This window comes from Lepisma saccharinum, unplaced genomic scaffold (genome assembly GCF_977018435.1).
Source record: "Lepisma saccharinum unplaced genomic scaffold, izLepSacc3.1 HAP1_SCAFFOLD_369, whole genome shotgun sequence".
In the NCBI taxonomy this organism is placed as follows: Eukaryota; Metazoa; Arthropoda; class Insecta; order Zygentoma; family Lepismatidae; genus Lepisma; species Lepisma saccharinum.
In genome coordinates, this window is record NW_028143081.1 from 166,975 (window position 1) to 239,063 (window position 72,089).

At 35.8% G+C, this 72,089-nt stretch overlaps 1 protein-coding gene across 1 annotated transcript; it reads right to left on the bottom strand.

Annotated features, from left to right (window-relative positions):
- Nucleotides 1–3,140: 3,140 nt before the first annotated feature.
- On the bottom strand, nt 3,141–53,054 carry LOC145982725 (uncharacterized). Its single transcript, XM_083116086.1, has 4 exons — nt 52,990–53,054; nt 24,610–24,855; nt 18,367–18,870; nt 3,141–5,102 (listed from the first exon to the last, which is right to left on the bottom strand). The coding sequence occupies exons 2-4, from the start codon at nt 24,738–24,740 to the stop codon at nt 3,812–3,814; spliced, it is 1,926 nt and encodes a 641-aa protein (XP_082972212.1). The 5' UTR covers nt 24,741–24,855; nt 52,990–53,054; the 3' UTR covers nt 3,141–3,811.
- Nucleotides 53,055–72,089: the final 19,035 nt, after the last annotated feature.

Consider the following 72,089-nt stretch of genomic DNA (forward strand, 5'->3'; position numbering starts at 1 on the left):
ACTCTGCTGGAAAAAGTGTACTGACACAAGGAAGTGGATAAGTGGAGCAGCGCTAGTTGAATCCGACAAGGGAAAAACACAGAACACTTTGACTGAGACAAACAACAAGAGCAGCAATGAAAATGATAGGTTGGGTGTAGAAGCTAGCGACCTTGCTATGAAAACTGTGAGTGATATTGGTTTCATTGAAGAGAAAAGGTGGCATGTCGAATGCTCTCCCAGCAGAAGTGACGGAGCTCCAAGACTGTCAAGAAGGGAAAAACGTGTACCACAAAAATTTCATGAAGATTTTTTATTTTAGAACCAAGTGTCAAGAGTGATGATAAAAAAACAAAAGAAGGGAAAGGTATTCATGTTAAAAAAGTAAATGCAAAAGAAAACACATTAAATATATTTCATCAAAATGTACAAGGCCTCACCACAGCAAAAACGCTTAATTTAGAAAACACAAACCAAACACACACACCTTATAGACACATAAACAAAAATGAACAACTTCTTACCTCTGAAAACAAAAATATTTTTAGGTTAATGAGTCAAAATTTTCAGTAATTAAGGAACAAGGTCCATGAGGTGGATGTGATTGTTGGATCCCTCAAAGAAGTCCCACATATAATTTGTGCCACTGAATCTTGGTTGCAAGAAGAAGAGTTTTCTTCCACACAAATTCCAAATTTTAATTTAGCCAGCGCATATTGCCGTAAACAACACAAACGAGGTGGTGCTGCCATACTAGTTAAAAGCAATATACCATATGAAAACGTAACAAAAACTAATTATTTAAATGAAGAATTCAATTTTGAACACGCAGTAGTGAATTTAAAATTACAACAAAATGAAGCAACAGTAGTTTGCTTATACCGAACACCAGATGGACATTTAGGCACATTTTTTAAAAAATTAGAAACAATGTTGTCCATTTTACTACATAAGAAACGACCCATTATAGTGATGGGCGATATAAACATATATTTTTTAAAAAACAGTCCGGAAAAAATGAACTAAATACAATTCTAACCTCCCATAATTTGATTGCAACAATAAATTCACCAATAAGGATAACACCAACAAGTAAATCATGTATTGATCAAATAATAATTAACCAAGATTTTTTTGAATACACCACAAATATTTTACCTTTAGCTTTGTCTGATCATGAAGCAGTTTTCATAAGTATCCATATACCAGAGAATATAAAAGAAAAAACTGCAAAACATATCACTACTGTAGAAAAAAGAAAATTCACCAAGGAAAATATAGGAAACTTTGTATATTCATTAAAGAAACAAAACTGGACTGATGTGCTCATGGAGGAAAATTTAAATACAAAAGTAAGCTTATTCACAAAGACAGTAAAATATCATTTTGAAGTAGCATTTCCATACAAAACATACAGACAACCCCTAAATCAAACAAAATCAATTTCCTGGATAACTAAAGGGATAAAAAAAAGTCCTGCGAAACAAAAAGAAAATTATATAAAGAAATCCAGAAAAACAAGAATCCCATACTTAAAGACCACTACAAAAAATGTGTAATTATTCTCAGGAAGGTAATAAACAATGCTAAGAAATTGGCCATTGCAGATAAAATACGCAAATCTGCTAATAAATCAAAGAAACTATGGGAAATTGTTAATGATGAAACTGGTAAGAAACAAAGAATGTGAATGAAGATAGAAATTATGGCTGATGGAGAGAAAATAAGCAATCCCCTTGATGTAGCACAAATTTTTAATACATACTTTGTGAACATTCCCAATACCGTAAATAAAAATGCAGTAATCTCTACACCTAGATTAAGAACATATTTCAACAGTCCCAGAAACACAAACACTATGTTTCTCACACCAGTAACTGAGGGAGAAGTCGAGAAGGTAATTATAAATTTAAAAAATAAGTATTCATCAGGGCCAGATGATTTTTCAAGTTCTCTACTAAAAAAATGTGCGAATAGTATTTTACAACCACTAGTAAGTATTTGTAACACATCTTTAGAAACAGGTATTTTTCCTAGTGAGTACAAAATAGCAAAAGTGAGACCATTATTCAAGAAAGGCAGCAAAGAAGAATGCTAAAACTATAGGCTAATTTCTCTTTTATCGGTCTTCTCTTAAGTAATAGAGAAAATTATGCTAAATAGATTAGTAACTTTCTTAGAAAAATACGACAACTTATCCAAACATCAATTTGGATACCAAAAAATAAGTCAATATCAGAAGCTATTTTTGAATTAACAAATAACATACTAAAATCGAGAGACATAAAAATGCATGTGCATGGATTATTTTAGATTTCACCAAAGCATTTGATTTGGTTCAGCATGACATTTTACTAGATAAAATGGACCATTATGGTATCAGAAGTTTAGCAAAAAAATGGTTCACCTCTTATTAAAAGACAGATGTCAGTATGTAGATATTAACAAAATCAAATCAGACCAACTGTTCCTCAATACAGGTGTACCACAAGGCTCAATTCTAGGACCACTTTTATTTTTACTCTACATAAATGATCTTCCAGAAACCTTATCAGAGTCTCAAACAATACTTTTTGTGGATGATACAAATATCATAGTAAAAAGCCTGGAATATGAGTAACTTCAAAATAATTCCATTTCAACAACAACACAACTAAACACCTGGCTAAACAACAACAAGCTTTCCCTGAATGTTAATAAAACATTTCTAATAAATTTTAATCCAGCAAAACAAATAAAAAACTTAAATGTGATAATTAACAATGAAGTTGTCAAAGAATGCAATGCAATAAAATTCTTAGGAGTATGGATAGACACAAACCTGTCTTGGGACATGCATATTACTAATTTAACTCAAAAGTTAAGCAGGCTCTGCTACATGATGAGAATTTTGAGAAATGTTTTAACTTTGAATGATTTAAGGACAGTATATTTTGGACAGATTCAACCTGTACTCACATATGGTATCGCTTTCTGGGGCAGTTCACCCAAAATGCAGAAAATTTTTATTTGACAAAAATGCATCTTAAAAATTATGAAGAATGTATCCCTCTCAAACCCAACAAAACAAAATAATGAATTTCAAATATTACCTCTTCCATGTTTGTACATATTAGAAATGTTGTACTTTATTCATACAAATTCTAAAATCTTCTAAAAAAATCTGGACATACACAAGTACAGCACTCGTATGCATAACTCCTCCACCTTTCTACTGTCCGCACATCCAAAACACATAGTGGTCTAGGATTTCAAGGTGTAAAACTTTATAAAAACCTGCCAGAGGAATTCAAGAATCATAATCCAACCAAATTTAAAATAACAGTAAAAAGCTTGCTTATGAAGTATTTGTTTTATAGCACAGAGGAGTACTTAGATCATATTTTTCATTAATAGACATAACCTTTGACTATTCTTGTATTTTTATGTTCACTAATAGTCATAACCTTTGATTTTTCTTGTATTTTCTATGTTATTCCATACTCTCTTATACTTTTTAATATGCATAAGTATGTGTTAATTCCTTTGTACTCAAAATCATACATGTAATTTTATTTTATACTCTTTATACTTTTTAATATGCTTAAGTATGTGTTAATTCCTCTGTACTCAAAATTATACATGTAATTGACCTATCTCATATCATAGTGCTATTTGTACTCATATGATCAAGTGGATGGAAATAAATATTATCTTATCTTATGGGCGAGTTTCATCGTGAATTCTCAAATGCGTTTTCAAGTATCTAAGAGCAGTAAATGTCTTCTTGCACCATGGGCATTCATATGAGCGAGTTCCATCATGGATTCTCAAGTGTACGTACTTTCAAGTTTCATTCATATGAACGAATTCCATCGTGAATTCTCAAGTGTATTTTCAAGCTTCCACGCTGAGTGAATCTCTTCTTGCAATGAGCGCATTCATATGGGCGAATACCATCGTGAGCTCTCAAATGCATTTTCAAGTGTCCATTTTGACTGAATCTCTTCTTGCACAGAGGACATTCATATGGGCGAGTTCCACTGTGAACTCTCAAATGCATTTTTAACTTTCCACTTTCAGTGAACCTCTTTTTGCACTGAGGGCATTCATATGGGCGAATTCCATCGTGAACTCTCAAATGCGTTTTCAAGCTTCCAGAATGATTGAATCTCTTCTTGCATTGAGGACATTCATATGGGCGAGTTCCATCGTGAGTTCTCATGTGTACTTTCAAGTATCCACTAGAAGTAAAACTCTTTTTGCACTGAGGACATTCATATGGGCGAGTTCCATCATGAATTCTCAAATGTGCTTTCAAGTGACTAAGACCAGTAAATGTCTTCTTGCACCGTGGACATTCATATGGACGAATTCCATCGTGAATTCTCAAGTGTATTTTCAAGCTTCCACTACAAGTAAAACTCTTCTTGCACTGAGAGCATTCATATGGACGAATTCCATCGTGAATTCTCAAGTGTATTTTCAAGCTTCCAAACTGAGTGAATCTCTTCTTGCACTGAGCACATTCATATGGGCGAATACCATTGTGAACTCTCAAATGCATTTTCAAGTGTCCATTTTCAGTGAATCTCCTCTTGCACAGAGGACATTCATATGGCCGAATTCCACTGTGAATTCTCAAATGCCGTTTTAAATTTTCATTTCGAGTAAATCCCTTCTTGCACTGGCGACATTGGAATTGGGGAGTTTCATCATGGCTAAAATTTATTTTCATTATTTTTTCAATTGCAAATATTGTCTTGCATTCATCTTGTTGCAATGAAATATATTCTTCATGTTTTTGGATATGACGTCTTAAGTGTACTTTCGTTGTATAAGATTTTCCACAATGAGCGCAAATGAAATCACAAACTTTTTTATGAACTCTAGGTAGCACATTAATGCCCTCTTTTTGTTTAGCGTTACTTCTGTGCTTACGTTCAATTAAGGGAGGTGATCTATTATGTGTGCCCTTATGATAACACTTTGATTTGGTATCACCGTTTCTCCCCTTGCAGGTAGAAATTCTGGCATTATTCAGTTTTAGATCTCCAATATACTTTTCATTAGTACTCATGGTTCTTGTGGGTTTACCAAAATTTGTAATTAAACTTGGCATTGTAAAATTTAAATGTTTTAACCTGAAAGACAAAGTTACAAAACTGAAAATTTACCACATGATTGTTGTGCTTCTATAAAATATGTACATGTGTGATTCAAACTACATACTGACCAATCATTCCAAAAGGAATAAACATCTTTCAACATATTCCTACCGTTTTCAAATGTCTTCTACTGTGTACTACGAAATGTACTAAAATCCTATTATATATCTACTGTACAGTATGTCTACTGTACAGAAAAAACAATATGAATAATAAACTTGCTACAATATATTATATAATCATTTATTCATGCCAAAGAATAGACAGATTAACTCTTGACACCATATTTTCAGTGATTTTGAAGTAAATTGGGAAAACAATACATGAACTGAATTTCTACTGTTTCTTTAATAAATACTACTGAAGTTTTATATATATTAATGACTACATTACTACAACTCCTTCTTCAGAAATTACTCAAGCTTAAAGCAGCTAGTAGTTTGAATACATGATCATATCAGTTAATTTCTTTTCCAGCATGCAATTTCGATTGATACTATTCTATCTATGCATTGCAATTGCAGAAAGGACCCAGTCAACACACTAACGTTGCCACAACGTTGTATGTATGTTGTATTTATGATGAATGTTGTATGTAGGGGAACAATGTTGTGATAACGTTGCCACAACGTTGTATTTATGATGGAATGTTGTATGTAGGAGAACCACGTTGTGATAACGTTACAAAAAAAAAAACATTCCACTGAATACGCATTAGTTTGGATGGTCACCACCATGAGTGGCACAAGCGTCAGATCGGAGTGTTTTGTTGAATCTGAATTTGTGTGTGCACTGACCACCAAACCTTATATTTCCTACAGTGTACACTAGATGGCTGTGCGACTCAAATGCAAAACAAACATAAGTTTTAGTACCACAAATAAGGATAACTTCGATTGTAATTATTGAAAAAATGTGTTTTATTATCCTTTGAGAGATGTGTGAATATAGAAGTTGTAAGGAAGATCAGAAAATGAAATGTGATGAATCCAAGTGAAACTCCCATGATAAATATTTTTATCCCAGACTATATAATCAGGAGCTAAGTACTGCAAAAAGAAACTGATTACCAGGTGTAGTTAGAGATTGGTAAATTCATCAAACTCTCCAGACTAACAAATGCCTATTTTGGTGGAAGGAAAAGTTTTTATAATATGTAAAGAGAAACTGTGACGTTACAAACTTGAGTTTTTCCTGTTACGCATATGTATTATATACAAAAATGCCTTGGCAAGATTGCTAATAGCTTACCATGCGAAATAACCATATTTTAAATATGCATTGTTGTTATATTCGTAAATTACACAGGCAGCAAGGTAATGTTGCAAAAAAGTTGTGGCAACGTTAACCCCTTACATACCTAACGTTGCTACATAATGTTCAGTATATGTTGCCACAACGTTGTCAACCTACATTGCAGCAACGTTGAAATAAATTACCCTTAAACGTTGACACAACGTTTTCACAACGTTGTATCAACATACATTCAACATTGTAACAATGTTAGGTATGTTAGGGGCTAACGTTGCCACAATGTTGTGGTAACATCTTGTTGACTGGGGAGCCCTCTTCTGATCAACACAGTCAACAGTGTTTGCTTGTTTTGGTTTTTCAAGCATTGAGTGTCAGGTCTTTGTTTAAACTAATTTTTTTCTGTTTCTGTGAATATAGGAAGAACAATTTCAATTTTCTATGGGAGCATAATCACAATGAAGTTACACACTATAAAACGTGTTCACTACTTTTGCTTTTTTGTTGTGTGAAAGTACTCCAAGTTGAAATTCCACATGCTTTACCATACATATATTTTAGTTGTTTTATGTAATTTTTCCATTGCATTTTGAGTAACATAAAACATATTTTTCTCAATACTTATAATAATACTGTTTTCATATAGCAGTGTGAACGGGTCAGCAACTATTCGTGAACTGTTTGTTGTTTGTGTCAATAAAATTTGTGGAGTAGAGAACGGGTGAACTGGAGACTTGCAGTTAGTGATTTGTTCTGGGTCCATAAATCGAGTGAATTCGTTCCTGTGAATGGGTCAGCAACTGAACTGAACTCTGGCAACGATTTGCGAACTGTTTGTTGTTTGTGTTAATAGAATTTGAGAAATTGTGCTTTTAAATTGTAATTGAAAGAGGGCTTTAAGTTGTAAGAGAGATAAAAAGCCGTGAAAATAAAAGCCGTGAAAATAAATATGGCCACTTGTAAAAATTATGAGAAGCTGTTGATGCAAAACAGACAGCTACAACTCGAACTGCTATTAAAAGACAAAATCATAAACATTTTGGAAACTGAGGGAATAAATGGACAGAAATATGACACTGTAAAATACCAACAAGAAAATACATGGGCTCAAGTTGTGAAATCAAGAAGGAAAATGTTGCCTAACACAGTTCAGACAATATTTTCCTACCCAAATTCCACTCAGTACAGAAAACCTGTAATACATGATAAAGCAGTTAGCACGCCCTGCAAAAACACCATTTCTAACCAAAAAAACAAGAATGCAGTGAAATTGAATACAAGGAAAATAACACCCAAAGTGATGTTAAACACTCCCCAAAGTCAAAACAAGAACAACCTTTCACGAAAAAGGAAAATTCTTATCTTTGCGGACAGTCATGGCTGTGATTTAGCTGCTCATGTAAACAGTATTTCAACCAGTGTAGCGTGTAGTGCAATGATGACACCAGGTGGTGAAATGCAACAGGTAACCCAGACAATAGCAAAGGACTGTAAATCCTTAGGATCTGAAGACTATGTTGTATTATTGAGTGGTACAAATGATGTGTCCAAAAATCCAGGTCAGAATGTTGTAAGAACAATTAAACACATCTTGAAACAACTAACCCATACAGATGTCATCATATTCAATGTCCCATTTTGTCATGACCTAATAAGTACCTCTTGTGTAAATAGTGCACTAAAAGAATTAAACAATCAATTGGAATCAATGTGCAAGCGATTAATTCCTGAAACTCGGCATGGTAAATAGAAGTCTGCATACAGAACATGGTCTACATTTTAACAAGAAGGGAAAGCTCTACATCACTCAGTGTTTAGTTAACTTGCGCAATGGAAATAGTTTCACAGTTCAACATATCATACCACTCAAATGGAAATTAAGTCAAGAAAATTAGGAGAATGGCATAATCCAAAAGGAAATTGAGGAGCCAACACATTCTTCCATAGTAAAAGTACAAGCTGAAAACAAGGCGTGCTATAATCAGTGGCGACACCAAAGTTAGCAATGGAAAGTGTAGTGAAAAAGTAAATGCTCCAAGTGTATGTCATCTCAACGGAAGAAGTGTACACCCAGTAATCTGAAAAACGTTTTTTTTTTTATGGTAAGTGATAAGCATACATAAAATAACTAAGTGCCCAATAAAAACAGCCTGCCAAACCAAGAAGGATTGATTACAGTTCTCCATAACAATGTACAGAGCATTTCAAACAAAATTGACCAACTGGAAATAATGCTAAGCGAATGTGCACCAGATATATTCGTAGTCACTGAACATGGTCTCAGGTCTGAAAATTATAAATAATGCACAATTACAGGTTACAATCTACATGCAGTTTACCACAGGTCAATTCAAAAAAGTGGTGGCACTGCGATCTTCATCAAAAATAGTGTACAAAACATCAAAAAGTGTTAAACCTTGACAAATACTGTATGGAAAATATACTAGAAGTTAGTGGTGTAGAGCTTAATATAGGATTAGATACATTTAAGATTATAGCAGTATACGGATCACCAGACAGTGACATAAATCTATTTGTACATAATTTGAACAACATGCTAAACCATCTGACAAGAAAACATAACAAACTATTAATAGTTGGATATATAAACATAGATCTTCTAAAACAAAACACAAACAGTGCTCATTACTTGGATACCTTGAAGTCAAACAACCTAACTCAAATGATCCAAGAACCAACTTGAATAACAGAAAATACAGAAACCCTAATTGACCATATAATAACAAACGTACAACCAAATAACATTAAAGGTGAAGTTCTACATACGCTTATCTCTGACCACACGTCTCAAAAAATTACAATAGAAGGAAAAAGGTTAGAATATTCAAAAAGTTATACAATAGAATGTAGGGATATATGTGAGCAAAATTAAGATTATCTTAAATACCTCTTACATCAGGAAAAGTGGATAGACCTTTACCAACTAACTGACATGAATGATATCTCTGAATTGCTAATAATGTAGCTTGTCAAAAAACAACAAAAAGAATATACCCTAATAAGAAGAAAGTGCCACTAACAGAAGAAATTATAGTTTTGAAAAGTAATATGAATAAAGAATATGAAAAATTTAGAATTACAAAAGACACTAAGCACCAGGAAAAGTACAAAAATGTAAAAAAAAAACTATTCAAGAAAGCCATAAGGAAACAAAAGTCAAATATTTTCAGTAAACATATAAAAACGTCTGTTAATAAACAAAAAGCAATTTGGAAAATTTTAAACAATCACCGCATATCAAACAATGATAAAGAAAACATAAAAGTCATTGAGGATGACACTGAAGTAATTGACCCAAATATCATATGTAACTTATTCAACGAATATTTTATAAACTTAACCAACACAAACAGAGAGAATGAAAATAATGACAAAACACTAGATATTCCAATGCACAATGATCAGCCAACCAGTATATATAACCCAGAAGTAAGTGCCGATGAACTAAAAAAAAGCCATACAAGGTTTAAAAACAAAAATCTCACAGACCTGATGAATGGTCGGCTGAACTTATTAAACCCTGTTCAGAATATATTATAGTATGCATTCAACAGTTCAATAAAAAATGGTGCATTCGCCAAAGTTCTTAAAAACAGCATAGTCATACCCATATTAAAAAAAGGAGCTGAAACGGACATTGAGAATTACAGACAGACCTATCTCCCTAACATCTACTTTTTCAAAGATACTAGAAAAAATTGTATCAAATTATATTATAAAGTTTTGTAACAAACATAACATAATGAAAAGAAACCAGCATGGATTCCAGAAAGGGAAATCAATAAACACAGCTCTAGAACAGTTAATAGATTATATAACAGAAACATTAGAGAAACACAAAGCTGCAAACATATATCTGGATCTTTCCAAGGCATTCGACAGGGTAAAACATGACTTGCTTATGGTCAAACTAAGCAACATGGGAATAAGAGGGACAGCTTATGACCTTATCCAATCCTATCTACAGGACAGAATGCAAATTACCCAAATAAGATACAAAATACATGGTATAGTCACTAACTTTAAATCACAAAGTAGGAAACTGTTAATGGGGGTACCCCAAGGATCAATCCTAGGTCCCTTGCTCTAAACAGTATACCAGAATACCCAAACAAAAAAAATTATCACCTATGCAGATGACACAACCATGCTTGCCAGAGGTATCGACACTACAGCGCTTGAAATAAACACTGTTATCACCATAAACCAACTGGAACAATATCTAACTTTACACGGATTAATAATAAACAACAATAAAACAAAATTTATGATATTCAATACAATCCGAAACATGGATTTTGAGTCACAAACACCATGCATAGACAATGTGCTCATAGAAACTGTAACTTCAGTAAAGTTTTTGGGAATAACACTAGATCAAAAATTAACGAGGGAAGAACAAATTAACAACATCTGCAGTAAACTATCATCTAATCTATACCTGCTAAGACGAATGGCTGAATATAATTTAGCAGAACTTAACATATGCATATATTATGGACTATTTATGGACCCCTATGTTGAATATGGCATAATAGCGTGGGGTGGATCATCTTATAATAATACTGTCAGAATACTGAGACTTCAAAAGAGAGCACTTAGAATAATGTACAAACTACGTTGTGGGGAATCTTGTAAAGAGTTATTCAGGAAGAAACAAATGATGACAATATACTCCCTATACATCTATAAGGCTATAATTTGTTCTAAATACTACAAGAATGACTAAAAATAACCAATTACACAACCACAATACAAGAGAGAAAGATGATTATTACCAGAACCAACACAGACTCAATATCTCAAAACAATCACAAATGAATGCCGGGAAAATATAATACAACCAGGTGTCTCATGACATAAAACTGATATCTCCAAAAAATAAACAAATACAAACAATTAAAAAAATATTTGACAGAGAGAGCTCTCTAGTCTCACAGAATTCATGGAACAAGACACTATAAATTAGAAACGTTCTCAATGTGTATACACTTCACAAGCAAACCTCATGATAGTTGAACGAAACAGCTCCCCCCCCCCCCCCCGCCTGATATTCCAGCATAATAATAATAAATGTTTAAAAAAATTTTATTCTTATTTTAATGCAAAGCCATTGTACTCAACAATATGTATTTTATTTTTATTCTTATTTTAATTATGCAAGGCCAATGTACTAAACAATATGTATTTTAATTGTACCAGTATTCTTATTTCAATGATGCAATGCTAATGTGTTATTATTTTTATTGTAGTGTAATGAAGTGTATTTATTCAATTTTTACTTTGGTGTAGTGATGTAATGTACTACATAATGTTTCTTCTTTTCATTATGATTTACTAAACTAAATACTATATTATTTTGTATCTTGACGTTTTCCATGCCCTTTTAATCAAGGGTCAATGGAAGAAAATAAGATTCAATTCAAAATTCAATTCAATGTACTGCAATAAAAAAATGTTAGTTGTACAATTATGTTAATGAAGACATTAACGGTAAAGTTTAGCTCCTCAAGACAGTAGATGCAGATGGACTACCAAAAACAATAGAAAGCATTAGCAGTGCAGTTCAGCTACTGAAAACAGTACACATATTTGTTACTAAAAACAGTAGAAAACATTAGCAGTATTGTTCAGCTACTAAAAACAGTAGGTGTTTCAAAACCCCTATTGATCTACTGAAAATAGTAAACAGAATTATCAGTAGGGTACCAGTCTACAGAGTAAATATACGGCTTAAATTATAATGAAACTTTAGGACCACATTTAATTCATTCGCACTTTCTCTTCCACGTGTAATTTTAGTGGTTTACTTGAAACTGCATTCTTACAATTCTGCCTGCTACGTGCATAACAATTATATAAATATTATGTACACTAACAAAAATAACATTTGTTTTAGCATTTGCTTCTTATGTTGAGGGTGTAATTTTAATTGTACCCACTGACAACAGATATGTATAGAAGACGTCAAAACAAACAACTTTTCTCAGTAACGTTCTTGTGTTTGTACATTTTTTCAGTGGTACACATGTTTCAAAAGGTACATTTTGACAGTTTCATTCTGACAATACAACACATTTGATTGTATCCATGGGATATCTTCCTGATGTAAAATTGTACAAGCCATTATTGCAAGGAATGCAAATACTCTGTGAACAATGGCATACTACCATCCACATTATGTGCTGTAACTAAAGGAAGAAATGAATCCAGTATCCCAACAGAATATAAACCAACGGTGGGAAAACCAGTGAAAAAAGAGCATATTCAAAAGGTATGAGTTGGATTTAAGTCCACTTCATGCACATGAAGGTTAATTGAAACTGGAAATACAGTTTAAAGTAGGATCCCAACCACTTGTGACTCCACTGGATTGAACCTGGGACAACTTGTCACAAGGTGACAACATTAAATTCAAAAGGAAGTTCTTATATTGGATTTTACCTCTTAACCTGTGTCATTTATTTGAAAATCAATTTGGTCAGCACATATTTATAGGCTAGTTTTTACATTTGTCCTTTTAAATCAGGTTTTCTTTGTGACCCTAGACATTTGATTAAGAAAAAAGAAATGAACAAACTCAATATTCCAAAAATAAGTCAACGTTGTACACAGTTGTTCACATATAGTGGCACACTCGTTTAAGTTCAAGTCCAGCTTCGGAGCTGATTGTGTGTGAAAGTACACCTGAAGTACATGTTCGTAAAAGTGTTTCTTCCCACTAAAGTTTTTCACCACATGCTGGGAGTTCAATGATTTTCCGAATGAAAGAAAAGTGTTAGAGGAAGACCTGACATTGAAATTATTGCGGCAAAGGAATGTCAAATTTTAAATTCGAGAAGCAGGGGAAAAAATATGAAAACAAATGTTCAAAAAAGTCACCATCCCATAAATAATCTTTAAAAAGAATGATTCAATTTCTTTACTGTGGGGAATTTATTTGAAAGCTAAAGGGAGTGAATGTTAGTTCAATTACCCCCTTCTGCAAGCATAACATAACAGCAATATCGTCATTCACCCATGGGACCCAGGTTCGAATTCTGTTCTGTGCATTGGTCTTTGTTGCAAGTGTCAAAGCATCAATTTTGTTATATCTTCAATCATCCTCGTCATCGTGATTAGCAAAAAGTGAAAGAAAAGAGACACTAAATAAAAATAAAATCAAATTTAGATTCACGATGTGGATGGGATAAAATTAACAATCCAAAGCAAGAAGAATATATATATATATATATATATATCCCTGTGTAATGGCCTGATTGACATGACTTCAGGAACATATTCATTTCTTTCCCTTAGGTATGCATGCTGTTTTCCTAGCATGTCATTGAACACAAGTGTAGGATAATAAATCTCACAAAATTAGTACAGGATGAATGAATGCCTTCTTAGATTTCTGAATAATGACCCTTCTTTGTAAAATAGATAGCTCAAAAATAGTTTCAAAATATAATAACATCTGCGCTCTAGGTAAGATTCATCGTCACATGCCAGAATCTGCTATGTTGACGGCAGCCGGAGCACAAACACCAACCTTGCACAAAAGAACGACATCAAATGGTCTTCATTAATTTGCACATAGAAAGCATACAGCGACTACAGTAAATATAGGGATACAGAGAAAGCGAAAGAAAAGTTCTGAAGTACAAAACAAGGAACTGAGGACTGAGTGAGTACTATTATTTTTTTTTAATATTTATTAATTCTCTTGATTTCACTTAATGTTGTTAGTTTGGTCAGTTGATCATTAGAAGAAAACAACTTCTAAATAGATTACAATTGATTTTCTGCATGTGGAAATTGAATAGGAAACCTTGTTTGATATATGCAAGTGCATTTATTCTCTTTGTTCGCTATTCACAGTGGGGCGAGAGAGGAAGTTTTTACTAAATATTTTGCAAATAGACGATAATATTTATATTGAAGGTTGATATTTCTATGTTTTGAGTGATTTTGTCAAGTTTCTTTGTTCTGTTCTGTACAGAGAAGCATAGAGCGTAGACAGTATATTTTGAATAAAGAGTTTTACCTTACTTGAGTATGCAATCATCAGAATCTAATGTGACTGAATCATTTAAAGAACTGAGAGCTAGCTTGTTTGTTATCTCTTGCAGTTCATTGTCAAATTCAGTAAAGGATCTGGTAATGTTCTAGCAGAGTTATGGTAAAGACAATTTTCAAAATCCAAGCTGATTTTTTGCACCTTAACAATAATGTGAGGTTTACTTACTCCACTTGATACTAATTTTTCTTTAGTTTACGAAAGGCATATTGGATATACCTGTATTGTGTTAGTACAGGAGCAATACAATAATAAGGTATTTCTGTCTATTATTGAATGTCTTGAATATTGCGAATGTAACTACTAGGCAAGTTGTATGCAAACCTTATCTAAGAATAGCATAAAACTTTACTTTACTTTAACTTTATTCTTATTCATGGCTTGTGGTACTTTAACTTTATTCTTATTCATGGCTTGTGGTTATACAGGGTGGTGCAAAATTCCGTTTACAATGCGGAGGAGGTGAATCGCCAAGTGAAATGAAGACGAAAATGTAAATGGAATTTTGTCGAATGACGCACCGTGTCAGAGCTAGAGGATGCCGAAATCGTGTGAAAATGGACTTCACACCTCCATATGCCGACAAATACTACTTATAAAGAAGATGCGGCACAATATCCCCAAAGAAAACACACCTACATACAGCCTTGGATACTACTTGTGTACGTGTGTGTCATCATAGTACACCTCTTGCACATGTTGTCTGGGTCCCCTCTTCTCTGGGGAATCCCCTTCTGCAGCCTGCTTTTTGGACACTTCCTGGCGAAATGTTCTTCATGTGCTGTGATCTCCGTCATTTCCCTTTGTACCCCCATTCGATACCTGCGTTCCATGTCAGACATAGTATTCCCGGGAATCCCTCACTTCTTGTGGGGAATCCCTGCCACATTCATTTTTGACACGCGATTTGTGCATCATTCGCTAGCCCACGTGTTTTTTCTTTGGGGATATTGTGCCGCATCTTCTTTATGAGTAGTATTTGTCGGCATATGGAGGTGTGAAGTCCATTTTCACACGATTTCAGCATCCCCTAGCTCTGGCACGGTGAGTCATTCGACAAAATTCCATTTACATTTTCGTCTTCATTTCACTTAGTGATTCACCCCCTCCGCGTTGTAAATGGAATTTTGCACCACCCTGTATACTCTAAGGCATGTTCAGTATGCTAGGTCTTGTTTGTTCCACAGTGTGCATTCAAATTCAAACAAACCTAGCAACACATTATTTATACATTGAAATCAGCAGAGGCGATTGGGTGCCAAAACTGGGAGTGAGGTGTGCAAGGACAGTTTAATTTTTCTTTGTAAACAAGGTTTATCATTAAAAGATCATAATGTGGGGTAAAAGTGAGTGGCAACTGCCCCACCCTCTAGTTACCGACACTGATCAGTAGTTCTGACACAACTTTTCCCCCTCTCTTCATTTGTTTTTCTTCCACATTTGGCTCATTGAGAAGATGAGGATGTCTAATGATATAATGAATGATCAATCACAAGGAACACCAATGCCAGGATTCAACCCTAGAACCCATGGAATCCTGATGCACTCTACTGATCACCCTGCTATGGAGTTTAGCAGCAATGCATAAAGATGAGAAACATAATCAACATGTTGATGTTATTTTCTGGTGTCTGGCAAATACACACATCAATGCTTGGGAGTGAGAGTTCTTGCCAACAAGTTGTGGTGTCTGTTTATAGATGTCAATCACATGTTATTGATCTGGTGATTCAGTTCTTTATGTTGTATTGTTTGTGTAGATAAACATGGAAAGGCAATTTCCCATAAGCATTCTGAATTTCTGTTTTGAATGTTTACCACATGTTTAGCAATTACAATACTGATGATTCAAGTATGATAACATTTTAAAATCAGAACACGGAAACATGTAGAACAGTATTTGGATTGCAAATTGAGAATATTGTGTGTAATTGCAATGTAAACATATTCCAGTTTTACTTCTGTTGCTCTGCTATGAATTGTATTTGCTTTTGATGTACAATTTTAATGGTTTGTCAGTTATTCAGACAAATGCCCAAAAAGGCATATATTGTAGGATAGAATTGATGTTTATAGTTATAAGAAGAGTCAGTTCTTTTGTTGAAAGTTCAACTTAAGTATTGATAGTTTCAGGCATGAAAATAGGACTATAACTTCACTTCATTATTATATTTTTTTTTATTCAAGTGCTTATGATTCACTGATATAAATGTTTTATTTATGTACTTGTATTTCTTGTACTTCATGAGAATGTACATCGCTGAAGACAAAATATTTACTTCAACATAGTTTAGTGTTATGCTGCAAGTTTATCATGGATAGATACATAGAAAAATAGTTAAGAATGAAATGAAATTATCAACCTTTCATCCACTATCGATCAACCACCTCTCCACCTCCTACAAGAGCATTTGTAAACAACAGACAGGGCACAATTGCACGTCACTCTTCAAAACACTGCTCAAATGCAGAGGAAAAAATTGAAATCATTTCAACTAAAATTGCTCTAACAAAGAGGCAACTCACAATGGTTAATGCATGGGCTGACAAAAATATATTCCAAATCCGAATTTATCCAAAAAGCAGGTAGTTTTATTTTCAAATCCAGATTTTTAAATTTTCCAGCTGTTTTTAGCCATCTCTATTATCAACGGGCCATTTCATCTGCAAAAAGCATTTAGTCTTTGAACAAAATGTTCATGGAGATGAGCAGTATTCCTTACATTGAGTGAAGTGGAAAACCCCAAAAAACACTGAGCAACACATCGACTAAGTTGGTGTATTTCAAGATGACTATGGAAGTCAATTTGGAGAACACTCGGAGGTAACTGACAGCACAATGTGTTCAGAGTATGTTGAATCAAAAACGTTATCTGCATTCATATCAATTTCATTTGGAGCTACATCACAAACCCAAAACCAAACTCAAGAGCTTAATCTTGGCTGTAGACTTGTTGCTCAGGATTGAAGAAGATCTCTCCAATTAATAAATTACTTTTTTTCTTGTATGTACGCATTGCTTGCATTATAGAATTATTTTCCTGTAGTTTACGGTTATTACAAGCATAAGAAAACAGTTTTTTGTTTGTGACGTTTCAGGAGAACACACGCTCATTTCATCAGACATTTATTTTCATTTTGACTAAATGGTTCATTGTTATAACTGTATCTTTAGTCAAAATGAAAATAAATGTCTGATGAAAGGAGCGTGTGTTCTCCTGAAACGTCACAAAGAAAAACTGTTTTCTTATGCTTGTAATAACCGTAAACTACAGGAAAATAATAAATTACTGAGGTAGATTTCTCACATGAGTTCTTTTACTTCGCTGGGAAGTTAAAGAACAAAATATATAAACAATGTGATCAGAATATATTTTGATTTGCTTTGTGTAGGCAATACCATTGAATCCCATTTTTTTTAAAAAAAAAAAAAACATCGTTGTGTACCAAATATATACTTCACAGTATTGTATAGATTTCCAATTTCTCATGTGTCTTTGCTATCAAAATTATCTATTTCTGTTATATAACACATGTGAAGGGAAGCCACCAGAGATACTTTGACATCACAGTCACAGTCCTCTAACTGTGATAAACTGAAGCAAAGAATTATAGAGATGGTTTGGAGTATTATTCAAAACAACTCATGAAAAAAAAATAGGGAACTTCAACATAGAGTAGATATCCTGCAGGCAACCTAAATAACACATGTTGGAATGGAGATTATATATATTACAAATTTTCAGTTGAAAAATACATCACAAATAACCCTAAGTTGCTCCCTTTAAAATTTTTTCTGTGATTTCAACTTCAATCCTTCAAAGATTTCTGAAACACACTCTCTTACTTACATTTAAAATAGGCATATTTAGAATATTACATTGTAATAATGATAGTGTTTGTTACCTGGTATCATCTTCTTCGTCTTTCAATGGTTTGTTCAAATCCACTTCTGTCAGATTCATCGTGTCTCTCTCTTCTCTTTCAATATTTGGAACTCCTTCATCATGATGTTTCATAACCTCCTCCTCCTTTATATATTCTCTTATCTGAAAAGATGTCTGGTATTCATTTCCTATGTCAGATTTGTTTTCCTCGCATTTGATTGAATGTTTTGCTTCTTCGTTAACAAGTGATTGGACTCCCATATTAATACTTCCAGTTGTATCAGATTTTGATTTTAATAATATCCCTGGAGTAACATTATCAACTCCATTTCCACAAATATCATTCACTTCACAAGCGTCGAACTTGTGCATTGATGTTTCACTGTTGCTTGTATCTTCTGCTTTTAAGGACATGCTGCATATTGGTGATTGGTATATAGAGTGCTCTCCAATTTGAAATGTCGGTGATGTGATAACTTCCCCATCACATTTAATAACTCTACTGTCAGCAGACACATTTTCACTGCAATTATGGGAAATACTAATATATTAATTGAATATGTTGGTTATCAATGAAGGAATAAAAACAAAACTTTCATTTGCAAGGTTACTTGTAATATAAACAAGGGCCATATTGAATGTAATGAGCAAAAATTTAAAAAAAAAAAAAAAAAAAAAATTAATCAATGCATGCACACGAAGTGAATCATTGCAAAATATTGGTGGCAAGGTAGTGTGATAGCCTCAGCGCAGGCAGTTCTCTCAAATGGCTGACAGTGATGTTTCGTTTCGTCAATGTGTTGTGATTGAATTCATTGTTAAAAAGGAAATTTCTGCTGCTGAAATAAAAAATAGACTTAGGCATGCATGTGGAGATGATTGCATGGGAGCTACCAGTGTTAGAAGATGAGTAAAACATTTTAAAGATGGAAACACAAGCATCAAAGATCAGGCGTGTGTTAGCAAAGTTATGGGCACTGTCTTGTGAGATGCAGAGGGATGCATTCTGGTTGAATTTCTTCAACCTGGGAAAAGATAAATATTTGCCATTATATCCAAAAAACTTCACAATTTCCCTCGTGCATTGCACGATAAACGTCATGGAAGGAAAATCATCCTTCATGTTAAGTGCCCGCAAGTTAGCGGATGTCTGAAATAATGGCCAATAGAAGGCAGCACGTGACAAAAATATTAGGAACGCTGAATAAAGAAACAATGAGTATGGGAATGGAATGAAAGTGTTTATGAATATTGGAACTAATTATGTTTATCTTAATTTATGAACTGAGAATATAATGAAATAGGATTCAGGCTAGAGAAACAAATGATCACCATGTATAGCCTATATGATAATATGCAGAAGTTAAAGAAGTTAGAAAGTGATTACGATTTTGTATCTATTGTTCTACCAGGGCCAAAAATCCAGAACAGTCTATTACTTAAGAGGGGTGTGAAGTGTTCTTTCTCCTCATTCGTTCCGGAGGAAAAGTCTTACAACAATCGGTAAGATGGAAATTTTGTAGGAACAGGAAAATTTTCAGGGAGAAACACCTGTTGTGTTGTATTAGGACTTGGGAAGGGGGGGGGGCTTGTGTATGTACACAAAATGGTATTTTGAGGTCAGAGGGGGATATTTTGGCATTGTTAGATAAATTTCCGTCAGTCAGAATCCCTGACGCTGCATGGTTTGAGAATCTTCTTGCATTTCCCTTTCCTTCTGTGGTGTACTTGGAAGCATCCTTAAGCCAGCAGTGAATGCATTAGTTTTTTTTATTTAAGACTTTATGCTTCCGAAAAAAATACATTACTTTGTAATCACTGCATTGCAAAATAACATGGGAACGGAAGGATTTCTTGATTAAGTGCAGTAGAAGTGAGAGGCACAATGAGACAAAAAATTTTGCTTGTTTGAATTGTTGTTTTACCTTTACGTTCACTTTATACGCATAAAGGCAAATCGGGACTGGACATACAGTTTAAAGTGAAATCCGTGCCACTATGTGACTCCACTGGGTATTGAACCCAGGACAGTGTGATCGCTAGGCGGCGACGTTACCACTATCCCGTCAGCAAGGCCCGAGATGAAAAGTAAAGCAGCAACTTTCTGTCGTTGAAGGCTTCGAGAAACCTACAAGAAGGAAATAAGAAAAGGAGTACATCGTACTTCGAACTGTGGAAGCCTTTGTAAACGTAATTATTCCATTTTGGAGTGAATGAAAAAAAAAATCTTTCTATTTAGAAGTGCGTTTTGTGTAGGAAGTGTTGTGTTGTGAGTGAATACTGTGAACATTTACTACGCACTACCCGTGCATGGAAAACCATCAATGTTATTGTAAACTGAAAAGTAAATTTAAGAGAAGCAATTTGTGAAAATGTTATTCTGTGAGAGTGAAAAGTTGAAAATACCATTACGTTCAAAGATTTAGGTGATGTCCTTCAATAAACATTTCATATTTAGGGTTTGATGAGATGAAATAAGTTTCAAAATGTAAGGAATTTCGTCATTTCTCACAAAGGTAAGCCTTAAATTTATTTCTTTGTCATTAAAACTAAAATTTGCCTTAATTTTACATGACTAAAGCAATGTGAAAATCTTATGCATAGAAAAAACATTAAAAATGCATGTAAAAATAACACCGATTTTCATATAATAACACCGATTTTCATATAATAACACTGAATTTTGCCTTAAACCGCAAAAAAATAACACCAAATTGCAGTAAAAAATAACACCGAAATTTAGGGGAAAATAAAACTAAAACTTCACGTCCCTACATATGATTAATTTGCATTTACGGTCTTGCTTGAAAAATCCCTGAGATTTTATTTCGTTCTCTGAAAATGACACAACTGTCTCTATCTGACAAACCTTCCCACTGACCCAGCCTTCTGTTTAATCACAGGGCCAGCCATCCATAAAATCAACAATCAATCAAGATAAGGAAACCAGTGTGGTCCCGCAATAAACGCTGATATTCATCCAGTCTACATTACGTTCTTGTCACCATAAATTCATACTCTGCAGAGGGTAGATGATTACAGAGTACAGATGATGAGCAGGGGAGGACCATTAAACACTGTGTTCCAGAAGTTCCTGAACCGAAATCGTAAATTCAGACTTCCACACGGAATGGCTGCAACTCTGACATCTCCGGACAACATGAGAAATGCCGGAATTTTGAACTTTAACTGTGCTACAAGATCTGTGTTAAACATGTCAATGAGTACAAAGCATTAAGACACATGGGAAAGTGATAAACCAAATTGGAACTCAAAGGGATATTGCTTGCAGCAATTTACAGCAGGTCTAAATTAAAGGGGAACAAATACATTTAACTCCTCAAATCCCTTCTCACAACAGAGGAATTGTTGGGTTGTGGTGCGAACCGAGTGCAAACTCATGGGCGGGGCTAAAGTGCACTGACCAATAGGAAGGAAGGACAATTCACTGGGACAGCAAGAAGCAAGGACTGAAGGGTGGAAGAGAAGGCTCCCAAAAACAGTTCCAGTGCAGTGCTTCGACCCAATAGTTGGGAATAGTTTTATTTCTCGCAAGAGAAAAACTGTCTATCTCCACTGCTCGAACTAATAAGATGAAAACAGTCCTCATTCATCGTACTTAAACCGTTCATTTTGTAATGTGCTTAGAAGTTAACATGCGGTATCCCGCAATGAACTGGTGTATTCTTTTGAGTGTACGAAGCTGGCCATGTGCGGCTTGTGATTTTCAGTTGTCTTCACCCAGTGATGACTGGGTCTGTGAACATGCTGCGCTGTTCAACTGTTTGGTAATGTATGTTATGTGCGGCGAGATGTTGTAAGTATTTGGCATAATGCATTAAAATTCTTGTCTTATATCATACAGTGTCCTGATTCTTTAATTTCTAACGATCAAATTAATTGCTTGGCTTGTGATCAAAGACCAATGGTGAAAGAACGTAATATTCTTTGACCATTAGCCGAGTTCTGGGCCATAATATCAAAACACTGCATCCCTCACGTTGGTGTATTTTGGTACACATGTTTTCAGGTTTTGTTTTTCAGATCTATTACTTAACCAACATTCATGCCTGATAAATATATACCTGATTCGAATCTTCTTTTGCTTACAAACATGCTGTAAAAAAATGACATCTCTCATGGACAAGTGGCATTGTTTAAATGGCATGCACAAGCAAAACAACACAACATAATAAAATACTTGGTTTCATGTTCTTTCCACAATGTTAAAAAATTCATTGTTTCTGTACTGTATCAACGTGCCCAAAATATTTAAAAACACAACATTGTGGCTAGTCTAATTTCACGATAAAATTCAAGTACAGTTCCCGGTTTCCTAGGCAAACTTTCCAGAAATTCAAGGGTACAAGCAGATGTTTTCTTGTTTTCAACCTTTTATATTACTTCCTCTCACCACCCATACATATACACACAAATGTATTAACAATATAAAGGATCTTTGTGATTCCAATGTATCCAAAAATTCTAATCCAATTCAATTAAATGGTATATATATTTAAAAAAAAATTTAAGGTGTGGAATTTACATATAATTCTCATAATTCAAGGAATTCCAGGTGAGTAGTCACCCTCAAAGAGTTCTAATAAATTATCTAATTATAGTAATCATCAGTGGTTGGAAGTAGCATGCTACTTGTAGCAGCACTACTGTAGCTAGCTACAAAATTTGTATCTGTAGCAGTAGCGAAGCTACATAATTCCTGTAGTTGTAGCAAAATTTTCGCTACATTTCATCTCAGCATTTTGAGGTAAATTTTGGATGTGGCAACAGCATAAAAGAAATTGACAATAACGATAACTTTTTCAGGAGGTTCATAAAGACAAAGTCTATTACATGGAAATACGGATAATCTAGGTTATAAATATCTTGATATTGTAGATTATAGATATCTGCGTAATTTATTTCATTAGTATAGAATAAATCTAATATCCAGATAACTAAACTGAACTAAGACATATGAATATATTCCAGCTAATAGCTACTTTTTTTTAATTGCATCTCTATTTTGGGGAATGCCTCATTTGCGGTACCACTAAAAAAATAAACCTCATTTGCACCACCCCCGGAACATATCATGTGGATATCCCTAAAGTAAAAGGCAGCAAAATTTCATTAATTACTGTGTAAAACACAACTTGCAGTGCAAAAACGAGCCATCCATTTTCCACTAGATTCACAGCAATAGTGCCAGCAATCAATGGCTCAGTATGTTAACAGCATTGACATTGATAACGATATAGGATCTCACCAGCTAAAAATTATTGTAACAAGAATGATAGACATGCACTTTCTGGAATTATAAATATTTTCGTCATAATATTTGTTCACAAATTTTCAAATTACAATGTGTTTAGAACACTCGAATTTACACATCTGTTTCCTCAATATATTTCAGTTTCGATTTTCTCTTACTTTCGCTAATCATGACAATGAAGGTGAATGTTTTATTTAGTAGTTCTCTTATCTAGTCATTTTCTGCCACTTTTGCCTAATTGTGAGAATGAGAAAGAATGATGAATGATGATGAGCAACATGGGGAATGGAGGAGCAGGAGGATCCCATCCTCCAGGCATCTTTCCTAGATTTTATTTTCAGATAACTTTATGCACAGATAAGCTAATCAAGACTGGTTCCGAACCTCTATGTGACTAATCTCAATATTTATTCTCAAGAAAAATATGTTGATATATAAATGTAAATAATCCTACCAAATTTTATTTGTGTAAAGTTGTAACCATTAATTTGGGTATCATCCTATTTGCAATACTCATACATCAAATTTGAATTGATATGCCACTTACATAGGTATGTTATTCTCAAAGACTATAATAAGAATAAGTAACTGAAGTAACACTAACATCAAAATTACCAAATGACGGGAATCATCATAATAAATACCAGAATCTATTTTTAAGTAAGTACAACTATCATACTTAGGTCTTCTTTGGAATATCCATGTGGTTGATTTAACTTTTTTTATGCAAAAGGAGCAAAGTAGTGAGTAGCAAACAGGAATACCATAGTGAGTTACTTTTGGAAAATGTAGCTATAGCTGTAGCGAAGCTACATTTTGGAAGAGTAGATGTAGCTGTAGCAAGCTATTTTTAAAATGTAGCATCTGATCACTGGTAATCGTAATGTAAACCATAAAATGTAATGAAATATATGTTTGGAATAGAATTAGATTTATATATAATTGAATTATAAAATTTCAACTACATTTTGCATCTATACAACGTACCTTGCATTCAAATGAACAGTTTCATTTTCATTCAATTCAGGCAATTTACAAAGCTCAGCCATCAGCTCCTTTTTCAAATTTCCAAGTGTCTCTAATATCTCCATATCTGTCAGTTTTTGGTAATCATTCATTTTTACCAGGAAATTGAGACTTCTTCAATGTATGCAAGTATCCATGAAGACAAAATAAATCACTGCACAAGAATAATTTATTCATTCCTTGAAACGTAACCACATTCCATTAATTCTGTAATTAAATATGTAGTTAAAAATTAATTATACAATACAAAATAATATGCTACATCATTTTTTTTAAATATATCAGAAATTTTCTGTAAAAACATACATGCAAATCAAATGAAAATAACTGAGTAAGCCAGTCTGCAGTACAGTGAGTACAATTTTAAATCTCTGATGGTGGGGAAGGAATCTCTCTTATCAAACTTCTGTGAGAATGACACTGGGGACGAGCCAAGTCAGATGGTTCTTCCTGACTGATGCATTACAATTTACATCTTCCTACACATCCCATGAAGCCCCATCTGCAAATGCTGCAGGAAAGACATTAAAAGATGTATTACATGCATTGTGCATGTCTGCACATTCTGTGAAGGCATATTTCCGTCATAGGGCTACCACATGGAGAGATCAGCACTGATGGCATTGTAGAGTTCCCTTCTGATTGACACTGAGGAAATAAGAGTGAAATATGGTATTGCATGTGTCAGTGTTCTCAAGAAATCCCAAGCTCAAAACCCTACATGCTTTAAGTTTTTCCTCAATTAAAATGACTACTCAGTGATCTCTAAAACAAACACACACACAAACAGAATAAAGAGATGTTGGAAAACAAGCACTGAAATGGTGCAGTAAGTTGCATTTAGAAAAAAAAAATGTGCAGTGTTTTGAATAGAACAGGGTGTCTACTGAAATAAGAAATTTGACATTCTTGACCTTTGTTTCTCTCCTCTTCTCCTTTTTTCTTCCCTTTTCTGAAATTTTCTTTAATCACCCCCTACTTAGGTATGGTTGGAAATTGAGAAAATAGACGCTTTTATTCAATGAAAAACTCATACCACAAGGTCGGTTAAGATGAAAACTTAAGCTCTACTTTAACCAGAGCTTTAGACTTGCATGTAAAAATTAATGCTTTAGACTTCATCCTGGATGGGGAATGGTCACACTACTTTATTTAAAGATTTACAAAAACTTCACACATAAAAGTATGTATATTTTAAGAAATAATGTGAACAAACCTTAACCACAACTCAATACAATTTTAGATTTCAGCCAATCCATGAGAAAATGATCCTACACTTAAAAAAGTAAACTTAGTCAAAATAGCATTAAACTGAAGCTTAAAGCCTATATTTTGATGAACTAACCTAAAAATGTTTTAAATTTTCAATTATGCTTTAGTTTTAAGTAATTCTTTAATAATGTGCATCAAGGGGTTTTTATGTACCAAAAAGTTGTTAGTTGGAAACACTATCAGGAACAGCTGAGCAGCTGTTTCCTGCCACAACAATATAGTGGCAAGAAGCAGCTGATGTGATTTTTCATTTTTCTTTATTTTTTGCAAAATTCATTGCAGTAATCTTTGAGTTAGAGCTCTTTGAAATGATTGATCTGTTTATGTAACACTAGGAGCTAAATTTCTTTTGAAATTTCATTTAAATGAAAACGAGTAATCAGTGTAGCAACAAATTACATACGAATAAGTTTCATAACTCCTCCAACATGACTCAAGGCCTATCCTTTCTTTGCAGTTAGTTTTATCTGTGAAATAAGGGCTCTGTGCGTGGCCAAAATGCATGGCTCCAGGTGTGTCTTAACTTTCTTCAGGTTGTTTCCATGGCTTTACACAAAAATAATTTAAACTGACAGATATATGATGACAGTAAGCCTAAACTAGACTAGACTAGCCTACATAACTATTTTAATATCCCCAGCTGAATTAAAGCTATTTATACAGATTGTTGCTGAAATTCTGCTTACAGTTCTATTTAAGTAAAAATCTTCTTTTCTAGCATAACATTACAAGAAAATTGACTTTTTTTACATCACTGTAAGCATTAATTTGGCATCAGAGTATTGTTACATGCCGGAATGAGCGAAGCCAATGATAAACATAATGGGGAAATAGTTGGTGAAAATGACAATAGATGGCAGCACAAGCATAAAATGGAATATAAATTATTAATGAATCAGGAGGAATTAGAAAGAGATTCAAACCAAATAAAACAAATAATAGAGAATGAGTACTGATTAAATGGTTGTAAATAAAAGATAAAAAACATAAAGAAGAGAGGAAACTCAATGATCGACATAATCCTCATACATTGTACATATAGAAGATTAAGGAAGTTAAACAGTTGATTCCTTCTGGCAAGCGCCTCCATGGGAGGCGCTATATCCATATTTGTCACCCCAAAGCACGACGGTTGCACTATATACATTTCATGCACTGGGCCAAAAATGGTAGCGCTGGTTTAACCTCGATCCTTGGTTGTCCCTTCGGTCATTACCGCTATATCCATATTTGTTGTCGAAAGCATATTGAGTAGAAATAGAAACGACAAGGTGGAATAAAGGCTATTATTCCATAACAGAAGAAAGAATAAGATAATATTTCCTGATAAAAGAAGATAATCTTTCCACAACCAAAGAGAGAAAAAGATAAGAAGATAATCTTTCCTTTAAAGAAGAAAGAAGATGATGATTTGTACATGAAGGAAGATAGAAGATAATATTTCCCTAAAAGAAGAAAGAAAAAGATGAATGTTACATGAAAGAAGAAAGAAGGGGATTTGTACATAAAAAGGAAAGAAGAAGATAATCCTTCCCTGAAAGAAGAAAATACTTCTTGAAAGAAGAAGTGGGTTTGTACATAAAAGAAGAATGAAGAAGATGACCTTTCCCTGAAGGAAGAAAGAAGAATATAATCTTTCCCTGAAAGAAGATAACCTTCCTTGAAAGAAGATGATTTGTACATAAAATGAGAAAGAAGAAGATGACCTTTTCCTGAAAGAAGAATATGATCTTTCCCTAAAAGAAGAAAAAGGAGATGTCCCAGATATAATACAAGGAAGAAAATCATGTATTAAGAATTCATGCATATATTCTCGGTATCGTAGAAGTTTCAGAATATATATTTCCTTATTTAGACCCATTGGTATATATCCCTGCTGTTTGATTCGTATTCCAATATAAGAACCCATTACCATAGAGATAGCCATGGTATACATAAGTGTGAACGAAAAGAACGTGGCATTAATTAAATGGCGCTCGTAACGTGTGACATACCTAAATGCACATGGTGTAAATTAAGTGGCAACGTATGTTACGGCTAGAGAATTGTGAATCAGACCACGAAGTGAGAAAAAGTGAAAAATGGAAGATGAAAATCAATTTGAAAGCTACAATGATGGAATTAGAAGGAATAAAGGAAATATTTAGCTGTTGTGAAGAAGAAAGAAATATGGAAGAAATTATCCTATGTAGCTCATGCAAAGAAATGAAACATTGGATGTGTGAAGGGATAAGAAAGGAGAAATACATAGGGTTAAGTGAAAGAGGAGAAGGCTACACATGTAAAACTTGTAAGAAAGAAAGACAAAAAAACAAACAAAAAAAACATAGACATTCTGGCACTCCAAGAAACTAGATGGCAAGGTAGTGCAATGATAGATAAACCAAGCTACTCCCTGTATTATAGTGGGATGGATGGAAGGAAGGGACAATATGGAATGGGGTTTATGATATTCAAAAACATAAGGAATCAAGTGATTCAATACTAACTAACTAACTAACTAACTCTCTAGCCTTTTTAAACCCGAAGGTTCATGGCTGCAGAAACACAGGCCTTCCATATTTCCCTATCTTGAGCAAGATCTATATACTCTTTTCCATCCCTACCGATTTCCTTTAGGTCCATCTCTACGTTGTCCCTCCATCTTCGTCTTGGCCTTCCTACAGGTCTCTTACCATCTGGTTTCCCAACAAGAATCCTGTAAACTCCTCTTTCCTCTCCCATTCGTGCCACATGGCCTGCCCACCTAAGTCTTCTTGATTTAATTATTCTCATAATATCTGGACATGAATACAAATTATGTAGTTCTAAATTCTGTAACCTTCTCCACTCACATGTCTCCTCATCCCTTTTAGGTCCAAAGATTTTCCTAAGGATCTTATTTTTAAATACTATCAATTTATGTTCCTCTTTCAATGTAAGGGACCAAGTTTCACACCCATATAATACTACAGGCAAAATTACTGTTTTGTATATTTTAACTTTTAGTTTCTTAGATATTAAACGAGAAGACAAAAGTTTATGAAGAGAGAAGTAACATGCATTTCCTGAATTAAGCCTACTTTTTATTTCCTCTTTAATATAATTTTCATTTGTTAATATTACTCCTAAGTATTTGAATTTGGAAACTGGTTCAAACGAGTTGTTATCAATAATTAGATTTTCATTATTACCTAACACTTGGTTTCGGCCTGTAAGCATATATTTAGTTTTCTCTTTGTTAACTTCCAAACCTATCTCTTTAGCAGTTTTGAAGAATATTTTAGCATTATTCTTAATTGTATTCACATCATCCCCCAGTAAGTCTACATCATCTGCATATGCTAACAACTGAGTCACACCATTTAATTTTAGTCCTTCTTTAGTTTCTTTTACCTTCCTTACAGCATATTCTAAGGCAAAATTAAAGAGCAATGGAGATAATGCATCCCCTTGTTTTAACCCATCATGAATTGTAAATTTGTCAGACATATTATTACCCACACGAATTTTACTTTCTGTTTCACTGGTGCATATTTTTATCATACTAACAAGCTTCTTAGGTATTCCAAACTCTACTAATATATTATATAATTTATCTCTTTTGACCGAATCATATGCTTTTTTGAAATCAATGAATAGCTGATGGACATTTTGATTATATTCCCACTTTTTTTCAAGTGTCTGTCTAATGTGAAAAATTTGATCTGTAGTTGATCTGTTACGTTTAAATCCACATTGATAATCACCTATAATTTCATTAGCATATGGGTTTAGTGTTGTTAAAAGAATGTTAGACAATATTTTGTATGTTGTTGAGAGTAGAGAAATACATGCCTATTAATGAAAGAATAAGAAAGATAAGACTGAGAGGTAAATTTAGAAACATTACTATCATAATGGTCCATGTACCTACAGAAGATAAGGGCATTCACAGTATAGGGAGAATTTTATGAGAAACTAGAAAAAACAAATGAAAAGGTACAGAAACACAACACAATAGTAATAATAGGAGACTTTAATGCCAAATTAGGAACCAAAGATGAATGCACAAAAGTCACTGGTAAGCATTCATTCTAGAAAGTAATGAAAATGGAACATTTTTGATACAGTTTGCAATAAGAAGTAGACTGGTTGTGAAAAGCACATATTTTCCCCATAACAAAATACATCTCAGTACTTGGAAATCACTGGATGACAGTACAACTGATCAGATAGATCATGTCCTAATTAATCGTAGATACACATCTTCAATAACAGACGTACGGAGCTGTAGAGGACTAAATTGTGACACCGACCATTTCCTTGTCAAGACAAAATTGAGAGATAAGATATGCAAGAAAACACATAAAAAAAGGAATGGTAAAAAGATGTGATATAGAAAGATTAGAAAGAAAAGAGGTAAAGGAAAGTATACAAAAACGATAGAGAATAAATTAATCGAAGGAAAAGAAGAAAGTATAAGGATTAAAAATAGATGACAAGAAGTAGAAACAATAATTAAAGATGCAGCGAGGGAAGTAATAGGCTATGAGAAGAAAAAAGTAAAACAACCATGGTTTGATGAAGAATGTCAAGAGGCAATATCAAAAAAGAATGAAGCTAGAAATAAAATGATACAAAGGGAAACAAGGAGTAATTGTGAAAGATGAAAAGAAATGAGATGGCAAGCAAACAAAATTTGCAAAAGTAAGAAAAGAGAAACTATTAAATCTAGAATAGAAGAAATTGAATACCTCAATAAACAAATCGAAACTAGAAAATTTTATGCTGCACTAAAACGAATGAATAGAGAATATCAACCCCAAGCAATTGGTTGTAAGGATAAAAATGGTGAACTTATAAGAGAGGAGCATATGATACTACACAGATGGACAGAACATTTTAAAGAACAATTAAATCACGGAGATGATGAAGAAAGAGAGGAAGTAGGAAATATGGAACAAGAAACAGACACTTCAGAATCAAGTGTGGAAGTGTATGTGGAAGAAACACTGACAGAACAGGAAATTGTAAATAAGATTAGAGAATTAAAATCTAACAAAGTGCCAGGAGAAGACGGAATTACCTCTGAACTAATAAAGTATGCAGGTCCAGAAGTGAATAAAAGAAATATGTAATTTGATAATGCAAATATGGGAGGAGGAACAAATGCCCACCGAATGGAGAACTGGCCTACTCTGCCCTATACACAAAAAAGGAGATAGGACAGACTGTTCAAATTACAGGGGTATTATGCTATTAAACGTAGGATATAAAATCCTTACAGGAATTATTAACAACAGACTTAAGAAATATTCAGAGAGCATAATTGGTGAATACCAATGCAGATTCAGAACAAGCTGAGGCAACACTGATCAATTATTTATTATGCAACAAATAATTGAGAAAAAACTACAAACATGGAATAGATTTACACATACTATTTCTTGATTATAAGCAAGCATTTGATAGTGTGAACAGAAGGAAGCTTCTACAGGCAATGAAACATGTTTCAATTCCAAGAAAGTTGATTAAATTAGTAGCAATGACTTGGATCAAACCACGGTAAAAGTCAAAATAGGACAACAAATAGGGGAAGCATTTCAGTATGCAAAAGGAGTAAAGCAAGGAGATGGGCTATCCACTACATTATTTATATTGGCTTTACAAATGGCAATAAATCAAGTGGATAAAAGAAGCACAATCTTTTTCAAAACTAGTCAGATTTGTGCTTATGCTGACGATGTAGGAATAATCTCCAGAACTGAGAAATAACTTCACAGAATATTTAATCATCTAGAAGAAGCAACCAACAAACTAAGACTACAAGTAAATACACAAAAAAAACAAAGTAAATGATTGTAGCTTCAAACAATCACAGAAGAAACAAGAGAAATATTAGAAATAGGTAGTAAAATATTTGGCTGTGTGAACACATTCAAATACCTTGGATTATTGATCGACAACCAGAATAACATAACCAAAGATATCAGAGAGAGGATTGAAACAGGCAATAAGGCTTATTATGCCAACATATAGCTATTGAAAAGTAAGGTAATAAGTAGAAGATCTAAACTGAAAATATATAAAACATTGATTAGACCTATAGTAACCTACGGTTCAAGTATGGACACTCACCGAAGAAAACAAACTTAAGCTACATATATTTGAAAGAAATATAATTCGGAAAATATACAGTCCTGATCAAGTAAACAGTGAGTGGTGGAGGATCCAAACAAGTGAAGAAATTAGTAGCATACTAGAAGAGCAAGACGTTAGATTTATAAGAGCGGGAAGGCTAAAATGGCTTGGACATATTGTTAGAATGGAAGAGCATCGTTTACCAAAAAGAATATTACAAGAGAAGATATACTCCTGTAAAAAGAGAGATATACCCAAACAGAGATGGCTTGACGATGTCACAAAGGACCTGGAAATGGTGAAGATCCAAGGATGGAGGGAAAGGGCGAGGAATAGAGAAGCTTGGAGGCGATTAGTGGAGGAAGCCAAAGCCTGCAAAGGGCTGTAGAGCTGGATGGTAGGTAGGTAGGCATATATTCTCTGTATCGTAGAAGTTTCAGAATATATATTTCCTTATTTATATCCATTGGTATATATCGCCGTTGTTTGATTCGCATTCCAAGAAAAGAACCAATTACCTTAGAGATTAGCCATGGTAAAAATAAGTGTGCACGAAAAGGACATGGCAGTATTTTATATTAAAAGCTACAGTACCATATGGCACTGGAAGTGGTGTAATAGCTTATATCACCTTGATTAGAAAGAGAAATTAACAGTATGAAAGCCTTCAGAGATTATCAAGTGTGACATGAACTAAATACAGAAACTGGTCAGTCATAAAATACTCATGTCTCAGTCTTGGATATGGCAGATACTTTTTTCTGATTCTGAGTAAGAGTCAGATGCTGATGAGTCTGACCTCATTTCCCAGGTACTGAAGCAGATGAAGATCTCTTGCAGGCAGGTGTCTATATGATTGTGGAATTGTTTAGTGACAAAACTAACAGAAAGGAGAAATACGTTTCTGTTTGTCAGCTAAGAATCTCTTCCAAAATATTGTTAAAAGTGATGTTTCTGGAACCATTTGGAAAATCTTGTATGAAATACATTGCTAGTCAAAATGAATGGGTTAAACAGAGTTCTGTATACCTCCAAGCAGATTTCCTTATAAATGTTGTAGTACTGAGGAGCTACATCCCTACCCCCCTCCATTGTACAACAAGCCCTTGAGGTTCAGGGCCTACTTACTGACTGCCAATCTCACTTCAACATGCCTCAGTAGAGGTGAACGATCATGCAACCAGTTAAGGGGTGAAGTGTGGTTAGCACGATGAACCCCATTCATTGTTGTACGTTCCCATGACCAGGTTATGGCATTCATTTGTAGCTCCTAAATTCCCTCACGATAATGGGTGGCCACTGATCCCATAATTTGGCAGAAATTTCTGGAGACAAGTTGTTACACTGCCCCCAATTAGGCTTGCAGAAGTGTGCTTAGTAGCTCAAGTCCAAAAGCCTGATGCCGTAACTGTACGACCGCAGTGCAGGATACTAAAGAATTACTAATTTGATATTTACAATTCCAGGAATGGTTTAAGAAAACAAATTAACAGCAAAGAGTAATACAAAAGGTGATAAAGGTAATCTTTTTATGTTAAGACTTAAGTGTATACAAGCAATGCTCAATAAATTTGCAATTTTCATAAATAAAGTTGCTTTTTATTAAAATTTAGGAATTGGGGAGGTTGTTTTCCCCTTTGATATTGTTGAGTTAAAGTATAAGGTAAGTATTACGTATTAAATGGGGTAAACAGATGAGGTATTGACATAGGTCACATCCAGAACTTTTATCTAAATTAATAACATGAAAGATAAAAAAAAATACTCTATAATAAACACATTAGATTAAAGGTTGTAATCTACATTTCACTAAAATAAATATGATGCATAAAATAGTTATAAAAATTCACAGAATTTTCAAGTTGTATGGTGGTTGGTCAAGTTTTTATTGCTGTGAGATTCACACCCAGATATCCCATCAATCTTGGTTTGGTTTGATTTGGTGTTTTAAGTCCACTTTATGCGCAGTAAGGCTAATCGGGACTGGACCTACAGTTTAAAGTGGAATCCGAACCACTTGTGCCTCCACCGGGTATCGAACCCGGGACCCCTTGATTACAAGGCAATGACGCTACCACTGCGCCATGGGGGAGGCTCCCATCAATCTTGAATTGCCGCCAAAAATGTTGCAGGAAAGTAACAATTTCACCATTCTGAACACTATAATTGTGATATGGATGAGCTCAATGTCTTCGTTTACAAAACATTTAGATTTGAAGTGTGGGATTGTCACACCCAGAACTCCTGGATTGGCTATTTTCCAAATATTCAAATTTTATCAAATCTAAATTTTTGACCAAAAGCATAATTTCTTGACATTTTCTTGACCTACCTACCTGTTCATTTCTTGACCTTCTTGGCTGGTAAAATGTGTTCAAATTATTACTATTCTCAAACTCCTCAGCATTTACTCGGAAGTAATTAACTTCATACAATGAGTTTGTTTGAGTTATGTTTTAACTTCTTTCTATGCGCAAATAGGCTGATGGGGATTGGACCAACAGTTTAAAGTAGTATCCAAACTATTGTGCCTCCACGGGGTATCGAACACCAAACTGCTTGATTACAATGAGATAACGTTACCAGTATGCCATCAGGGAGACATGCACACACATTAAGTTTCTTTTGTATACTCTGTTGATACTGGAATATTACCTTCAAACAAACAAACAAAAAAAGAATGTTTCTGCAAAATATCTCATTAGATTAGATTTGAGTTCTGCAGGGTGCAGTGCATAGACATGTTCTCATAGTTGCACTAGAGCAGTGATTCTCAACCTTTGTGATACCATGGCATGAAGTTTTTTTAAATCACAAATACTTTTCTAATTTTTTAAAAATTAAATTCTGAAAAAAATAATAAATAATGGCACAATCATAAAGAGTAGTACTTCTTTTTTTGTCTAGGTTTGTTGAGAAATATAAAATTAAATTAGAACCACTGGCTCTAATTGCATGGAGTAGTTTTCTCTAACCAAAATTATTAATTTAGTAAGTCCTGATTTTCTTTTGTGAGTTGAATTTGAGCACTAATTTGCTAATTTGATTTTGATTGTGGTAATTGGTAGAAAATTGCCTCCTGAGAACCTCTCACAGCTTGGTGTAATTGCTGTATGGGCCCCTTACCAAGCTGTGGCTCAACTGTTGAGAGAAATGCACTAGAGTATTTTGTAGGCAAAATTAAAACCTATACAATCATCTAATGATAACATAGTTGATTTACAATCCATGGCTCTCAGGTTTGATGTCTATTGGAGACACATAATGGTTCCCTACGTTGACTGATTGATTTTTGTTACTCAGCATAACTTCTCTGCCAGTTTGGGCTAATTGTGAAAAAGAGGATGAGTGATGAATGATTTTAGAAAATTAATGAATGGACACACACAAAGAACACCCATACCAAGGCTAGGATTCAAATTCATGACTCCTCATGTCATAGTAACAAGTGCTAACAACTCTGGAATGGAGAGTGACATGGCACATAATTATTCAGGTTCCACTTTAAACACTAGGACTAGTCCCAATTATCTTTTCTGTGCATACAGTGGATTGAAAAAAATAATTGAAATGACATACTGTACCACAAAACTAACACTGTATGTTTGTAATAGGGGTGGAGGGAAATGTTATAGGGCATGTGATGATGACGGTCGCCATCTTCAAAATTTTAAATGGGAACCATAGCTTGAGACTCCTCAATTGAATAGAAAATTTTCTTATGAGTTCAATGGTATGCTTATTCTTGCTCCAGCACCAACAGTGATGAAGTTATTGACATTTCTTTGTTTGCTTAATCGTTGCAGGTAACTCAATGCATTCAGATCATGCTGATTTGAGACAAGCAAAGCACAAGAATGATTGCAGATGATTTCAATCACCATCATCCAGGTAGGGCACCTATCCACCATGGTACTGTTCGTAAGTTGCTGGCAAAATTTAAAAAACTGGGCCTGTGGATAAAAATCTCAAATCAGGCAGGCCACACATGTCAATGGAAGAAAAAGCAAAATCAACAGCAGTGTTGGCTGCGTTCCGCAAGAGTCTGAACAAAGCACTCATTGTGAAGCCCAAGAAAGCGGTGTTAGCCACACATCCTATATGTGGATTTCGAGTGTGCAAAAGTGGTACCCTGTGTAAACTGCAACTTATCCATCACCTATCAGAAGACGATCATGATTGCATTGTGGAAATTGCATAATGGGTCATAGAACAAATATGGCAAAAAAACCATTTTGCCTTCGAAATGCTCTTCAATGATGAGGCAAACTTTTACATGTCGAGCAAGGTGAAGAAGCAAAATGTTCAATATTTTTCTGACAGTAACCCACATTGGTTTAATGAATTTGCACGTGCTTACAGAAAAGTGATCTTGTGGTGTGTGAGGGACACATGTTGTAGCATCTTCCTTTATCAATGGCAATTAACGGCGGTGGAGTATCATCTGATGCTGGAAGAGGATATCTTGCCATCTCTGATGTATGAGGATGGGCCATTCCCTGATTTTGCCAGCAAAACAGTGATCCTCCATGCGGCAATTGTGTTTGTTAGTACCTGGAATTGCAGTTTCCCAACACTTGTGTTGGTCACCTAGGTGCTGCAAAGTGGCACTGTTCCCCGCCTAGGTGCTGCAAAGTGGCACTGTTCCCCAGACCTCACTCTACTAAATTTCTACCTGTGGGGACGTGTCAAGGCAATCGTGTATTCAGTGAAAATTAGAGATGTGCAACATCTTAAGCAACAAATAATTGATGCATGTGCCAGCATTACCGCAGATATTTTAAGCAGAGTTATTGCACGGATGTGGATCGAACCTGGCTTTAATTATCCATCGGGGTGGTCAGCACATTGAACACATCATTTAAACTTGAGTGATATTGGTTTCGTGATACTATTTCTTTGGGGTAACAACAAGAAATAAACCTTAATAACTACATCACTCTTGGTGCTGGAGCAACAATATGCATACCATTGAACTTGTGAGAAAATGTCCTATTCAACTGAGGTGTCACAAGCTATAGTTTCCATTTAAAATTTTGAAGTTGAGTTCAAGATGGCGGCCTGCAAAGTTTTATGCCCTGTAACATTTCCACCCACCCCTATTACAAACCTAGAGTTAATTTTGCAGAACATAATGTAATTAAAACTTATATTCAAGTGTCTCCATACATTTAGACAAACCTGTACACCATAATTTGAATGGGAAATTACTCAAAGCTATGAAAATCTAACATGAGAATATCTTCTAATTTCTGACCATACATCAGAACCAACAAAAACACATGAAAACAGCTTCCAACATGAGGCAAGTTACATAGGATAATAGAGGCAAATAAAATTACAGACCATACTCATCACAGAAGGAAAATTTATAAGAAATATATTGGCACACTGACACAAATAAATTTGGAACTTACATACAATTCAGTGTATTATTAATTTAGAGCAAGTCCTAAATCAAGAAAAATGGACCCATAGCACCTAGAATTTAGACCTAAAAGTATGAATTATTTTTCTGGAAAATGAACCGTGAATATCAGAAAATCTGACAAACAAAATCCATGTCCAGAGAGAAGTTTTAAAATGTAGAAAAAATGCATACAAAATGCTAGTTGAGAACACAAATCAAAAACGCTTGCAAAAAAATTAGAAAAATTAGGAACTATCATCATTTGAGATATACTAATTAATGAACATGGTAAATCAAGAAATTCATCAAAACTTATTAGTATTATTTAGCTGCATATTGAATATGGAAATAAGGAAATTTAGTTTAAAAAATGCCACTGAAGCACCAGGGCAAATACTTTGTATGTCCCGTGCATCACACTTCAAAACATAACATTTTGAAACTTTAACTGTCCTCTGGAATTAACCAGGATGAGGAGGCCTATATTTGTTTTCCAATTTGTCTGGTTGAGTACAAAAACTTATCACTTCACTTAACACTTCCAGTGGTTGGTATCACCAGACTTCACCATTGACGATTATCTCATATCACCAACATTTCTCATAACTTCACCCGGATAGTGTTTGTCATCATATCTTACTATGACCCAGTCTTCCATGCTGTAGCCTGCACTCACATTCACATGAATTTCCAATTCAGGAGTTACAGCAGTCTCAAGGAGACATAAACCTCTACCTGTAATAGGTCTTCTGGTATGTACTGATTTGATGTCCAGAATTGGTTGAGCTTCATCCAGATTTTTCTTTTTTGAAATTGCTTCATTTATCAAAAGAACTTTAGTTTAAGGCATGAGATTTCTAATTAGTACTGAAAAATTTGAAGCAGGCTGTACAATTAGTGCAGATTTACTTTAATATGAATATGAACAAGTGATTTTGCTTGTTTGCCAATTCCAGCCACTACTATCTATCTTTGAATTCTGAATATATAACATCATCAATATTGGGGAAGGTCTCTGATGTTGGATCAATTGCTTCATAAACAGCACCAACAAAGGAAGCAACAGTATTTTTTCTTTGAACATTGTATCTGAGCATACAAGATATGTCTGACATTCATCCTGGAATGTTGAAGCAGCTGTGTATAATGTTACACTTTCTGTGCTCCAGAGTACATGATACAGAAATCAAGTCCTACCCTGTTATCTGCAATAACATTAAGCAAAATTAAATAACAGATACTAGAATACATTATAAAGTTACCTTTGCTATAGGTTTAAAATACCAAATCCTTTGTCCTTGAAATGCTTTTAAAGAAGTGTTGCAACCTTGTGAGAGAGTTTATGGAGCCAGACATTACCTGCCGTGTATTGGTAGCTATCATATGGGAGAGAAATGTCCCGTGCATCACATATTTATTATATGTCCCATGCATCACACAAGGAAAAAGTATTAAAAATTTGTTTTTATAAATATAAAAATGTTGTCCACTGCATATTGTTGTACAAAGTCTATAGCAAACTGTGACAGAATATGGTACCCTGGAAGCAGTGGCGTGCCCGGGGGGGGGGGGGGGGGGGGGGGTTGGTGGGGGTTAAACCCCCCCCCATTGGTTTCGTCATTTAAAAAAATTCAAAGCAGAAATACATTTTATTTCATAAATTGCCAATATTGTAAAATGTTTACATTTGGCAATGAGAAATGTATTGCTTCTTCAATTACTTTTGATAATATTGGAGTTGAGTTACAGCAATGCACAAGCATTCATTCATTCCTTAGTCACTGAAAAGGAAGGAGAATTTCCTTCTCAGTATGGTCAAGAAAAGAGCCGCAACCCTTGGAATGCGAACTGAAGGAATCCCTCCTCCCCTTTCTTTCACCCACGATGACCCTCTTAGGAGAATGACCCTCCCTTTCCTGTTACGACAGTGCTGCTAACTTCCCTTTTCTTTCTTTCCCCTTCTTATACCATTTATACCAACATAGCAAAGTTCTGTGAGATTTGAATCACTACAATTAGTAGGCAAAGTAAGTCAAAATCTTATTTCGCACCTGGATGCATATTTATTTCAAAACATCAATAATTATAATAATAATAATAATTGTTGCAGGTAGTAGCGAGGCATGGTTTTACGAAGGAGGCAAGCGATGTTTTGTACAATAGCATGCCGGGAAGAAGGGAGGGATGCGTTATATAGCCCAACTGGCCCAGTTAGTTTCATAAACAAAATAAAAGCAATTAATATGCCAAAATATTATACGTTTTACTCTTGTGCTCTTTACAAATTAGATATTTTTTTCGCAACCAATTTCCAGCCTTCAGTTTATTGAATTTTCTTGTAACATGTGTGAAAGATCTCGCTTGAATTTGTGCGTAAATAATTTAGCAGTTGCCAACACTACTGACACTGACACTACTGGTTGCTGTCAACACTGGTGACGTAATTTGAGCTGGACCAAGCTGGATGCATGGTTCAGACATTTGACCGCCCGGTATCTTTGTCCCAAGTCCTGGTGTTCACTGGGGTTGTAGCGAGTTGCATTCTGCAAGGTAGCAAGTCGAAGTGGTCGTGTTGTGTGTTACGTTTCTGCGTGTGTAATAGATTTTTGACGTGGAACTAAAGATGGATAGAAAAAAGAGGAGAAATACATTATTAGATTATTTCAAAAATAAACAAAAAATGGAAGTTGAAGCTTCACCTTCCACAAATAGAACGTCAGAAAAGGTCGATTTAAGTTCCGAGGAATTCCATCCGAATTGCGAGAGTGAAACGTGCGAACTTTCAGACTCTTGATATTCAACAAGAAGGCATAACAGAAGATATTGCAAACCTTGTTGCAAAATTATGTCAAGGAACTGTCGAGGTAAGTGACGTTCATTATTTGATAGCAGATATATCCATAGGCGGATTTAGAATTGTTTTTCTGGGAGGGCATAGCATGTGCTGTAAGCATACAATCGTGTGTGTGCAGGGGAGGGGTGTGCCTGCGTGTGTATGTCTGGAAGACATGTGTAGGATGTCACCCTATATCACCAATAAACTTTCGCAGGGCGAGAGAACATGAAGATGAACAAGTTTCCTCAATGATTTCAGGGGCCTCACCGATGGTGGTGTAATCAAAGAGGTCCTGGGTTTGATCCCCTGTGAAGGTGCATTGCACAGTGGTACGTATCCCGATTTAAACTTTAAGACCAGTCCCGATTAACGTATCTGAATATAAAATGGACTTTAAAATCATTTACTTTTTGTTTTGTTCACGAACCCTTGAAAAACGATATTACCTATCTTATAGATCCACCAAGGTATTTGAAACCCTGGCATCGGAGCAGTGGCACTAATGTCGCTAGTGTATATGTATGCAACCACATTATAAAATCACGGTTGGCATGGACAGTTTTATTATTTTGTAGGAAAGGGATAAAGTTTGTATTACGACACGGGATAGACTAGATAGGCATCCTATTAACTGTAAATATTCCTTACAAATCTTCTGAATATTTCTCTTGTACAAACGCAACAAATACAATAAGTAATATACGTGTGCAGTAATAAATTCATTTTCTGAAAGCATCTTTTCTGGCATAAGCGGTCGAAGTAGGGGATGCTGCCTTCAGTTAAGAAAGTTTCACAAATCATACCCCCAATTAGAATAATTTTCATATTGAGCATCCTCCACCTACTGTATTGTCTCCATGTTGATCCATACAAGGATGTACCCCCTCGTATTTCCAAAATCGATCAAACATCCCCTCCCTTTTCGGCTATGAATTTGCATTTCGAGCACTGTCTGGCAAGATTTTGTCGGGCTCAGTGACAGATCCTGCGGTGCGGTACTGGGCTTCGGAGGGGAAGGGGGGAGTGGCCCCTTCAACAGTTGGTTTCCCAGTTCCATAACGTTAACATTATACAAAATTCCTCTCCATAGACCTAATATGAAAATTAATATGACACATTAATGACACTGTAGTAGAAAATGTTAATTACTGAAGCGGTTCGTATTTGTTTGTCGACTGTCAAAGAAATGTTTTGACCAATAATATCGTATCAATCTCTTCTAAATTCAGATTTATAGCTAGCCTGAATTCATAACCCCTGTCGCCAGCCGTTGCTCTCTCAGGCATTCAAAGAATGTCACATCAGTAATTTACAAATCCTTCCTGGTCTATTGGAGTTAAGGTGCTGATCAGCTGGTATTTCAGGGCAACGACCAGGGAAGGAGGAAAGAGAACAAAACAGAGAGCAACGTGTGGTGTGGGGTCTTTTGCCTGGAATCGCGGAACAAGAAGGAACTGAGGAGATTGAGCGATCGAACACGTTTCGATATGAACAGCTAGCAGCGGGGAATTGTATCATCAGAGACAGACAGGTATTGTTACTTCCAACCATGTTGATCTAGACTTGAAGGTATAAATCCGAAAGCTTGTGTTTTGCCATTTCCAAGTGTGTAGTTAGTACCTCTCGCCCATTACCATTAGGCTTACCTTGAAGGGCGAGTGCTCAAATGAGGAGGATGAATGATTAAGCCAGCTACATCACCCCCCTCAATGGTGAAGGTTCTTGGTTCGATCCCACGTACTCAGAGTACGCTACGTGGATGGAGGTGCTGGAATTTTCATTCATTTCAGTTTGAAATAAATGAAAACTAAGAACATAGAACCGTCATGCCATTTTTGTGCCCGATTTCGTTCATCTCAGGCAGAAACGCAAAGAAAAATAAGATTTTATTTTAAATTAGGCTTCCTCACCCTCTAGACAGGTTTTCTCATTTCTAGGCAGAGAAAAGAAAGGATGAAAGTTATAATGAAAACATTAAATGAATAACAGGCTGCGTACGTATTTAAAAGTAGAGAATTTATAGAGTTACACGTGTTTTAATGCTAATATCAGCTGGGGAGAACCATTAAGCTATGATAGATGTCGAGTTCTAACTTGAGGATGAATCAGATGAAACCTATAGACCTCAAGTCAGAGTCGGTCACCTGCAAAATGTAAATTGCGGAGGAACCTGCGCCCCAGCTCCGTCGCGGTTATCCGCGTCGGGCTGGCAATTTGGTATCAGGAGCGTCCGGCATTCCGCGTGGCGGAAGATTCGATGTCGGATTTTAGGGAGGCCCATGTCATCAAAAATGTGGCCGGCCCAGGGACGTCCGTGGACGATTCCCTATCAATCCGCTCCTGGTAGCTCTGTGGTTCGTTCGCGAATCCTGTACCCTGGCCACGACAGAATTCCCACCCTGGGAAAAATTTTACCATTCCCAGAATTTTTAGAAGAAAAGGCATTTAGATTCGATGGTTTTTGCATTTACAGTGATTTTAGAACGTAAAAGGTAGGATTTTTTTTTTTAATCATGATTTTGGATACGAAAATTATCACAGCGTTGTTTATGAGGGTTAAAATAATGCAGTAAGCTACAGTAATTTTAAACATTTTTTTTAAATATATCTAACGTTCCTGTGCATTTTGCTCAGATTGTGATTAGGCTTACCCTTAACATATTAATTAATTAAAAACGTGGATTAAAAGTGGATTTTAAAGTTATTTATGAATGAGGAAAATAAATTATTGCCACCGAGTCAGAGTCAATTGGCACTATGGTGCAGTTTAATGAGTCATGGCAGAGAGTATGCTTGTCTGAGTCAATATTTTGTTTTGTTATTATTATTAATTGAAATTCCTTAAAAGTTTAATTTAAATTTTGTTTAAAACTGGCCGTAACTTGTAAATGATTTAGAATGCTTGAACTATAACTGCTAAGATTATTGCAACGAGGATATTACATTTTTATACATATATAGTTTTGGGAACGAATAAGGCCCCGAGGACCACTCATTTATATTCTTAATGACTGAAGTCTCCTAGCACCTCATGAAGGGAGCTTAGATTAAGGAGATAGTCAAGTTTATACGAGATAGTCACTTGCCTTACGTTACCTTAACTTACGCATACATTGCCTGAAAATTTTAATCCATGTTAATATGTAAAGAGACGAAACGCTAATTATATTCCTCGACACGCATGTACAAGGTTCGTACCGTGATTTAGGGTATAAACCGCCCGATTAATTAAAAGTTCTAGTTGAGAAGTAATAGATGTATAAATAGGCTGCAGTGACGAGAGATGTCCGTTCACAGGTAAGCAGTAGTGACGAGAATGAATCCGTACACAGATATACATATACTTATATGCTTTAAGCAAAGTTAGGCACAGCCAACTTATTTTTGAATAACTAGAAGAGAATTATGAGAGCATTACACGGCGTGGACGTTTCTCACATATTAACGAGATTTTTTTGTTAGTATATATTTATATTTTTTTTCCTGTCCGAAACATTGTATCGTTTGACAGTTGAATATTTATCCTTAGCACGTTGTAGCTTCGAACGTTAAAAACTTTAAAATGCAGATTGTTTTAAAATTTTAAATATAAATATTGCAATTTTTGCTCCAAGTTTACGGCATTTATTAATGTTAAATAGGTCCTAGACGACTCAAGTGTGCACAAAGTAAGTTTTTTTAAGGCATTCGTCTCTATTAATTTATTCAAATTTCTTAATATGCGATAATATTTTGTCTAAGCGGTATAATTTATACTAGCTTAGTAGTTACATCACTAACATTTTAGTTACTCTTCAGAAGAAGGTATATGATTATATTAGCAAAGTTTATTTTAAGCGCCAGTTATGAGAATATTTATATTATATGAATATGTAGACGTCGACGTCAAGATTTTATTGCGCTCCACTAACAAGTATTTTCCTTCGGATATTGGATAGCTACCGATAATCCTGGAAATCCATTCTGCCATCGCAGAATGATTATGAGTAAACCACAACGGTTTTAGTTTCTAACTTTGCCACAATAATATGCTAAGCATATTTTAGAATGAGTAGAGGGAATTATAGATTCTTCATTTTTAGTGATGTTAGCATAATATAAAGTTAATTATCTCATGTTTAGAGAGTACTTTATCTTATTTTTTATGGTCGATTTCAAAATAAACGATTGTTAGCAGACGAAAAGTAAACTAACGAGACTAAAATAATAATTATCTTTTAAATAGTAAAGTTTGAACAAATTTAAACCAGAAAAGCCCCATCAAAGAAAAGTAAAACTTCAAATAGGAAATAACGTTAGTTGTAAGAAAGAGTAATTGCGGTTGAGACTAAATATGCACAGGAACTTGTACAGTCAAGAGTAGAAGCATTACATAAATCGTGTCATCTTAACATCATCTTTTTTTCCAAACGTTGAATTTAGTCTCCAGTCTTGAAGCCGTCGGAATGAAGAATTTGCAACGTAAGAAAATCCCCCCCCCCCTTACCCCCTTGTATCGAGTTACGCAGCATGAAGCAGCTACTTCGGCCGCGAAAGACATGTATTCCTTTAACAGGACAACCACGGGAAGGAAAACTTCAATGATAGCAAATTCTTTGTTTGATACAATGTTGCCACATCTCAAATATGTTGCCACTCCGGCGTTATAATTAAATTAAATTAAAGAAATAATTTCGATAATTTTGACAAATATTTCATTGGTTTCGTTATGAATTCTCACATAAATATAACTAACCTTATTCAGTATCAATCTAATTACATACCTTATTATTTTATGGTTATTAGCTTTCTTTATATTGTATTATCGTGGTAACTTATAAATGTTCATACGAGGAATGGCAAAGCAGTTGAATTTCTGTATTTGTGTTAATAAGTCTAGATCAACACCCCTTTCCTCATTTCCCGTTTACGAAATTATACTTTATCCTTTACCTAAGTCTGTCTATTCATCACACCAGTCAAGAGCTATCAACAGGAGAAGGATTTTCCCAGCGTATCTATTGGGAATCAACATGCAGCAGTTTGGCCAATCACCAGCGAGGAGAACGGGATTCGAACCCGAATCTGCACGCATCCCGACGGTTTAGCTTCCCAGGACAACAGCATGCAACAGCCATGTGAGCCAGCCAGCCTGCCAGTATTTTAGTACATGGAACAAACACTTTCCACCCTTATAAGAAGAAACTCCCACATCGGACAAAATTCTTCAGTCCCTTTCCCCATCAATGCTCCCACAAAAGAAGAACAGAAGAGATGCAGAAAAGAAGAACAGAAGACATGAAGAGGAAGCAGGAAAGAGAGCAGAATACCAGAGAGAAGAATGAACACCGTAGTTTTGTCCCCACAAACTACACACAATATGCTCCTGTTCCGAAAGTGCATCGCTTTCCACAAATATCACGGTACTTCAATCAAAAGTGCAGCTTACATAATCCAAGTCATCACTGTGTGTAAACGTTCCCCAAAATCTGCCAGTCTTTATAAATTTTACCCAATGAAGAAGCAGAAATTCATCAAGGACGTATCCTAGTGTTTACACTTCTCACCTCTGTACACTTGCATTACAGAATGTACATGACCCCTCCTAAAAAGTCATTCCGCAGTGTTTACGAAAGTGCATTTTTATGTGACATGTAATGCGTCACATTCAACTCTACAACTTTCATGTAAAGCAGTTTTACACCCACAAAGAAGAACCTTCCAGTGTGTGCAACCTGTCTTTTAACGTCATGCACAGGAGTGTACTCAGTGAGTTTCAACGTCCCATGTCTCATTCACTTTTCCATAAATGCACAAACTATGCTTATCAACGGTGCAATTTTACATGGTTTAAGTGAATATGCTGCATGACAAAATCGTGTTTCGCCAGTGTCTACAATTTTGTCGACCGTTTCTCACTTAGTTCTTTGAAAGAAACGTTGAAATGAAAATCTGTGTGCAACCAGTTGTGCAACTTTTGCACGGGAGTGTACCATGTGAAAATATTTAAAAGTCGTTTATTCATCATTAAGTACACCGAACAATACTAATCAACAGTGCTTTTAACACATGTCCTTGTCGATCGTTTTCTTACCAGCTTTAAAGAAAACATCGAAGCAAAATTGCTAAGTGCATCAACCTCCAAAGGGAAGTCTCACAGTAACTCGACGGCATGTTTACCCACAAGTGTACATGTGTGCTTCATGGATTTCAAATATTAATTCATACTTACATCCGTAATTCCAGTAGTGCCGAGAGTGATAACAATCCACTGAACTATCGTGACAACTCCAAACACTTCCAGTGAATGCGTGTGCATCGCAATATAAAACAAGAAGAACCCAAGTGGAAATATATTTATTATACACACATACAAACACTACGTAGTGTATCCGCGAATTTACGGTACTTTTTTAACTCAAGTGAAAATATGTGTCGTGTGAGTCCACTTGTGTTGACTACTAACGCACACGTGTGTTCACGCCCCCTTTTGGCGACCTCAGGTCATAAACAGTCATCATTGTTGCTTGGCCACACCTTTAACATGTTACATCAGTTATGTCAGTGATCGTCACATGTTAATCTTCCTATTACAAAATTGACGGTACGCTCATTCCATGCATGATTATGTGAGCGAGTATCAAAGTGCAAGTTAAGCACTGTGCTATTTTTTTTTTTTTTTTTTTTTTTTTTACTAAGCAAAGATGTGAGCTTGTTATTTGTTTTTCTTATGGCCAGTTACACCAGACAGTACATTTATGCCTATGGCCAGTTCTCGCGTCTGAAGTATCGCCAAGTATTTACTCAATTACTATTTTGTTATCATTATTTTTTTTTTTTTCTTTTCGGTTTTGGCGGAAACTATGGTTTTATTTCATTTTTATTTTTTCTATGTTTTTAATAAAAACTTCGATTTATAAGGATAGATCAACATGGATACCTTAAATATAAATTTCAATTCTGGAAATTTTTTCCAGAGGGGGTAATCGTATCAATCTCTTCTGCCCGACCCTGTGGCCGAGTGGTTAGCACATCGTGCTGCGACGCCAAGGGTCCCGGGTTCGAATCCCGGTCGGGCTTGGTTGTTTGTGAATGTCCATTCATCAATTTCATCATTTCATCACTCATCCCCATCTTCGCAAATTAGCCAAGAGGCACAAAACGCGAAGTAAAATAAACTAAATCAATCAATCAATCAATCAATCATGTATCAATCTCTTCTAAATTGAGATTTATAGCTAGCCTGAATTCATAACCCCTGTCGCCAGCCGTTGCTCTCTCAGGCATTCAAAGAATGTCACATCAGTAATTTACAAATCCTTCCTGGTCTATTGGAGTTAAGGTGCTGATCAGCTGGTATTTCAGGGCAACGACCAGGGAAGGAGGAAAGAGAACAAAACAGAGAGCAACGTGTGGTGTGGGGTCTTTTGCCTGGAATCGCGGAACAAGAAGGAACTGAGGAGATTGAGCGATCGAACACGTTTCGATATGAACAGCTAGCAGCGGGGAATTGTATCATCAGAGACAGACAGGTAATGTTACTTCCAACCATGTTGATCTAGACTTGAAGGTATAAATCCGAAAGCTTGTGTTTTGCCATTTCCAAGTGTGTAGTTAGTACCTCTCGCCCATTACCATTAGGCTTACCTTGAAGGGCGAGTGCTCAAATGAGGAGGATGAATGATTAAGCCAGCTACATCACCCCCCTCAATGGTGAAGGTTCTTGGTTCGATCCCACGTACTCAGAGTACGTTACGATATAATAATACAATGCTAAAAATGTACACAATATTTAGCAAAACCATCTCCACAACAAGTACAATGTTGATTGAATTCATGTTTTAAATCCACTTTATGCACAGTAAGGCTAATCGGGACTGGGCCTAAAGTTTAAAGTGAGATCCGAACCACTATTAGCCTCCACCGGGTATTGAACCCGGGACACCTTGATTACAAGGCGACGACGCTCACACTGAAATGAAACTGTGGTATCGTCATCTTGCAGCAATGCAAAGACGTCTAGTAAATGCTCTTGAAGTAATTGATATGTGCAGTGAAGTAATATTTCCCTGGGTAAACACACGTTTGCTCATATTATGTACAATCCCGGTAACAACAACATCAAATGAGAAATCATTCTCAAATTTGAGGCACTTGAAGACCTATCTTCGAAATACCATTTGCGAAGAAAGATTAAATGGGTTAGCTGCTCTGAACATTCACCGGGATATAAAAGTTACTTGTGACGACATACTGTCAGAACTCACACAGAAACCTCGATGCCTAAATTTCAGAATTTAAATTGTTGAACTGTGGTACCTTATTTATTACTGTCTTTAAGACATCAAGTAGTGTTAATCTCTTTAATGTTGTTTGAGTGTACATATTTTTTGTTTAAAAATTATATTTGAGCAATTAAATATAAAATATTAATAATTTGGAAATATTCAAGCAGGTGCTTTTATATGATGCAATAAAAACATGAAGCATCCATAGCAAATACATTGCTTGCGTTCATTGGGGTAAAATCCAAGTATATTAATTATCTAATTTATTACAAGAAATTTGACCTGTGAACTGGAAAATGTGTTAGATTCATAACCCCCCTCCTTACGAAAATCCTGGGCACGCACCTGCCTGGAAGTTCTTCATGTCATAGAAATAATCAGTTAAGAAGAACTATGGGTTTCTCACATGTTTTCCTGAGTCTCGGCATAACAAGGATTCTTAATTTAATTTCACATTATTAATTTGAGAAAGGATTTTATTTGCTGGTATGTGATAGACAATCTCCAAGTATTAACATACTGAATATGATAGATCAATGCAATATCAATTAACCAACACACCAGACTCATTTAACCACGTACAAATGTCTCATGCAAGATGCAGAGAATCACCCTAATGTAATTGCACAAAAGAGCTCTCTTCTGATCAACACTGTCAACAGTGTTTGCTTGTTTTAGTTTCTAAAGCATTGAGTGTCAGGTCTTTGTTGAAACTATTTTTTTCTTCTTTCTGTTTTCATTATATATATGGGAAGAACAATATGTCACTTTATGTCCAAAACAGTATGTGTTTCATTTTTCTACAGGTGCTACACACAATGAAGCTACACACTTAAAAATGTGTTCACCATATATGTTTTTTTGATGTGTGAAAGTATTCCTAAGTTGCAAATTCTACATGTTTAATCAGACAAATATTTCACTTGTTTCATGTGATTTTCCATTGCATTTTTAGTTATGTAGATAAGAATTTTTTCATTACTGATAATAGTATTGTTTTCACATAGCAATATACTGAAATAAAAATTTACGTTAGTTTCACAATTATGTTAATGAAAACATTAACAGTACAGTTTAGCTACTTAAGATGGTAGACACAATTGGACTACTAAAAACAGCAGGAATGTCGCATGAAGTAAATTGCTGACTGTTCACTACCAGCCTGAATTAACAGAAAACTCCCCCTCATCCCGTCCAGACCAAGGTGGGTTACAAACATGCAGACAATCAATTGTTCATCATAATCACAGAGGAGAAAATGGTAAATGTGAGTGACACTGAATAATTGAACACACAAAAACGTTAAGAAAATGTAGTGTACAAGAAAAAAAAAGTAAAACAAAAAATATGAGTTTAATAATGCATGTCTTATGAAGAATATGAACCTGGGACCTTGTATTGTGCTAGCCACTCCACCAGAGAGCCCAGTGAAAATCCAGTAACCAAACACAGGTAAATTTTAATTTATTGCAATTTATCATTTCCACAGAAACTATACCTGTTAACGCCCTTTAAAACAAGGAAAAGGCACTAAAGAAATGATACCTGTTAACGCCCTTAAAAACAAGGAAACAGCACCAAGGTAAACAATGCATTTTTTTCCAGTTAGGATTATTGAAAAGCCTTCATCTATCCTCATTTAGTGTTGGAAATGATTTTCCCTGTTCCCAAGAATTAACCCCAACCACCATATTCATTAACCATGACACTGATGAATATATATATCTTTTTAATTTCAATAGCTATTTGTAATTTTACAGCAGCTTTCCTATATTTCATTGGTAAGTCTCTGCCAATGCTGAAACTTGTTTACATGTGTACCAAGATAAATATTTTCTAGCTGCAGTGTCTTTGTCTTCTCTCTTTTTGAATCATCTACTTTATCTAAAGGTTTAAGCAACACAATTTAAATGTCGATGTAAGTAAAATTCTGCTCATTTTGGTGATATAGTGTTTGAAAAAATAAAATCTTTTTGTCCGGTGTCCCATTCTACACCCTCCATCATAAAAATAAGAAGTCGCAAATTATCCCATCACACAAGTCATTTAGAAAATACAACGCTCCCCTTTTTGGCCTGCAGTTGCCAAAATGAAATAATTAATTCCAATTTCTGAAGTCGCATAAATGAAATCCAATGTCTGAATGTTCCAATGGCACGAGTCAATCATAAGAAAAAGAAAAAAAATCAGACATGCGCCTGTGACATGAATCCATCATCCGCCATCATATAAGCCCTGAAAAACCTTTTTGACGTCACGCAAGGAATTTTAATTTTAAAAAACGTAAGTTTCGTAGAACGTAGATCTAAAAAATTACCCACCGTGCTATTTACAAACACTGTTTGTTATGAGGAACTACATTGAATATTTGAAATGTGCGGAAAATCGAGGGTGTAGAATGATACTGCAGAGCCTTCGGGTGCATGACAAACTATTTGCCATGGAGTTGTTGACAAAGTTTGCAGCTGTAATTTTTGGCAAAATGAATTGGAAAGGAAATATATTACGCTAAAACATTGAAGATCTCAGAAATTACTATAACAATGCAAACAGTGCTTGCTTGCATCATATCTTAACTACTGCTTACTTTCCCCCAATACAGAAGCTAATTTAAACTAAAAATAAAATACTTGGGAATAGAAAAAATCTATAAACAACAAAAGGTAAAACTGTCAAAGCCGGGAATCCGATTTCTTCAAATTTGCAGGAGAAAGTACTTACGGAATTGAGTTTGTGTGTAATTTCGGAAGTTCGTAGAAGTGTTTTCTCGCATTTTTCTATAATAATGTCTGTCCGATACACGAAAGCTGTTGCTTGCATTTCCATCCATGTACTTGAACCGGATGTTACGAGCATCTGATGATGTAATCCCTGGTACGTGTTTCCAAACACACAGTTTTTTCACTTTATTGCCCAACCTAAAGCAACCTAACCTTACCGTGATGGTGTGTGGGGCTATCGTGAATGGCTTTTGGGGCTATTCGTGGATGGTTATACGATTCAGAATGGTTTTTGGGGCTATGCGGGAATTTTTCTGTTAAGAAGGTTGAAACACTGCTTTGCCATTTGAAACAGAACGCTAGTCAAGATTTGCCCGCCATTTTGTATGTTCAGGAAGCGAGAAAAGAACGAACAATAATTACTCGATATTTCGACAATAGATACAAATTTCGTAAAAAAAAGCGAAATCCCTTGTTAAACAATGTTTCCCAATGCAGAATAGGTAAGTACGAATGTCAACAATTACAGAATAAATGAGTTTCAGAGGATTCCCGGCTTTGATGGTACTAATTAGATATACCGGAAACACACATAACTTGTTTGTTTTCAAATAAATTTCATATGTACTTACCTCATATGCATAGCGGAACATTTTTCAACTTGGGATTACTTTTTTCAATGAAAAAAGCGTAATTTTTAACATTACAAGTATTTATTGGTCATTGCTAATTGGCGGGCAAATCTTGACTCACATTGTCTATCGTCAGCTGATATGCAGTGTTTCCAAACTTATGAACCGATAAATGCCGCACAAACTATTCACAAAAGGTTTTTAAGCGAAAATTGATCCACAAACCATTCACGGAAGGTTAGGTTAGGCAAACATAGAAAATTGAATTGGGAAAAAAAACTGCTCACACGTCATCTTGTAAAACTACCACGTGGTTGCTACACTAACACTTATTAACCAAAAAATGATGGTTTTTAGGCTAAAATTTATCCACAAACCATTCACGGAAGGTTAGGTTAGGTTCAGTTAGGTTAGGCAAACAGAAAATTAAATTGAAAAAAAAAAACGCTCACACGTCATCTTGTAAAACTACCGCGTGGTTGCTACACTGACAGGGGGTTACATAATCGAACGCACAGAACATTTCATTCACGTAGTCGACGGTAATGGTGGCACAAGCTATCGTGCAACAGAGATACGTGAATGTCGAAAAATATCTTACTTACAGGCCAAATAAGTTGCACGATTCGAAAAAACACTTTTCCCAGCTTCAGAAAGTCCACGGGAACTAAATTCCGTAAGTACTTCCTCGTCTTTTCTCCTGTATATTTCAAGACATCTGTTTCTCCTCTATCTAATTGTTACCGATAGTTTTACCCAACAAAATCTTCATGGACCATGTAAAATATTTCACCTTTCCGACGGGGTAGAGATGGTTAAGGGTACTTATTTAAAGTTGAGATACCACTTTACAAACATATTAATATCTAGCTGCATTACGCGTATATTACGATAGAGGTTGAATCTTCTCTAATGTATCCCATCTCCGTACGGTTTTGAAGTTTATTCTCCAATACGAACAACAACTAAATGACATACACTTCACAAGAATATTCAAAATGCGAAAACTGTAGTGTTTAACAAACTTGCATTAGAATGACATCTCTATGGTCACAAAATACTTTTATGAGGTTTATTTCGGAAGTCATGAAGCAGTACTTACAATTCGTAATTTAATATCCCATCCCGACAACGCTCTTTTGTATAAGCGACCCTTGTAATTTTCCCTTTCGACGTTAAAAATAAAACAAAAGGAACTTGGGCCGCTAATAGTACTTAATAGATTCTTCGAGTGGCCACTGTGCATTTTTTATTTAGAAGTTCCCGATCTGTGAAATAAACTTTCTTACGGTACTTACAATAAATGCTTTTCTACATTGGAATCCATGTTGTAAACACGCAATATTGCCAAGTCGAACCTCGATTTTTAACTTGAATATGTATGCGAATTTCCACGAGAAATAACTTTTTCTTATTTCATGTTTGGCCATGGTCAGTATTTATTTATTTATTTACTTTAATTTGGGATTACCGCTTAGCAGTTTTTCCCATATCTATCTATGTACTGTACAGTCAACGGCAAAGATAATGGTAAGCAAATTTTCCACCGCTATTTTCATTACTTTTTTATTCTACATCCTGTGTTGTTTTAAGGAATGAAACTATGTTGGTTCGAAGCAGGTATTGTTCCCTGCTTATTGACGTATATATTTCAATTCACTCCCCATCCTTTTGTTAGGCGAAGGAAGTCTATGTGCGGAAACTGAATATGTGTCACATGACTTCAGTGAACCCCCGGGTACATAATGCACGAGCCGCGCCTGGCCTCGGAGTCCGCAGGGAAAGTACATAGAACGAGCGGAACCTTCTTGTGTGCAGCTGATTTTAATGCGGAGAAATGCCCTCCCCGATGGCGCAGTGGTAGCGTCGTCGCTTTGTAATCAAGGGGTCCCGGGTTCGATACCCGGTGGAGGCACATAGTGGTTCGGATTCCACTCTAAACTGTAGGTCCAGTCCCGATTAGCCTTACTGTGCATAAAGTGGACTTAAAACACTAAATCAACCAATCATGCGGAGAAATGTCAATGCTTGTCGCTGACGAAATACGAACACGAAAAGATAAACAAATTACAAAGTTAAAAATATATTTGGACTGAGAAACTAACGGCCTTTTAATGTTTTGAATACGTGTAATAAACGAAGTATTGACATAAAGTAAACTTTGTCTTTGCCAGTCTTCCACGAAAGCCACTCTTGAAGTACTTTTTTCTCGAAGCATTGTTTGGTACATTACATTCTCATTGCGAACAGAATGATACGGATAATCCATTATCCATGACAATTACGCTATTTTGTTGCAGTTTGGGTAGAATATCGACGAACCACGTCTCAAAACGCTGCCTCAACGCCTTTTCTCGAACGAAACAACAAATAGTAAATACTTTTCACAAAACCATCTTCGCTTCCTACATACACAACAACGAACCTTCCATTTTTAGCTTAGATCTGAACTCTGAGCCTAGACGGAAAGCATACCAATGTGACAGGCACGTATCTAGAAATACATTTCGGAGGGGGGGGGGTCCGACAAGTTTCTCAATAATAATAATATAATTAGAATAATTATATTGAATTAAAATAATAGTAATTGAATATGTAAATTAATTAATATTGCATTGTTGTCATTACATGAATTGGTAAAAAATGATCAAAGATATACAACATCTATCCATTATCTAAGTAACGTGTAGTTAATATCGCCAAAATTTGTGTAAAAGCAACAGCCCTGGCAAGGAAATTTATGTCAAATAGACATAGAATTGGATATTTATTGAATAACAAAAAAAGTACTTAGATCGTATTGTAATAGGCAAAAATAATTGTACTGTGATCACTTTTAATTGCCTATAGGAATTGACTAAAAGTAAGTTTCGTGATTAACATTTCATGCATATTATCATACGTAGTAGTGTGCATAAATCTTTGGAAGCCGTATGAGCCAAATTCCTTGCCTTTCAATAAGTTCATCGATTGTACAACGAATGCTAAATAATTTTGAATATTTAATTTTAGTACTTGCTAAGTCTTCCGGGGGTGGGGGTCCGATTCCCATGGAACCCCCCTAAATACATGCTTGCAATGTGAAACAAATGCTGTGTGCCCTCCCACGCTTTGTTTACAGAATGGTCGAATCCGACATTAACTCACTTTCACAGCAATCCGATATCGCTTTATTGGCGCAGATATTGGTGGAGCCAAGGAACAATATCGTCTACGAATGATTTGATATCTCAATACAAACCCAGGTCGTACAAAATACCCCTCATTGTTGATGTGCTTATGGATCACGATCTCAATCAATTGCGGTAGCCACTTTTTGGAAATTTAGTTTTCCCATTGCCCCTAAACGTTTTTGTGACAATTGAAATCGGCGTTTCATCAGTAGTACATCGGAAATACGAATACGTTTACACATCCCCCCCATCACATATGACTATTCAAAGTTTTCCCTTTACAATGCGATTTAAAGTAACACGCAAGCGATTGAAGCGGAACACTTGCCCGGATCTCGTTCGCTGAGGCAACCAGTAGACAAATGTAGAGTCGCTCTTACCCTCACTTCGACCTGCAACCCTGCTCCGAGATTCGGGTGAACGAATCCACGCATATTTTTTTTTAAATTTTGACTTGCAGCAAACAATCGTACCAGATAATCTTCATTTCAACAGGTTTTTCAGAATCTAGCATCTGTAATACATTTCCATGTACTGTATGCGATGCAACGTGCTTCAAGTAAGGAACTATATTTTTGTGCTCAAGTCTCGCGAACTTGTCGTTCGAAGGCGCGTTGCCATCCCGCATTCATTATCTTAATCCAAATCAGTTTCGTACAGTTTATTATGTTTATGTTTCGTGCTCATTTTAATGGTTATTTATTATACGTTATTATATTCTGCAAGAATACTCTCATTGTGACATTTTGAAATTCCTCCCCTTGTATATTAATCTATTGAATTTAATTCTCTTGTTTTTCTTTTATCCGAGTGCAGACAGTGAAAGTATGAACGCTGTAGGTTTGCAATGCTGTTACGACGTCACTGTCAAGATAGGTTGCACCTTAGTATAGTTCAATCATCATAAATATTTCCTCATTGGTCGCCACTCGCAGCTCGACACCCCGCCATACTCATACAGTTTTCCTCTTCTTCCCATTGTCTCACGAGATCGAAACACAAAAACTCTATATTCTGTGGCTCAAATCTGTGGCGAGCAAGGTTCAAGTTCGCACAGCGATCAAGTGAGAAGCGCTCGCGGAGCAACGCCTATTTGGCCGTCAAGTAGCTGAGCGATCACGTTGCTCGCTGAGCGCTCAGATACTTGACGCGCCCCTGCAAGACTCGAACCCGGGTGTCTGGCATACCGTGCCTTTGCTCTAACCACTGAGCTACCGAACCGGCCTGGCCTCGCATGATTTTTCTCTATCGCTGTTTTACCTGCGTGAAATCGTCTCTGCCTGTGCTACCGCAACGGGCTTTGAAAGGCAATAGACTTGGACGTTGCCTGGTTCCTCCCAGCGTAGAGATTAGGGGTGTTCGCAGTGGCGGCTCGTGGTGAACCAAAGTGGAGGGGCGATAGCTCACAAATTTCCTCTATTGGTTTGCTTTATTTTACTTCGCCTTTTGTGCCACATTTGGCTAATTTGCGAAGATGGGGATGAGTGATATGATGAAATTGATGAATGGACACTTACAAACATCCATGCCCAGGCCGGGATTCGAACCCGGGACCCCTGGCGTCGTAGCGCGATGTACTAATCACTTCGCCACGGGGGCCGGCACAAATTTGTTCTACTAGTAATGTGAATTTAAATTATGAATTTCGTATAACAGCCAACGTGATAAGAAATTGATACGTTCGTGTTTACCGAATATCATGTTTTACACGTTTGCACATATTATAATAAATTAATAATTACTTAACAGTAATGCGAAGAAGATGGAGGAATAAATAGAATTCTAACAGATTTAGTCGTTTAACAGAGGGAAAAATTCAGAAGAAGGGATATTAATTTTTACACAACTTGATAAGCGCAATGACGAATATTTACGTGCATTGATAGTAATAATTTAGAGTAAAAAAAGTTACACAGAAAAAGTTTCCTGTCCAAAATGAATAATTGACATGTGAAATAGGGCACCAAAATAAATATCTCACTGGAAAGGTGATATCTGCGTTACCAGAAGTTCTAAAGTAAAAACTTCAAACTTACCAAAAATCTTCAGACATGCTTGTAAGTGAAATTCATCCTTCTGTCCTTCAACGCGAAATTTGTGAGTGGACTCACGACCTCCCTTCTTGGACACTTGTTCTAGATTCAAATTCGGCCTAGGTTCTTTATGTTTATTTTTTCATCCAGACGTCTGGTAGGAAAACTTCTCACCAACAATTTCTCCACACTGTTCATCGCGACAAATGCACAATTACAGTACACAACTACCGAAAAAGCTTCACTTTTCTATGGAAAACGAAGAAACAACAAGTGTCAATACTATCACCTTCCCATCAGGTCGTTTTATTGCTTCGGGGTTGCCAGATAATTTTGCCAAATTTTAAGAAATTTGTAATTTACAGGTTCCTGTAGCGGCTGTTGGTGAGTTTAGATGACGAGTTTCTAATTTATTTAACATCCGCCCTGAAAAGAAATTGGACAACTTTGTCACATTATTAGGATTTTTTCAAACGTGCTAATCAAAACATGTAATTAAATCTACATGATGTACTCCACATTATTGCAATCCAAATGTACTTTCCACTAAACTCAGAAAAAATACAACGCATATATACGATAATTTTGCGTGTAACAAGAATCTATAGCCGACTTCCATGGCTAGCATACCGTATTACAAAGCCAGGGCTCCTGGGTTCGAATCCCGGCATGAGTATGTGTGTTCTTTGCGAGTGTCCCTCCATCAATGTCATTATATCATCACTCATCCTCATCGTCGTGATTACCGAAAAGTAGCAGAAAGCGACGGTAAATAACAATAATCAAGCAAGAGTCTGTACATTTTCAGTTACCGATATTTTCTTTCCTCATTGGAAATTGCGTTATTTATTGCCCTACTCTTATGTCATAAATGAATAAGACTATGGAAAACAGAATGATTTTTACAACGGTTGGTCATTTTCTTTCTTATGTTAACTTCATTGCTTCTGGCAACTCTTCATTGTTTACCGTTCTCCGGAGAGAGGGCCAGTTTCTCCTAGGGGGTGGGTTTCGGACGACAAACCCTCCGTCCTTCCAGGCGCAGATCCCGCAGTTCCATCGCCTCTTACCCCCTCTCGACCGTGCCTGAGAATGCTCTTCGTCTCGTAAAGTGGGAGGAAACGTCGCCCCACATTTCTCTCCAAGTTACGTATTCCCCGGCACGGTGGCGTGCAAACCTCGCAATTGTCGCGGAAGAATGAATACAGAACCGACTAACCAACGATCTATAAGCAATGGAATATTTGCAATTCAGACAATGTAAAATGTTAATGTAATGTTTGTTCACTTGTGGCAGTGGCGTGGCGGAGTGTTGCCAATGTCCGAATGCAGGATTTCCCTTTTACCAGTGTAAAATTTCCCTTTTTCGACCTAAATTTCCCTCGATTTTCAAAACACATCTGAAGCTGTATCTTTGTATTGCTATTAGAAAAAAAAATAGCGATAAAAATTACCACCTGAGCGCTAGTGTCGCTTCCAATATGGCGGCTCTACGTAGGATAGATCTTTGTTTACATTCAGTAGTAGTACGTAATAGCAGCGTGTTGTCATGGTTGGTATGGAAGAAACCATGGGAGTCCGGAAGGGGGGCAAGTGGGGGCCGTGCCCCCCCTGGAAAATGAAAGTCAACCAAAAATTACATGTTTCACACATATATTTTAATTTCAACCACAATAACGTGTGTTAATTATTGCATGAAAATGATAAATTCACATTTAAGCAATGTTTTTTTGAGGTATGAACACTATTATTGGAGAAAATATGCCATGTTGGCACCCCCTGGAAAAAATACCTTCCTTGCCCCTCCCTGGAAAAAATCCTGCGGACATCCATGGAAGAAACGTTTAAATTACGCGATATTTTTAAATATTGCGAATGCGATGTGAATTCCAGGAACTATAACGAAGGTGAAGCTGTGCTGAGAGCGAAGCATTTAATTATGATAATAAAAATAACACGGGAAACGCACACGAAACTAATGTATACGCACTGGTTTTTCAAAGCGGTGCTGTTTCATCTGCACTGCACCTCGGTTGTAACTTCCTGACTGGGGCTCTCAGAAATAATTTGAAAATAAAGCAATTCACCTGTATTGCAAAGCTTGGGAGGAAATAAATGAAAACATGCTGTTGCAGTTTTTTTGCCCAAAGAGGCAGGCTGGTTTAATAACAACACCGGATAATGATAATAGTAATAACAATAACAATAATTTCATTGAGCCTATTTTCAGTCTTCACTGAAAATTGACATACTGAATGAAACAACAACATTAGCATGTCAATTTTGTTTTTCTGACTTACGTTTATGATTACGGACATTAATTAATTCTCAAACTATTTTCATCTTTGCACTTGTTCCAAATTACATACAATTTAAAACTTACTTTCATGGCAATAAAATCGTCTTTCCGAAAGATTATTTCGGAATAGAGTGAACCGACTCCCACATTCTTCGTAATTTCTTTCCGCATTTCAGTTATGCCAATCTTGTCAATCAGTTCTGCTTCCCCTGATTTATTTAAACATTTCATTTTGTTGATTCCGCGGGGTGGAAAACACAAGTAGTGGGACTTGTACTATTACTGGCTCACGAAAGTATGAACCCCCCTCCAGCAGATTTGCTTACACTTAAAACAAGCTCAACATGCCCATATGAGCTTTTTGCTCAAGTGTGGAACCCTGTCTAATCCAAGATTTTTGTAAAAAAGCCCTCATGGACTCCATCAGAAAGTATGACCCTCCTCAGATTGAAGTGCCTATACTTACAAAAGGCACTTCTGTGAGATTGTTGTCCATAATTCTGTCAAAAATATGCCCCTCTTGATATTTTTTTTGGCCACACTTAAAACTAGGCCACGACACACCCACCCACACCCACCCACACTCACCCCTCACATACACACACATACACACACACACACACACACACTCACATACACACACACACACACACACACATCTTGACCTTGACCTTGACCTTGACCTTGACCCCGACCTTGACCTTGACCTTGACCTTGACCTTGACCTTGACCTTGACCCTGACCTTGACCTTGACCTTGACCTTGACCTTGACCTTGACCACACCTACCCACACCCACCCACACCCACCCACATACATACCTACACCCACACCCACACCCACACCCACACCCACACCCACATACACACATACACATACACCCACCCACACACACACATAGTTACTTCTGGTTTAAGTTCAATTGGATACCAGCTTCAATTTGTTTATCCAATATTAAAACAATGCAATTCTAGAGGGTCTCTAGAATTGCTCCGTGACTCTCTCATTTCTTACATCATAAACATATGATTTTTCCCCTATGAGAATAACACTACATATGGTGTCATCAGGTAAAGCCTCATGAAATTCACAGATAATTTTAATATTTGTTCTGTCATTCACCACAACTTGTTTTCTTTTTGAAGCATTGATTACAAACATGGGTCTCTGTGCCTTGAATTCATCAGGTGTGTAATACATGTCAGTGTTGCCAGTAGTGACTCTTTTGAAAGCCGAAAAAGCCTCATATAATTTGAGGAAGTCATCCTTGGACATGTCTAAATTGTAATTTTCTCTAGGAAAGACCTCATTTCTGCCATTTTTAAGATATATGTTCTTGATGTTGCAGTTATCAAATTTACTTGAATTTTTTTCTTGATTATTGTGTCTTCCAGTCTGAAACAGTACTACCACAAAATCAGGCATGTCAAATTGTATGCTGGAGAATGAATTTGTAGCATCAAACTCATAATAGGTACCAGATGCGGGCTTCTGTACACATTGATATGTATAAAATTGCAGAGGAATCTGTGGATTTTTTATTATATCTGCTTTGTATTTAAGACCATAACTGGCCTCGTATTCAACAACAGGGATTCTTAACTCCATGGTCTGAATAATGCATTTGCCTGCATCAGGTAGGGTATTGGGCAGAGCTTCTCCTGTGGGGTTTATTGAACTGTACCTCATCAAGGCATTGTTATCATTTGCAGCTCTTCTAAATGTGATTCTTAACCCACCCTTCCACATAATTTCTTTGAAATCTGAGAAGAATCCTGGCAATAGGCGCATGGGGAACAGCACTGTGTGGTTCTTAGATAATATCTTATCACCAGCTTCAAATCCCCCGATTTTGTAGTATGAAGCCTCGGTTTTGGATAATTTTAATGTGGCCAAAGCTGTGGAGGTAATGCCGGGATAATCCACTCTGTTTATAACAACACCGTGCTTTCTGATCTCAATTTCAGAGAACAGATGCGGCACAAAATTGTCTACAAGTCTTATATTTGAATTTGCCGGATAAGCTGTTCCATCGAGCTTTACAACATCAAATTTGATGTATAAATCTGCTCTGTGAGGGTGTATAAAGCCATCCCCTACATCAAGATCAACCTCGATTTCTGTGTTGGGTTGATTTAAATTTGCAAATGTCCTCCTGTTTGGAGGGAATGATTGTAGCTCATAACTCTCAATATTTTCCATTGTATGTATTTTTATTTAAATATTAATCTCTATGATTGCAGTTGTTGTGGCTCCAGCAAAATCAACTAATTCTTCTTTTTCATTAGTGACCATCAACTCAATGTAATCTATTCTATTATGACACACAGGAAAATATAATGTTGGGGATGGATTGTAGATGATGGGCTCCATAAATTCAGAATTAGGTTTGAATGTTGCAATGATCCCTGTTTGTTTGTGAGAGCCTATGCCATTTGATTTGGTGATCATACCCTCAGCCACATTACAGTGAATATTTAGAGTCTCTATGGCTAAGAATTTAGGTATATTCATAGCAGTGTGTTTGATGCCTGCTTCAAGTTTTGTATTGTTCTCAAATCCTAACAGCTCTCCTATGGTACCCAGATTCACTATTTCTGCGGCAGATACAATCTCTACTCTGTGAGTGACAGAATTTTGACTTAATACTACACCTCTGGGTAATTGAGCATTTAGAGTGGACAGATTATATTGCCCTGGAGTGATGACAATTTTTTCATCACCAACTGCAATTGTGTTGTTGTGGTGTGTAATATTAGGGATTAGGTACATGCCATAAAATGCCCTGAGAGCTATTGTTTTGGGATACACTATGTCATCATGCAATTTGAGTTTCAATATTGAATTTTGGCTGGTGAGATGGAATACCCCCATGATGTTTCAGATACCACAAGGCTTTTTGAAAATCTTCAATTGATGGTTTATTTATTTGAGACATGTATCTAAGAACAGATAAACACAAATGTCCGCAATTAACATCTTTGAAGTTTTGAACACGGGCATTATTGTAATAAAGATTAGGTGAATTTAGATATTTTATTAAATTTTCAGGTGGAACACCTCCAAATGAATCAAACACAAATGCCTTATTGTTTAAATATTTAAGATAACAGATCCAGTGAGTGCCCTGATTTTTGTACTCATCCAAATTAACTATGCCACACTCTTTGTTGAGTGGTTGTTCTGGTAAAGAATCAGACATGTACACACCTCTAAAATGTTTGATGCCCAGTGGCTTGATTAAAGCTTCAATATCTTGGTTTGTAAGCGGCTCTTGTTTTTTTTAAACTTATTTATGGCTTTTTTAACACCTTTGCCTTTTTTCTCCATTGCCAGGTTATGGCGCTTCTGCTCATCTAATTCTGCCCTATTTTTCTTGGCATCTATTACTGTTTTTGCTATGGCGGCTGAACCCCCAGCCAAGCTCCCCACAGCCCCGAGAGCAGCTAAGATGGCAGGGATGGTAAATATAAATCCCCCCACATGTGATTTTTTTCTTGATTGCTGTAATTTTTTTAATTGGGGGGTACTAAGCAACAATTTCATACCATGGCCCTTGGCAATACAAGAATTTTTTTTCTTGCGCTGCTTTTTGGTTAAAAGACTATCAATAGTTTTAAGAGATTTGAGACCTGCATAAGGTATTTGATACATAACACCCTTGGCCTTCATCCTAGGTTTATTATATACATATTCACAAACCCCACCCCAGTTTTTGTTTGGTGCTCATAGCTATGGTGGTTCCCAATGCTGCTATTTTTTCACTCAAAGAAGCATCTTTGCTTACAAATCTACCAAATGCAGCCTCTTCTAATTTCTTGTCTGCAACATGTCTCTTGTCAAGATCAGAATGTGTGTTGTATGCAATATCATGGTCTCTACAAGCAGCATCTAAAGGATTAACACCAGGATCTCCTCTGTTTAATCTATGGTCCAATTTTGTGCCTGGACCACAATATTGATAGCCTGGAATATGCAGTTCAAATGGCAGCTTGTTTATAATGTCATTAACAAGGCCCCAACCCTCAGAAATATTCCAAAATTTGGGGGGTAGAGTATTAATTATTTTTATGAGATATCCAATCCCCTTAGTGTCATTCACTATAAAATTAGACAATTTGGTGCTTATCATGTCCATAATTCCAACCTTTTCATTGTAAAAATTGTGGTTCCCAGCATTTTCCTCCCCAGCTATCACCAATAGCCTATCTACAAGTTTCCTGACATCATCAACCCAGACAAATTCTTTGGGCAGGGTGTTGTATTGTTTGATTCCACTACCTGTCTTGATCTGTGACCATATGGGCTTGATTAAATTGTTGTATTTTGCCCCACTGCTAGACTTAACCCTTTTTTGTGTGGGATCATTGTTCTGGTATAGAGCATCTGATTTTATTAATATTTCTTTGTAATCCTCATAATCTTGATCTGTATAGCTGCCAGGCCTTTTCCTGGTCATCAGTTCCCATAATCCAGGTGTTCCGGTGTACTTAACAAAAGCACCTTTTTCTCCGAGACGAGATTCTGAATATACAATTATATCATCTCCCATAAATGTTACTCTGAAATTGCCAATTCTATGAATGATGCTGCCATCAAGCTCTGTGTCAGCATATAAGCCAAACACCTCATCTTTATTGTCTTTAGGTGTTGTTAAATATTTTTGAGCAAGAAGACCCAATTCAATAGGATCCTGACTAGCCTCAATTCTTCTAGGAGGACTAGGTGTATGAATACTGGAAAGTGGGGTGAATGGATAATCTAATATGTTCCTAGCAGCTACAGGTACAAGCTCTGTGAGCAAATTTTGATTTTGATCTGTAACAGTTTTGATATTTTTACCTAAATTATTAATAGCATCAATTACAGGCTGTTCTGTTTGTTTGTGTTTTTCATAAATTCCACGGTTCTCTGATTTCCATCCCTTAAATCTTTTTACAAGATAATCTCTTAACTTAAGATCATCAATGATTGGCCTTTTCATGTTTATTTATATACGTCTCAACGTCTAGAAAATGTTTCAACGTCTAGAAAATTGTTGATTTTATTTCTGTATTTGCCACTATTGGGTGTTCTTGTCATATCAATTGTGACAAACCCATAACTGTCCTGGTTCCAGCACGTGCTGCAAAACTTAGAAAAATCATTGTAGCTCAAGTCCCCACCTACATATTCATCATGTATGTGTTTGAGGTTGGTATGGTCTTGATGAAACACGCATATAAAATTGCTGTTGTCCCGGATCAGCTGCTTGGGTATTTTTGAAAAAGTCTGTGCCAGGTAGAAGCAATCAATGTTTTTGTGCCGGCCCTGTGTAAAGAAATTCCTAACCTTGTTTTGATTATCCAATATAATGTCATCAAACACAACAACAGAATTATCGAGACATTCATCAAGTGGCTTAACATCTGGTTCAAAAGTGGCAATATCCAATCCATCATATAGCTTCATCAGCTGCTGATATTTTAATTGTTCCAAGCTCTTAGAGAAGATATACAAGTGCCTGTTTTTCCAGTCTAACCAGTTGGGTGCCAATAAAAAATTATCAACTAATAGTGTAGTTTTGCCACAAGCAGATGGCCCAACAATAAGACACCTAATATTATCAGGTAACAATTTTCCATTTCTCTTATTCTGCTGTTCAGGTTCTGGCAGCCTTTTTATAACATCCCAGGTGCTCATATTATTATTTTGTTTGCATCGATCCAGCTGTTTTCCGGATGACCCAGCCATTTGACAAGTAACTTGTTGCCTTTTCTGCGGATGATTTTTTCTATGAGATATGTGTCAGGCTGTTTAGTTTTGCTGAGCTCTTGTTCATAGAACCTGCCTTTGAGAATTTCTCCTCGGTGATCCTTTATTATATATGTGTTAAGAGTCCCGGGTTTAACTTGAACCACTGTAAATAATTCAGTGCTCCAGTTTCTTGTAAAGCCTCTCTTGAATAAGTGCTTATATTTGCTGATTCTTACTTGATCACCCACCCTGTATTTGGCCTTTCTTGTTGTTGGCTGGTATCTAGGATAATAAACAGTGCTGATCAATTTTTGCTCATCAGATGAGCTTATTACTTCAGAGGGTTTCATGTTGATTGTGGAATGGACCGAGTTGTTATATTTTTGTAGAAGTTCTGGAAGAATATTAATCCATTTATAATTACCCTGCAGTGTAAATTGTTTATACATAAGATTTTTTAAGGTTCTGTTGAATCTCTCTACAATTGAGGCTTTGAGATCACTGTAACTCGAATAATGTTTTATTGCCTGGCTTTTAATAAATTGTTGGAACACTGAATTATAAAATTCTTTGCCATTATCTGTTTGCAAATAGCGCGGTGATCTTCCACTCTGATTGATGATTGTTCTCATGGCTTCTGTAACACATGTTCCAGTCTTGGATTTGAGTGGCAAAGCCCAGGCAAATTTTGAAAATGTGTCTATGACAGTGAGTAGATACTTGTAGCCCTTGTTGATTTTGTCTAAGTTTTTCAACTGCCCACTTGCCATTTCAATCAAGTCGCTTTGCCATAAATCATCTATGCCCTTTGTGACTACTGGGAGTCTCTTAAAATTATGTCGGGCCTGTCTGTGTAATTCATCAACAATAATTTGTCTAGACATAATATGTAAACAAGAATATTGCAACTATAGGGTGTTCAGCAGCTGAGACTGCAGGATTTTCTAAATATAATTTGTCCCCTATCTGTATTTTAAATTCCAGAGTGCCATCATCTTCAGTATAGGCTGTTTCCAATGTATTGGGATCTGTAAAATCCTCTAATTCCACACTGCTGATTTTTACTTTGTTATCAGCATTTGTTATTGATAAGGTAGGGTAGTGGTGTGCCTGTGGTTGTAGCCAATATTTGATCTTGATTGGTCTCAATGTGCCCCCAACAAAAAACTGATAATAAAATTGTGCAGGGGACAGCATATATATTTTGCCACCTGGTGTAAATGGAGAATCATATTCTTTGTTGGGGATGCTGTACAATTCAAGAATTACTGAATGTTTTGGATTCTCGATTATGCCTGTTATTTCCTTTTCTGCTGTGAGCAATCTGCTTGTTACAGATTCAAGGTGCTCATTGATGGTTCTTACAATCTCATCGTGCCCCGGCTTGATTCTTATGTCCACAGCAAGTTTTTTGTATTGTTGCACAATTTCTTGGAGCTGGGTGGCAAAAACAGACAGAGCATTTGCTTGATTGGATTCCATGGTCCCTAGCTGTTGCTTGATATTAGCTACAATTTGTTGCAAATTTTCAACAACTGCCAATTTTGAATTTTGAGCTGTAAGATCATGGACCTGCCTTCTGATATCCTCAAACAGGGCATGCAATTCATTAATATGTTGATTTGTTGGAAGAGTGGCCACTGTCTGAGTGAGATGTTTGATCTCTGCCTGGATATTCTTGATATCTTCTGATTTCAATATCCTATTCACTGCCCTCTTAATATTTTTAAGTTCCTGTGATGTAGGAAGATTTGATACTGTATTTTGCAAAAATTCAAGTGCCAATTTTACATTGTGTAATTCAGAAGCATCGGCCACATTTTGCATAGCATTTTGGAGCAGGGTTATATCTGCCTGAGTGGGTGTGGATTGTTGTAAAATTTCAAGTTTTGTTTGGATATCATCGATCAAGTGATGAAAATGAGACAGTTCAGATTCAGTGTTGAGGTTTTCAAGCTTTGTGATTTGTTGCTGGACACTGACAAGGGTATCTACAATCCCAGGCAATCGGGATTCAAGTACATTTGCCAAATCACTTTGCACTGCTGCTATTGTACCTTCAAGATGGGTTATGGAACTTTGAATTTTTCCAAAATCTTCATATGTTTCAAGTTGCAGCTTAATATTTGCAACACTCCGAGTTATTGCATTCAAAGCATCAGAAGATGGCAAGTTGTTCATAAAATTTTCAAGTGTCTCAATTTTTTCTTTAACCTCGGCTATGGCATTGTTCAGAGGGTCCAGATTAGGTATTTGGAGTGACTGAATCTGTTCCTTTAGAGTGGAAATCACTAGATCAAAATCTTCTTGCGATTTTATGCTTTTGACAATTGTTTGGAGCTGTGCCTGGACATTATTAATCTGTTCCTCTAATTGTTGTTTCAATTGCTCAGAGTTGTTAGCCTGGGTCTTAAATTTGGCTTGAAGAGCTGCTACAGCCTCTTCTAAACTTTGAAAATTATCCAATGTAGCCAGATCAGTATATTTCTGAAGCAATAATTTGAGTTCAGAATCAATTTTAAGAAGAGGGTCCATGCATTGTGATTGCAAATTTGTAATTTCTAATTGAAGACTGGCATTGAGTGTGGTTTGTAAAGCTTGTAAATCACTTCTTAATTTCTTGACTCTGACATCAAGCATCAAAATCTCATCACTGTGATCTTCATGTCTTGTATGGCCAAATATATCATTAGGCATTTTGTTTAGTAGTTATTTATTATTGAATACCTGATTCTTAATTCTATAAAAAAAGGTATAAGCTTATCATAAGATCCCGGGACCTCAATATATAAGCAGTCACCAGCAGAAACAGTATAAACAGTGCCAGAAACCATGTTTGAGTGCTTAATTCTGTAAATATTTCTCCCTACTGAAATTTTAACATCACCCTCAGGGGTTGTAATAAATTGCAATTGCCCACCTACAGGTAATTGGTAATGATTTAAATTGTTGTTAAATATGTACAATATTTTGCCTGTTTTATCATCAACATCTGTAAGTATGCTGTTCAGATGAATAATTAACAAGCCACTCAGTTTAGACAGCATATCAGAAGAGGGTTGTGGGGTTGGCAGGTCCATAATACCCTGTTTTTTGAACCCAAATAAGTTCATAGGCATGTTTATTTATTTCAAATCATGCTCTGTGCTTGTGCATTGATTGCCATTTTTCAAATCACAATGTCCCCATGGTAGAGTATGTATGCCACATGATAAAATGCATCTCTTATCATCATGTGGGTCCAGAGCCACTTTTCTTACAACATTGCTAGTCAATAAGTGATCCACACTCTGAATTCTGGATTCCGATGTTCTGATTAAGCTCTGGGATTTGATGCAATTTTTATAATCTTCAAATTGGAGCTCTTTTTCCACTGTAACTCTGCCAATGCCCTTGGCCTTTTTGACAACAGCACTACATGTTTTAAAACTGTACATCTTGGCACTTAACCCAGCAAATTCCACAATAACATCACCAAGTGTCTCATCTTTTAACTTGCCGGGCACCTTTTTGTTGTGGTGGTGTTGAATCTCTTTATGTTCACTGGTATCAAAATATTGAAACAATTCAGGCTGTGACATATCTTGATAAACATCTTCTGTTTTAATATCAAGAATAAAACTATCCGTGTCCATGTACATCAGTTTTACATTATCACCATAAAAAGGTTTCAACACATCATAATACAATGTTAACATATGTAATTTGGACAATTCCAATATCGCAGCCCCTACATAAATAGGTTTATCAAACTTAATTTTTGTTTTCTTCATGTTGAAAAGTGCCATATCTTCATCATAAATTCTTCTGTAATTGAAGTTGGGCTTTGCAACCAATTTTTTGCTCAGGCTGGGGTCAGTAATTATTTTAACATCGGTATGTTTTCTGACATTTTCAATAGTTTTGCCATATACAGAATTAACCATCAATTTAAACAAAGATTTATCAAATTCGCTCTTTGCAGATGTTCGAAGCTCCGTGTTTGTATTAATGTATGGTTTCAACCATTCTGAGTGCCTGAACCTCAAAACTTTTCCAATTTTGGTCACTTGAACACCATGTTTCATCAGGAACTGGAGGTTTTTGTAATATATGACATAACCCTGTTTTGGCTCCAGTGTCATCATGAGCTTCTTCTGTTTAGAGCCAGGTGAGCACTGAACCTCAGGAATTGGGGGCAGATCAGAAACTTTGTTATGTAAATGATCTGGAAATATCAGATCAACCTCTAAGAAGAGGCCACGTTCTCTGTCATCAAAACCCTGAAGATCCTCAATATTAAAATCTTCGACCCATTCAAGCCCTGCATATGGCAGTTTTTGCATCATGGCATGACCATAGAGGCTGTTTGCATCCACATACAATATATAATTTGATGGCAGTGCTGGATTATAATCAGGCATATATTTGTTATTTGCTCTGGCATATCTCTGAGAACATTGCACCATGCCTCCTTTTATATTTTCCTCCATAAACAGATACATATCTTGATCTTGGATCAAATCCAATTGCATTTTGGTGTTTAAAAACATTGCAGACCATGCTAGGCCCGGGGCACTGTAAAAATACACTGGGTCCAGTCCATAATTTTGCATAGAAGATTTTCTGAATGCCTGCAATATATCAGCTAAGAGGGTCACATCAAGTTTCAAATAAGCCATGTGATAATCACGAAATGTCTGGCATTTTAAATTGTTCCACATCAATTGGGCATGGTGATAATCATCATCAGTGATTCCAGATCCTCTGATTTTGCTGTAAAACTCTTCTTGTGGTGGCAGAGAACACTCAGCAAATTTAGAAAAATCTGTAACATAATCATATGGATATACACCCTTCCGCCTAATTAATTTCAGGTCCAGATTTGGAAACAATGCACGTGTGATTTTGAATTGATCATCAGATAATTGAGTGGCCAGTGTGGCCAGGCTAGCAGATAAAAATCTGTAAGAATCAAGAAATCTCATGTGAATAGGAACACCATTAACTTTAATTGTTTTGCTAATAGATATATATTTTTCATCATTTTCAGCTAAAATATTTAAATTCTGTTTCTCAAACCCCTCGTACCTGATCAGATGATGAAAATCATAATTGGATGCTCCATGACAAAATATGGGGACAAATCTTGGTCTCTTGATCTGAATATTACAGCTATTACACAGGGCCTGTCTATATCGACCATCTGTATGAGAATGGTGTTTCACCTTGATATTTATATCTGAAAATTCAGAATCACATAGTGGGCATTTTTCTGCATTGTTGAAATCCTCAATCTGTTTCTCTGTTAAAGGCAGCATGGGTTTTGATTTTAATAAGATGTTAGATGCTATGTCACGGCACTCATTTTCTATTCTATGTGCAAATATTTTGATAGCATCTGGCCCCATGTATGAATTTTCTTTGGTAACAACACCATCCTGTACAACCACATAACAAAAACTGGAAGGTTCATGTAGCTGGTATGGTGTAATAGATGATTCTTCAGGATCCGGATTGCAGAATGCAAGAGATTTGAGGATTGATTCAAAATCACAGACAATATATGCTGGGTGTTCCAACAAGGCTTCAAACTTTTTGAATTTGCAATTTTCACTTGGATTAGGCATCACCATATGAACAGGTTTATGCTTCCCACAATATTTCAGATGCTCAATTAACTTGTTTTTGGCAATTTCTGTACTCACTTTACAAACCCCATTCACTGTTTTTCTACCATCAAATACCCTTAAACATCTTCTGCATATTCTGAATATTGTATTGGATTTGTCTAGTTGTGTTCTCACTAAAGCTAGAAGATTATGTATCAGAGTGTAATGATATTTGCCATCCTCTTCAATTAAGAGCAAATCAATCGGAACAGCAAAATCATCATCAATTGTACTGATTCTGAGAGGTTCTATCAAGCAATTGCCAGTAGAACAAATATATACATTAATAGATAATTGTTCACCATTGATATCTCGGGCCTTTTTTTCAAATTTATCAATATTCTGAAGAGACATTGGATATTCCAAACCCTCCATTGCTTCATCAAAATCATGTTCATGTTGTTTGTAATAACTTATTCTCTGAGAATTTCTTGAAACTGGATACAAAGCAGCTAAAATACACCACAAAAAGCATTTCTCATCATTATTTTCAATATTAACCACGGCGTGTTTGTTTTTAATATTGGCAGGTAATGGCAGATATGTAGATCCTTGTAATGGGCTGAATTCAGAAATATTAACATATAACCTGTGTGGAGAGCCACATAGGCTCCATCCAGACTCTTTTGCTGCAAATTCAGAGTGTTTAATGTTTAATTGTTCTATCAAACTGCTTATTATTGTGTCTGAATTTGCATTTGAATATACCGGTACAGTTTCTGTCATGTGGGGCTGTGTAAATTTTGTGCCATTTGGTTTCTTATATTGAGTATACAATTTGAGGGAGAGCTTATAAGAGCCATTTTGTGTATTTAGAATTGCCTGTACATCAGGATTTATACTGTTCAAGAAATTCTCAATACCACATCTTGGCTCTGATACAAACCGATAATCCCTAAGTTGGGCATTAAAACTGCTATGGATAGGTGCAAAGCATGGCTGTTTTGCTACTCTGGCATTAAGAGGTACTTCATGCTTCCTTTTCAGACCAGATGTGGATGGTTGTAGGGGCAATGTTGATGACTGTGCGGAACAAGTATCTTTATGTGTATATGTGAAGTATTGCATGCTGTATTTTCTATGGCATTTGGGACATATTTTTGTGGGGGTTCTGTATTTGTCTGGGTCACAAATCTTTTGGTGCTTGGCCCAATTGGGGCTGGATATATTCTTATTGCATTGATTACAATATTTTTGATTCGGCATTTTTGTTGTTGTTTATTATATACAATTTCTTGGGGTTCAATTCAAAACTCTATACTGGATAAAAAATATCAGCTGGGTTCAACACTGTACTGTGTATGTGTGTGT

Bases quoted from the DNA above. Each gene is read 5' to 3' on its own strand.
- LOC145982725 (XM_083116086.1), bottom strand. From the start codon at position 24,740: ATGAATGATTACCAAAAACTGACAGATATGGAGATATTAGAGACACTT. The intron at 18,871-24,609 runs GTACGTTGTATA...CCATAATTGCAG, and splicing joins ACTGTTCATTTGAATGCAAG to TGAAAATGTGTCTGCTGACA. The intron at 5,103-18,366 runs GTAACAAACACT...TTTGTCTTTCAG, and splicing joins GACGAAGAAGATGATACCAG to GTTAAAACATTTAAATTTTA.